We start from the raw sequence: 72,089 nt of genomic DNA, 5'->3' as shown, positions 1-72,089 counted from the left end.
CCTGAACCAGAATTAGATTAGAGCATGGACCAATTGATAAATTCCTTTGGATTTTGGGTAGCTTGTCTGGGCTTTCATTGAAGAGATGTTTCTCGACCTGCTCTGGGCTTCAATCATGTGATCCCTGAGCCAGCATCCTCTCTCTTGAACTCTGGCTGACTCAGGGTTTTCTAGTTTAATCAGTTTTCTGTTACTGTAACAATATATTTAAGATAATCAAAAGAGAAAAGATTTATTTTGGCTCATGGTTTCAGTCATTTGGTCCCATTGCCTTTGTGCCTGTGGTGGCAAAGGACATCATGGTGGGAGCATGTGGTAAAAGAAGCTGCTCAACTCATGACAGCCAGGAAGCAAAAGAGAGATAGGAAGGAATCAGAGCCTCAATATCACCTTCAAGGGCATACCCCAATGATCTAATTTCCTTCCAGTAGGACCCATCTCCTAAAGGTTCCCTCACCTCCCAGTGGCACCACAGGCTGGCAACCAAACCTTTAATGCAGGGTCATTGGGGAACATTTCAGATCTGAACTATAGCCCAGGGGCTGTCTACAGGGTTGTGAAAGTTCCATGAGGATTAGGGGACAGGAGAAGTAAGGGACAAGGACAAAAGAAGGAAAATAAGACAGAACACGGAAAGGCTGCCTATGCAGTGTCTTACCTGAACACAGGTGACAGATGAGAAGACATTTCAAAGTTCTTTCATCCTCATGAATCTAAGATTAAGTTGACTTTGCAAGTAATTTTCTGCAGAGATCATGTGCTGTTCTCCCCACCCATTAAGGCTAACTTTCTAACTGGGGAACAAAACATTATTCTACCTAACAACACCCTCCCACTGGGGAACACAGCAAAGCTTTTAACGCCTTCTTCCTACCACTTCTAGCAGATAATCCACAGAGAGAAACAGAACACACTAAAATAAAACCCTCTCCACTTAGAAAATGGATAAAAGACAAGGCCAGAAAGAAAGCTACCCCATGATAACTGAGTAGTGAAAGTTGAAAGTGCTCTTTCAACACCCATCAAAAAGTAGAACTATGAAAAGAAATCATCTACTTTTTCAAGCAATTTGCTCCTTACAACAAAAATGTTAAACACAAAACAAAATGCTGAACTTTTCAGAAAACAGCTTTGAAAGCTCGTATGCAGAAGCATGTTACATTCATTTTCCCAAAATATTTCCCCTGCCCCCCCCAAAAAAAAACTTTATACCATTTGTTGGAGAAAACAGACTGTTTCAAATAATACACAGGCTGACAAATACATCTCTTAGATTTTCTAGCTATCCTAATAGAAAATCCTTCTATTTTTTACATTGAACAATCCCTTTAGAATTATAAGGATACATTCATTCCAAAAGTATATGACTTTTAGATTTGTATTTTTCTACTCTTTTCACAGGTTTTCTAGCAAAAAAAATTAGATTGTCCTGGATTCTTGCTAACTCAGAGAGCTAAGGCTTTATAGGCTAAGAAAGGCTTGGAAAACTTACTTTTTTAAAATTTACAGTACAGTTAATCCCTATATTAATCTTTAATATTTCATTCTTATACTAATTTAACTAAACTCAAATGACCTGAACCATTCTCTCATTGGAAGGATGTTATGAAGTATAGAAGAAACATTTAACTCTTGTTTTATGCAACTGGATTATTTTTTCCTCTTGGTTTTATTGTTTGGAGTTTAGCTTTTAAAAAAAGAAAACCTAGACTCGCTGGGTGCAGTGGTGCACGCCTGTAATCCCAAGTGCTAGGGAGGCTGAGACAGAAGGATCCTGAATTCAAAGCCAGCCTCAGCAACCATGAGGCACTCAGCAACTCAGTGAGACTCTGTCTCTAAATAAAATACAAAATAGGACTGGGGATGTGACTCAGTGGTTGAGTGCCCCTGAGTGCAATCCCTGGTACCAAAAAAAAAAAAAAAATAGATGATAGTACATGGCTATTGCCATAGACATAAAAAAAAAAAAAAAACAGGTTCATTTAGGCAGCTCTAGTTCCTGGCCACCATAAAATAATATAGAAAGAAAAATTCCAGGTTCTTCAACATTCTGGGACTCTGGGACTTCATAATCATGATATCTTTAGTGTAGCAACTTCTCCACCTCAACCTGAAATTTTATATGGTCTATTTCTATAACGTTTTCCATTTTGTGCGGTATTATATATCCCATGGCAGACATCACTTGGCAGGAAGGGGCTTTCTGAATAAAATGAACTACATATCACAAAGAGAGCAGAGTCCCACAGAAAAAGCGGGGACATATTGATGCATGCCAACTGTCACAGGCAGGAAGGATAAATAAAGAATTATCACTTCAGCTGTGCTCCTGTTTCCTAAATGCCATATCATAGAGGTGTAGACCCTTGCTGGGTTGACAAAGATGGCAGTTCATGATTTTAGGCCCTTGGGCTAAGAATTTAATTTTCTTTTCCATCAAGTTTTGAAATGATATTGCTCTACTTTTCCTATGAGCACAGGCAGACTAACATGGAAGCATGCTTTTATCTTAATCAATTATTTGTGGTATGCTTACAATAGACTTGAGTGGAAGTCTGTTGGTAGGGTTTGTGTTATGCTCAGCCAATACTATAAGGAGCCTAGACAGGTTAGAGGAGTCAGTGAAAGTTTCTACTTGAGTAGATCCACAAAGGCTTCATGATGGAGAGGACATTGGAACCAAGGCTTGAAGGGACAGCATTCTAGAAAGATAGCAGTATGAGAAAAGGTACAAAAGTGAGAAGCTACTGGGCATCCACAGCAAGCAAATGGCTAGTACAGATGCACTTGATTTCTCTGAACTTCTAGAAGACCCTTCCATCATTTTAAGTCCAAAAAAAAAAAAACCTCAATTTAAAAATTAAAATTTCTAGTCTCACATAACAGGTAACATTCCAGGATTTAACTGTGTCCTCTCTTTTCTCCACCCTTTTACTTTTGTTGGCTTCAGTTCAGAAGTGGGGCAAAGAATGATGTATGATTCTTCTACTCTCTACTCTCTGTGAGCTTACTTCCTCCCCCACTGGGAAGCCACAGTTTCAGACTCCTTTCTATGATTTGTCCCCCAGAAGTTCACCTGCTGGAGGCTTGATACTTCAGGGTGGTAGGATCTTTAAGAGGTGGGGCCTAGTGGAAGGTGACTGGGTCATGACCATCCTCAGGAGAAGAGATTAACAAGAGTCATGAAGAGCTAACAGGAGTGGATTGGTCTTAATGAAACTGTCTGGCTCCTCCCCAATCTCTTGCTTCCTCTCTTACCATGTAAAATCTCTCTATCCCCCCCACCCTCTCTCTCTCTTCCACCCCTACCCCCACTGTCCCCATGCCCCCATTATGTGATGCCATCTGCCAAGTTGTAATGCAGCTGGGGACCCCTCACCAAGTGTTAGCACCACATTGCTTGGACTTTTCAGCCACCACAATGGTGACCCAAATGAATCTCTTTTTTAGGAAAAATGTGTTAACCAGTGTCAGGTTTTCTGTTATAAATAGACTAAGACACCCCTCCAGGGTCAAAGCCGGTGCCAATGAGTGAGCAAGTAAGACTAGAATTCCCAGATGGATCTGGCTGTGTACCATGGATTGTGATGGTACTTTCCATGGGTTCTTAATGAGATTCCCATGACCCCATGAAACCCCTTGGCATCTTCTCTCATGTCAGTCAATCCTATACAACATGCCTGAAGAAGACCCCCACACCAGGTCTCTCTTCGAAATGTGTCTACAGGAAACCATTCCACATCCCTTTCTCTGACAGAATCTCGGACAGCAGACTGCCCCTAGCCCAGAAGGCTCTCTTTCTTGCTCTGCCACTGAAGTGGCCAACTAGTCCCTGTCACCTCTGAAATTCCTATGTTATTGTCAGACCTCAGTCTTTGGAGTCTCCCAGCTGTGATGAACACATCTCTAAACTATCCAATTGTCCCTTGCCCTCTTCCATGCCCTCACAACCTGGAGTGACAAAAGGACACCCTATATCTCCTTCCTCCAAAGGGTGCATTTGCCTGCATATGGCCCATCTATGGGTGAGTATATAGACCAACGATAAATGGATAGATAGAATAAATGATATTTACTTAAATGTGATAATATCATTTATATACAATACATGGAATTTAATTTCACTTGAATTTAACAGAAGGGAAATAAACTAGAATTGTGAACATCAAATTTATGGTTTTTTCTTCACAAGATATTATTTCTTTTTATATATTTCTTTTTTAGTTGTAGTTAGACACAGTACTTTTATTTATTGTATGTGGTACTGAGGATTGAACCCAGGGCCTTGCATGTGCTAGGCGAGCACTCCACCACTGAGCCACAACCCCAGCCCAAGATATTATTTCTTAAATGTCTTCCAAAGGATTTTTTTAAAAAGATTGAGGAAAATTGAGTTTTCTGTCATTAGGGTTTTTTTCCCCTGCCATGTTTCAATTTTAGACAGAATTAAGAAACCCCCTGCTTTGAAAGAACATGTCTTCTCAAACCTCTCTCCAGACTCCTGTAGTTTTCTTCACTATTAGTTTACATTTTTCATTTACTTTGTATTATCTAAATATGATTTACAGTGGGAGGGAGGTTAGTCTGAAATTCATATTTAAATGGATTTGATGCACGTCCAAATTATGTTATTAGAGTTTCTCTATTCTTTATTTTTAGTCAACTCTTATTTTTCTAGGTTAATTGGTTAAAAAGAATTACATGGATATTGTATTACTTGCATGCACTTATATTAGCTAATATATGCCAGAAGTCTTTAGTTAAATACAGCTTTATTTGGGTATAATATTCTTGGCTCATAATTTCCTCCCTCAGAATGTAAATTAGTACAACCATTATGAAAAAATTAATGGAGGTTCCTCAAAATATTAGAAACAGAACTATCATATGATCCAACAATCCTACTACTGGGTCTATATCCAAACGAGTGAAATAATGTGGAAGAAATTTGCACTAGCCAAGATATGGAACCAACCTAGGTGTCCATCAGTGGATAAATGGATAAAGAAATATCACACACACACACACACACACACACACACACACACACACACACACACAAAATGGAGTATTATTCAGCTGTAAATGTAATCCTGTCACTTGTAGCAACATGGATGGGAATGAAAGACACACAAGTGAAGTAAGTCAGACATAGACTGACAAATACCACATGTTCTCAATCATACATAGAAGCTAAAAAAAGTTGATATCACAGAATTAGAGAGTAGAATAGTGGTTACCAGAGGCTGGGTAGGGGGAGGAGGGAGAAATGGAGAGAGGTTGATTTATAGGTACAAGGGTGCAGCTCAATAGGAGGAATAACTTCTAATGTTCTATAGCACAGCAGGATAACTGTGGTTAACAACAATTAATTGTAAATTTCAAAATAACTAGTACAGAGGATTTTTAATATTCCCAACACAAATGACAAAGGCTTGAGGTGATGGATATGACAATACCCTACTCTGATCATTATACATTGCATACATGTATGGAAATACCACATGGTGCCCTGTAAATATGTACAATTATTATGTGTCAATTAAAATAATTTTTAAAGAATTTCTTCCCTCAGAATTTCTTGGACTTTGTTCCATTGCCTCCTTGCATTAAACACTGGGGTTGGGGATATGCAGGGGCCAGTCTGATCTTCTCCTTTCTGGTGATTTGCTTTTTCTCTTAGAATACAATGTAGAAATAAAGGCAAAGAAATAAAGTTTAAGTGAAAAAGTATTTGAAATGTAGTAGAAGAAATAAGCCTATCAATTAAAAAAGCTCAGTGAAGGGCTAAGGTTGTGGCTCAATGGCAGAGTGTTCACCTAGCACATGTGGAGGCACTGTGTTCAATCCTCAGCACCACATAAAAATAAATAAATAAGGGTATTTATTTATTATTATTTATTTTAATCTAACATGGAGTTAGATTAAAAAAAAAAAAACTGAGTGAACAACCAGTCAGATATCGCCCCCAAATATTACACCAAGATACATCATAACTAAACTTTTTTAAACTAACATCAAAGTCCTGAAAAACAGTCAGATGTTTATACTTATTTGAATGGAAGTAGATTTCTCTTCTGAAACCACAAAAGACAGGAAGAAGTGGCTTGGCATTTTTCAAGTACCTGTACCTAAAGAAAAACAGAACCATCACTCATGAAGTCTATACACAGTAATAGAGATAATACAAGAATTAAGGGAAGCTGCAGCTAGCTCAGTGGTAGAGCACAAGTGCAAGATCTGGATTCAAACCCCTGCATCAGAAAGAAAAAAGAAATAAAGACATTGTCAGGTGAAGAAAAACTAAGAATTTGTTGCCATCAAATCCATTCCTAAAATGTGACTGAAGAAAGCAAGTGCAGTAGAACATGCCTGATAGCCCAGCTACCCAGGAGGCTGAGACAGAAAAAGAGTAAGTTTGAGTTCAGCCTGGGCAAATTAGCAAGACACTTTCTCAAAATTAAAAAAACAAAAAACAAACAAACAAAAAAACCAAAGTGGAAGATGGCCACGAGTAGAGTGCATCACACCCCGTGTACGGCACCACTGCGCAGGTGAATAATGAGTTAGAACAGCAAAAAACTATCTTGTTAGGAACTTACAGCAAAATTGGGGTTCCCTGAAGCCTAGAGGAAGGATTTCTAGCACTGAGGTCCAGTAATTGAGTCTTAAACAGGAGCCAACTGTGCGACTGGAGATCCAGGCTGACTGATCCGCATGGCCCGCCCCGTGGCTACAGACAGTGGGGTGCCACCAAGAATCGATCAGCAACAAAGAGAAACGTTGCTACGGATTCTGTGGAATCCTGCCAGCTGAGCCCTCACTGAGCCCCGGGCGGAGTTCGGGATTTCAGACAGGGAAGGAAGCGGTCCAGTTCTATCCCCCACAACGGAAACTCCACCAAGGAAGCCAGCGGCCACCATCTTGGGGAGCTGACATAACCACCGCCAGTCTCCGACAGATTACAAAAATAAAACAGGTGTGTGTTACTCAGCTCACCTCCCATACAGTGGGGAATTTGCATAATATCTCTCCTAGGCTTTCCGGGGGAGGGATTATCAGAACAAGCCTGCATAAAGATGTGGGGAAAGCTAGAGACACCTGACCTTCAACTCCCCCTCCCATCAGCAAGAAAATGAAACCTGTCTTGCCAGCGCTGGGGGAGGGGCAAGTGGGAAAAAATCAAAACAATAGAGTGCCAGGGTTCCCAATAGCCACCCTCCACACCCAGCAAATGGCAGGCCCAGAGTACAGTTTGAAGTGCCGAGAGGCATCACTCAGGGGAAGACTGGTCTAGCAGGAGAAGCTGGGACTAGCAGGAGAAACCAGGGGACTAGAGGCCAGGCCCTCTCGACTGGGAAGCTGGAGATAGCACGCCCGCCGGCGACAGCCCACCCGCTGCCTAGTGACTGGGCAGCTGAAGAACACCCGCCCACTGGTGACTGATCACGAGACTGGGCATCTAGAGATCACCTGCCCACCGACAACCGGGAGCTAAAACCAACCAGAGACAGTCCAGTCCCACCCTCCCATTCGGACACCCCGGCAAGGAGCCTGGGGCCCGCCATAGCAGAGAGGTGACGTCACTGGAGCTCGGCCATTGGAATTCCTTCCCAGAAGAATCCACTTTAGCAGGCATACTCTACCAACACAAAGGAGAGACAACAGAGATATACAAAACCAAAACAAATCTATAGAAGAGAGCAGAAACACAGCAATCAAATAGAGCTGGAAAGTAACGTGAACATCATGAAAAAACAAGGGAAAAACGGAGTACAAACAATGCAGAACAACTTAAATCTACAGGAGGACCTAGAAGCATCAGAAACATGGATAGGGAAAGAACTCAAGACATACCTAACTCAGATGGAACGGAATATTAGAGAAGACATGAGACAGCAAGTCCAAGCAATGAAAGTATATTTTGAAAACGAATTAAACAAACAAATTCAAATGGCAAAGAACAAGCTCTACCAGGAGATAGAGATCTTAAAAAAAAAATCAAACAGTAATCCTAGAAATTCAGGAAACTATAAACCAAATTAAAAACTCAAATGAGAATATTACAAATAGACTAGATCAAATAAAAGTCAGAACATCAGATAATGAAGACAAAGTTTATCAACTTGAAAAGAATATAGTCAACACAGAAAAGATGCTTAAATCTCACGAGCAATCTATTCAAGAGATATGGGATGTCATAAAAAAAAAACAAATTTGAGAGTCATCGGGATAGAAGAAGGCATACAGATTCAAACCGAAGGAATGGACAACCTATTAAATAAAATAATTCTAGAGAACTTCCCAGAGATGAAAGATGGAATGGATTGCCAAATCCTGGAAGCCTATAGGACCCCAAACATTCAAAACCATAATAGACCAACTCCAAGACATATAATTATGAAGATAGCCAACATACAGAACAAGGAGAGAATATTAAAAGCTACAAGAGAAAGGAGGCAGATTACATTCAGGGGTAAACCAATTAGGTTAATGACTGATTTTTCATCACAGACTTTGAAAGCGAGAAGATCCTGGAACAATGTATTTCAAATGCTGAAAAATAATGTATTCCAAACAAGAATACTGTATCCAGCAAAATTAAGCTTCAGATTTGACAATGAAATTAAAATCTTTCGTGATAAACAAAAGCTAAAAGAATTCGCAGCCAGAAAACCAGCACTGCAAAGCATTTTGAGCAAAATATTACAAGAAGAGGAATTGAAAAATAGTGCCCAAAACTAACAGCGGGAGATATCTCAGTAAAGGGGGAGGAAAATAACCAAAAAGTAAAAACTAGTCAAACTAAAAGAAATAAATAAATAAACATGACTGGAAGTACAAACCATATTTCAACTGTAACCTTAAATGTTAATGGCCTAAACTCACCAATCAAGAGACATAGGCTAGTAACCTGGATCAAAAAACCAAATCCAACAATATACTGCCTTCAAGAGACTCATATGATAGGAAAAGACATATACAGGCTGAAGGTAAAAGGTTGGGAAAAATCATACTCACATGGCCCTTGGAAGCAAGCAGGAGAGGCCATACTCATATAGAATAAAATCAACTTCAAACCTAAGTTAATCAAAAGGGATAAAAAAGGATACTATATACTGTTAAAAGGAACCATCCACCAACAAGACATAACAATTATCAATTTGTATGCACCAAACAATGGTGCTGCAACGTTTTTAAAACAAACTCTCCTCAAGTTCAAGAGTCGAATAGACTACAACACAATAATTATGGGTGACTTCAACACACCGCTCTTGCCATTAGACAGATCCTCTAGACAAAAGCTGAATGAAGAAATTATAGAACTCAATAGCACAATCAATAACCTAGACTTAACTGACATATATAGAATATATCAACCATCATCAAGTGGATACACGTTCTTCTCAGCAGCACATGGATCCTACTCAAAGATAGACCATATATTATGCCATAGGGCAACTCTTAGTAAATATAAAGGCATGTAGATAATACTATGCACCATATCTGATCATAATGGAATGAAACTGGAAATCAATGATAAAAGAAGGAAGGAAAAATCCTACATCACATGGAAAATGAACAATATGTTACTGAATGATCAATGGGTTACAGAAGACATACAGGAGGAGATAAAAAAAATTCTTAGAGATAAATGACAATACAGACACAACATACCAGAATCTATGGGACACAATGAAAGCAGTTTTAAGAGGGAAATTCATTTCATGGAGTTCTTTCCTCAAAAAAAGAAAAAAAACAACAAATAAATAAACTCACACTACATCTCAAAAACCTAGAAAAGGAAGAGCAAAACAACAGCAAATGTAGTAGAAGACAAGAAATAATTAAAATCAGAGCAGAAATCAATGAAATTGAAACCAAAAAAAAACATTGAAAAAAATGATAAAACTAAAAATTGGTTCTTTGAAAAAATAAATAAGATCGACAGGCCCTTAGCCATGCTAAGGAAGAGAAGAAGAGAGAGAACTCAAATTACTAACATACGGGATGAAAAAGACAATATCACAACAGACACTACAGAAATACAGAAGATAATTAGAAAGTATTTTGAAACCCTATATTCCAATAAAATAGAAGATAGTGAAGATATGGATAAATTTCTTAAGTCATACAATCTGCCCAGATTGACTCAGGAAGACACACACAATTTAAACAGACCAATAACAAAGGAAGAAATAGAAGAAGCCATCAAAAGACTACCAACCAAGAAAAGCCCTGGACTGGATGGGTATACAGCGGAGTTTTACAAAACCTTCAAAGAAGAATTAATACCAATACTTTTCAAGCTATTTCAAGAAATAGAAAAAGAAGGAGCTCTTCATTCTATGAGGCCAACATCACCCTCATCCCGAAACCAGACAAAGACACTTCAAAGAAAGAAAACTACAGACCAATATCTCTAATTAACTTAGATGCAAAAATTCTCAATAAAATCCTGGCGAATCGAATACAAAAGCATATCAAAAAAATTGTGCACCATGATCAAGTAGGATTCATCCCTAGGATGCAAGGCTGGTTCAATATACAGAAATCAATAAATACTATTCACCACATCAATAGACTTAAAGACAAGAACCATATGATCATCTTGATAGATGCAGAAAAAGCATTCAACAAAGTACAGCATCCCTTTATGTTCAAAACACTAGAAAAACTAGGGATAACAGGAATTTACCTCAACATTGTAAAAGCTATATATGCTAAACCTCAGGCTAGCATCATCCTAAATGGAGAAAAACTGAAGGCATTCCCTCTAAAATCTGGAACAAGACAGGGATGCCCTCTATCACCACTTCTATTCAACTTAGTTCTTGAAACACTAGCCAGAGCAATTAGACAGACAAAAGAAATTAAAGGCATAAAAATAGGAAAAGAAGAACTTAAATTATCGCTATTTGTGGATGACATGATAATATATTTAACAGACCCAAAAGGGTCTACAAAGAAACTGCTAGAATTAATAAACGAATTCAGCAAAGTGGCAGGATATAAAATCAACATGCATAAATCAATGGCATTCCTGTATATCAGCAACAAAACTTCTGAAATGGAAATGAGGAAAACCACTCCATTCACAATATCCTCAAAGAAAATAAAATACTTGGGAATCAACCTAACAAAAGAGGTGAAAGATTTATACAACGAAAACTACAGAACCCTAAGAAGAGAGATAGAAGAAGATCTTAGAAGATGGAAAAATGTACCCAGTTCAAGGATAGGCAGAACTAACATCATCAAAATGGCGATACTACCCAAAGTTCTCTACAGGTTTAATGTGATGCCAATTAAAATCCCAACGGCATTTCTTGCAGAAATAAATAAAGCAATCATGAAATTCATATGGAAAAACAAAAGACCCAGAATAGCAAAAGCAATTCTAAGCAGGAAGTGTGAATCTGGAGGTATAGCGATACCAGAGTTCAAACTGTACTACAAAGCAATAGTAACCAAAACAGCGTGGTACTGGTACCAAAACAGGCAGGTGGACCAATGGTACAGAATAGAGGACACAGAAACCAATCCACAAAATTACAACTTTCTTATATTTGACAAAGGGGCTAAAAGCATGCAATGGAGGAAGGATAGCATCTTCAACAAATGGTGCTGGGAAAATTGGAAATCCATATGCAACAAAATGAAACTGAATCCCTTTCTCTCGCCATGCACAAAAGTTACCTCAAAATGGATCAAGGAGCTAGATATCAAATCAGAGAAACTGCATCTGATAGAAGAAAAAGTTGGCTATGATCTACATACTGTGAGGTCCGGCTCCAAATTCCTTAATAGGACACCCATAGCGCAAGAGTTAACAACTAGAATTAACAAATGTGACTTACTCAAACTAAAAAGTTTTTTTCTCAGCAAGAGAAACAATAAGAGAGGTAAATAGAGAGCCTACATCCTGGGAACAAATTTTTACCCCTCACACTTCAGATAGAGCCCTAATATCCAGAATATACAAAGAACTCAAAAAATTAAACAATAAGATAACAAATAACCCAATCAACAAATGGGCCAAGGACCTGAACAGACACTTCACAGAGGAGGACATACAATCAATCAACAAGTACATGAAAAAATGCTCACCATCTCTAGCAGTCAGAGAAATGCAAATCAAAACCACCCTAAGATATCATCTCACTCCAGTAAGATTGGCAGCCATTATGAAGTCAAACAACAACAAGTGCTGGCGAGGATGTGGGGAAAAGGGTACACTTGTACAATGCTGGTGGGACTGCAAATTGGTAAGGCCAATTTGGAAAGCAGTATGGAGATACCTGGGAAAGCTGGGAATGGATCCACCATTTGACCCAGCTATCACCCTCCTCGGACTATTCCCTGAGGATCTTAAAAGAGCGTACTATAGGGATACTGCCACATCAATGATCATAGCGGCACAATTCACAATAGCTAGACTGTGGAACCAACCTAGATGCCCTTCAATAGATAAATGGATAAAAAAAACGTGGCATCTATACACAATGGAGTACTACCAGCAATAAAAAATGACAAAAATCATAAAATTTGCAGGGAAATGGATGGCATTAGAGCAGATTATGCTAAGCGAAGCTAGCCAATCCTTAAAAAACAAATGCCAAATGTCTTCTTTGATATAAAGAGAGCAACTAAGAACAGAACAGGGAGGAAGAGCATGAGGAAAAGATTAACATTAAACAAAGATGAGTGAGGGGAGAGAAAGGGAGAAAGAAGGGAAAGCATATGGAAATGGTAGGAGACCCTTAATGTTACACAAAATTGCATAGAAGAGGATGTGAGGGGAAATGGGGGGAAACAAGGGAGAGAATAGAACAACAGCAGATGAGGTAGAGAGGGATGATGGGTGGGGAGGGGAGGGGGGATAGTAGGGTATAGGAAAGGTAATAGAATACAACAGTCACGAATATGCCATTATGTAAAAATGTGAGTGTGTAATGGATGTGATTCTGCAATTTATATTTGGGATAAAAATGGGAATTCATAACCCAATTGAGTCAAATGTATGAAAGATGATATATTATGAGCTTTGTAATGTTTTGAATAACCAATAAAAAAATTTCCCATATTAATATTTAGTTATAGTGCAGTTCTCATCAAAATTGCATTTTGATTATTACATATAATTAAATAATTCTCTGTTTATTTTGATTAATTATGGAAAGAATAACTTAAATCTTGAATTATGGTATAAATTTTTAAAGCATAATAAGATTTGCATATTCAAAGTCACATGAACACAAAAGTTATAAAATAATGTTAACTCTGGATCCAGATATCATGAATTATGTGGGTGTTTCTTTATATTTTTCTTTATTAAAGATAAAGATAATTTAAAACAAAAAAAGTAATTCTATCCATATATCTTTTTTAATTACCAATGTTCTATATTCCTAAGACAGACAATTTATCTTGAGTTAAGCCATTTCCTCCTGAAAGTGTCAATTATGAACAAAATTCTCATGAGATTGTTCATACTCAACTTTGTCTGTCTCTGAATTTCATGCTACCAAATCATATTTCCAACTATTCTAGGGATGGAAATTGCAAATCAAAAACATGAAATGATATGCAGAGCATTTTGGAACAGGAAGGACACACCCATCAACCTGTCAATGGTGAGTTTCAGGGATGGGAACACTAATTATGTAATTTAAAGACCCGTCAGTGGAATAAGTTAGTTATTGAGTACAATTTCATGGTTGTAATTATGTTGCCATTCCATAATTTCTGAGTCCACAGATCTGCATAGTTTTCATTCTGTGAGAAATTAACAAGATTCCAAAATAACAAACATTTATCAAGAAGCAAATCTTTGAAATATTGAAGACCATAAAGTTAATCTGAGCCCCTTTAAATAAAATACTAGCAAATGGAAAATACTTGGCTCTCCAGGAATTATATGCAATGTTTTTGGGGGTTAAAAGCAAAAAGATTTTTTTATTATAATTGCTTGTTCTATAATTCTTATGTAGAAAAATTAATTTGTAAGTTTATATGGAGACATCATTAAGAAATGTTCATATTCTTTACAAAGCAGAAATCTCATGTTGAAGAGGATTTCTTTGGATGGAAAGACTTGGAGGAAGATCTGTATCACAAGACTGCATGATTCAATCTCTGTTTACTCACCCAGCAAAGAACCAGTGGGTCAACAAACACTGTGGAAGATCTCTTGCTGACAATTTGTATCCAGATGAAAACAAGAAAAATTATTTTATCTCAGGTGAAGGGCAGGAATGTTTGAAAGGACATAGGGATTTCTTACAACCCAGAAAATGCAACAAGAATGACCCTGGAGAGATATAATATGAATGTCATCTATGTAGCAAACACTTAAATCAAACCTCTGATCTCTGGAGAATCAATGAAACTAAAACAGGGGAAAAGATAGAGGAATGTAATTTTTGTGAGAAAGTCCTCAGGAATTGTTCTGACCTTAGACAACATGAGAGAACTAAAACTGGTGAGAAGAAAATGAATGCCATGTGTGTGGGAAAGCCTTCAGGAAGTCTTACAACCTTCAAAGGCAGGAGAAAATCCATACTGGAGAGAAACCATACAGATGCCATTGGTGTGGGAAAGCTTTTTGTAATTATACAACCTTCAAATGTGTTGAGGGCCACAGACAAGTCAAGATGAAGCCTGGCACTTTGCCAGGAGGAGTGGTTTGAGAAGTAACGCCAGCGAGCCATTAAGATGATAGAGATCCCTTAATGACTGACTGCTGTATCTAGATGATGTTAATTAAGTTAAGCTGTGTGTAATTATTAAGATGATGAGGACTCCTTAATGACTAATTGATGTATCTAGATGATTTTAATTAAAACAAGCTGTGTATAATGAGTTAGGTATAAATCCCTCTGCTGCCCTACAATAAAGGAGCTCCCGCTGTTTCAATCTTTACAAGTTGCTTGCCACCCCTCGGTTATCTTGCCAAGCCAGACTGCAGCACAAATTCATGAAAAAACTCACACAGGAGAGAAACCATATGAATGCCATGTGCGTGGGAAAGCCTTCAGCAAATCAGTTCACCTTAGTTGTCATCAGATAATCCACAGGAAAGAAACCATACCAATGTCAGTTGTGTGGGAAATCCTTTTGTAAATCATACAACCTTCAAATGCATGAGAAAACTCACACAGGAGAGATACCATATGAATGTAATGTGTGTAGGAAATCCTTCAGCAAATCAGTTCACATTAGTTGTCATCAGATAATCCATAGGAGAGAAACCATACCAATGTCAGTTGTGTGGGAAATCCTATGGTCTATCATACTACCTTAGAATACATGAGAGAATCCACACTGGTGGGAAACCATATGAATGCCATGTGTGTAAGAAATCCTTCAATCAAGCAAGCCACCTGAGACTGCATCCAAGAACACACACTGGAGAGAAACCCTACCAGTGCCACGTGTGTGGGAAATCCTTCAATCAATCGTGTTACCTTAAACCACACCAGAGAATCCACACTGCTGAAAAACCACATGAATGTCCTGTGTGTGGGAAAGTCTTCAGTCTATCATCTGGCCTTAGACACCCTGAGAAAACACATATTGAAAAAAAAAAACATTCAAATGTCACCTGTGTGGAAAAGCTTTCAGTACATGCCCTCTTCTGAGATGGCATGATAAAATACATACTAGAGAGAAACCATACAAATGCCCTGTGTGTTGGAAAGCTTTCAGCCGATCAGCGGACCTTAGAGTTCATGAGAGAACACACACTGGAGCAAAATAACATGCATGCCACCTATGTGGAATAGTCTTTGACGATCACTGTACCACTGATAAGATTAGGAGTGCTATCATGTGGCCTTGAATGGCGACCCCACGAAACTACCCCAAAGGAACTCAATGTATCTAGGGTGATATTTTCTCCTTAAAGTGGTCTAGATTTTTAGTGAACAAATTCCTCTGAACTCTGTCAAATTTTCTTAATTTAATTTGTAATAATACAATGTAAAATAATTTATAGAATCAAATACAGAAATTACAGACATAATGGTGACATACATTACATCATTAAAAAGTAAAAATTCAACTCTCTTAGAATGTTTGCTTTTTAAATATTTCTGGGAAAGAATGATGCACCTATTAGATATCCCTGAAAATACCCCAAATTATTTTTTAATGGATAGAAGCAAATTACATATGTTTACCAAGTACACAATTTACAAGTTATATTATTGAGATATGACATAAATACTTAGCAATAGAGTCCAAAATCATACTTAAAATATCAGAATTTGAAATTTAAAATAGTATTTCAGAGAATAAAGATAACTGTGAGTTGAATATTAAAATGTTCTGGAAATTACTGAGTTGATCCAAGTATGAAATACCACACAAAAGTGTAAAATAAAATAATTTGAAAGTAAATAAAGAGAAGGGAATTTGCATACCACCTCTATCTTTGTTTCTTTTTCCTGTTAATTGATACAATAATTGTGTATATCTGCAGAGTACCACCTGATATTTCCACACCTCTGTTCACTGAATAAATCTACTTCCTCAGTTATACCTTGTAGATGTATCAGAACATCCAAAGTCCCTATTCTATCTATTTTGAAGTATACAAATCATTACTGGTATGGAGATATGGGTGGAACCAGATGGCATCTGTTTAGGTGAAATAATCTGTGCAAAAATGGCAAGAAAGCCTGCCTGCCATATTAAAGCAAAGACTCATCCCTCTACCAGCACTGCCCTGAGGCTGGTTCCATGAAGGGCCAGGAGGTGAGTCCACACATTGGTCTCTTTCACCATTGCCAATAGCAAGTCAAAATGGAATTGGCCACATAAGGGTGAAACTTCTCTTGCACAGAGAGGTTGGCATTGCACTTTCTAGATCCTGCTATAAAAAGCAAACAGTCTCCAAAATAGAAATTGAATGGCCAGAACCTCAAACATTCCTAATTTACACATCAGAAATACTAAATAGTATAGACTCCAAGGCTTTGTGGGCCCTCTTTGAAATTTGTTTGCATGCACACACATGCATGCCCATGCATACAACACACTTTTAAATTGAACTGTTTCCAATTCATTAACAAGTATTCATTAACAAGATACGTTATTGATCATCGTATGTGACCTTACAACTATAAGCTTTAACTCACAAACCTTGTATATCCTTGCCAACATTTTTTATATTTTTATTTCTTTCATCTGGTTATCACTGCATTCCTTGAAAACTAGTGATATCCAGCACCCTTTTCAAGTGTTTGTTGGCCATTTGTATTTTTTCTTTCTTTCTTTCTTTCTTTTTTAGGTAGGGGCTCTCTGTTGAGATGTTTGTGTGATTTTTGTCCTACATTCAATTTATGAAGCATATTACTTTTGTTGATTGGCCTGTGTTGGACCATTCTTTCATACTCAGGATGTAACCAACATGACTGTGATGAACAATGCTTAATGTGAGGTTGAATGTGATTTGACACTATTATGTTATGGACTTTTGCCTCTTTGTTCCGGAGGAATAGTAGTCTGGAGCTTTCTTTCTTTGAAGGTTACATATCTGGATATGGTATTAAAGTTATACTGCTTCTATACAATGTATATGCAAGCATTACCTTTCTGTTTCCTGGAATATTCTGAGTAGAATTTGTACTAGTTCTTCCTTAAAGGTCTATTTGAATTCAGCTGTGAAACCATCAGGTCCTGGACCTTTTTTTTTTTTTTTTTCTTCAGAGTAACCAATACAATTTTATTTACAAAAAACCATGAGCCTCCTCTTATTTTTATTTTTAATTTTTCAGAGTGAATGAGAATGATCTTTACACATTTGTTTGCACTTTCCAAATATTCTGCAATGGGCATATTTCCCATTTAAAACAAAACAACACCCAAAGTTGATTGCTTCCCAAGAAGGAAAGATTCATGCTGATGTCAGTCAGGAGAAGTCACAAAATGTCTCTCCTCCCTGGTCCCCAGGCATACTGGGGAGCTGGAGTGCAGCTCGCTGCCTGGATTCCTTCCCCAGTACTGAACAAAACAAACAACATGGCCAAATAATAAGAAATGGCTTAGAAAGCATTTAACAAATGACATCCACAGAAACTTTTAGGAATTATATTTGTTAGCTCTAGAAGTAGAAAAACCTTGCTGTTAGGTCTCAACATCTAAAAAAGAGACAAGCTGACCACAGAGACCGTGGTTAGCTTGCCCTGCTGTGGAACGGGCGAGGTGCACTAGTAAGAGCAATCCCAGCCCATTGACCCAAAGACTATGACCTGGGGTGCCCCAAGGCCTGCAACAGACTTCTCTTGGCTCCCACTATAATAAAGTGCAAAATCTGGGTGACAGCTGACGACCTCCCAGACTAGATCCAACTTCAGCAGCTGCTCCTACAGGCATACTGTCAGCGTCCCAGTGTCACAGAAGTCAGAGATGCAGCCCTGGAGGTGAGGAAGAGCTGCTATAAATTTTTCTGAACCTTGTAAAGGTCCCCTTGAATGAGAACTTGGAGTACAGCATGGCCAAGTGGCACTGAGTGTCAATAAAGCCCTGCTTCAGGCTGGGCTCCCCAGGTCCCTGTGTCAGGGAGCTAGATGCCTGTCCGCCACAGGGATGAGGTGGAGTCTCCGCTCAAAATTTCCTTTATTCCTTCACTTCTTCTAGGGAGCTGCTGCACACCTGCAGGGAATGGGAATTCTGGGTCTCTGGAGGTGCTCTGGGAGCTCACTGAGGAGCTGGGGGATAATCACTTAGGAGGCTGTGGCTGCTTGTCCCAGCCTGGGCTGTGTCCTGGCTGCTGCCCACAGAGAGGTGGCCAGGAGTGTTGGGCTGCTGGCCCTGTAGCTGGTGTAGTCACACCAAGGACTTCTGTACAAATGAGGGGTACATGTCATAGTCAGTGGAGAGGGAAGAAGGCTCTGGAACTGCTGAGTACTTCAGGGAGACAGGCTCCTCCTGAGAGAGTCTGACCCTGGAGACTCGTCCACGTCACACCAGTGGCCTCCTCATGGAGGGTGTTCCATCACCACCTTCCTATCTGAATGCTTGTGGATTTCTCAACCCGTTTTTGAAGGTTGGAGCCATCCAAAAATTCTAGCAGGGGAGAGGGCTTGTCAATGACTGTCCTTTGGTCACCAAGTGACTCCTAAGGAGGTTCCTCCTGAGGGTCCACAATCACTCTGGTGTCACAGAAGCTGCTCCCCTGAGGCTGTTCCTCCTGGGCTCTGACCTCTGGGGGCAAGTCTTTCTCTTTCTGAGAAGTGACCTTGAGGCTCAGGGCTGGTCCTTCCATATGGTTGGGACATACTTCTGGGCTGGGCTTCACCCTAGGGGTGGCAGCTTCTTTCCTTCTGGGCACTGGATTTCCCTGGGATGTCCTGTAGAGCCTTCAGGGAGATCAGCTTGGAGGCCTGGTCCCAAGCCTATTCCAGTTGCTTTTCTGGGCTTCCTTTGGTCCTTCCATCCCATCCTTCTAACCTTCAGCATCAGCTGCAAATTCAGAGTTCATGGAGTTAGGAGAACCATCTTTGGAATCAGCCTTAAGGCTGCAGGCTTCTTTCTCTAGAAAAGCAATTTCTTCTAGGGAGGCATTCCAGGGCACATAGACAATCCCTTGGACAAAAGAAGGCCCAATGCTCCTAATTAGGCAGCCTTTGGAAGTGGCCCTGCTCACACCTGGACCATAGGAAGAAGAGGAAGGAGAGGCAAGGGAGGATAGGAGCAGAGATAGAAGAGGAGGAGAAGGATTTCTGCAGTGGGATGAGTTCCAGGATGACCGCATGGACATCCTCATGACATTTCAGGTGCCTGGGGCTGCTGCCCCCTCAGGAACATGATGCAGGGCTGTGAGCTGGCAGCTGGAGAGTGCCACGTCCCTAGGCTCTGCAGGCAGCTGAGCTTGTTGGGACAACCACCTGCAGTGGTACTTGACCTTAAACTGCTTGGATGCCATGGGCACCTTTCCCTCTTTCCACTGCCCATTCACCACAGTTCTCAAGGTTTCAGAGATGCCATGGCACTTTGGAGAAGTCCCAATGATTGGAGACTGACTAAAGGCTTTGGTTTGACTCCCAAACCCACAACTGGATCCCGTGATCACCCAGGTTTCTGTTTGCACTCCTCTACTTCAGGAAACTCAAAGCACTTCAGGGACTGCTAAGTACTTACCATTAGCTTGCAATACAAAGGCCTTCACAGTGTCCTGGATTGCTAGACCACAATTACTGTCCTCTTGCCCTGCTTCTTCTTATTCTTGTTGGCTCTGGGCCTTGCTGCAAGACACGGGAGTTGGCCAGTGTTCACCAACTCCTCACGTATGCTGTACTTGGTATTCTTGCTCTGCTTGTATTTTTCCTGCTTATCCATTATGTTCTCCTTTTCTCTGTGTTTTGACTGGTGAATCACAACAACATTGGGAGGCACAGTGAATTCCACTTTCCTGAGGTTGAATTCAGACTTTGGTCGGTTCTGTTCTTGGAGAAATTTCCACTGATCCAAGGTGATTTCTCCAGTAGCAGTATCCACCAAGCGCTCTTCTGGCTCTCCTGCTTTGCTACAGGAGTCGCCTTGAAGCTCTCCTTGAGTGGCTCTCAAGTTTGTGTCCTCAGGCCCAAGAGCTATTGTTTCCCTGCCCAGGGACACACTCCCATTGTCAGTTTCAAGTTCACTCTTCTGGACATAGAAGAGGACATAGGCACGCTGACTCAGGACACAAGTAATGTCACAGGCCACTACCTTAGCATCGTCCATTTTGTACCACTGGCCATTGCCAGCTTTTATATAACAATAGTAGTGTCCGCTGTGACAACTCACCCCGGCATGGACCAGCACAGCATAGAGGGCATACACCAGTGGGCCTCTGCCCTGCTGAGACATGTATGGCTGCATGTCAAGACACTCAGGGTAGTGCACGTGCTTAGCAATTTTTTCCCCTGTGAGATCCGAGAACCGTTTCAATACCAGCATAAGAACCTTTGGTGCCTTCTGCAGGGTCAGGGTCTTGCAGGCTGGCCTCTTCTTCTGACAAACACCACACTGGTAGGCGTTCTCCCCTTCCAGCCACTCAGGCTTCACCAAGTGCTCCAGTGCATGCTGCACACTGGGAGCTGCCGTGATGTCTAGCATAATGTCCAGGTAGGGGTCAAAAGTGTCTGAAACGCCACAGCAGTGGAGACACTTGATTTGAGATCTCCAGCATCCTCCAAATATCTGGCGCATGAGGGTAGGTTCCTTGGAGTGAGCACCTGGCTGCTTGTGCCCACGCACACATGCTTTTTGCATGGCATGAAGAGTAAAGAGCAGAAATTCATGGGCATCTTCTTGCCGTGAAGTGTGGAAGCCGTCAACCAAAGCAGGCAGGGGCTGAATGACATGCCCAGGGTGGCCGAGAGCCCGTGTCACGTGGGCTTGCATCACACACAGCATGCAGACCCTGTGACGAGGACAGCGTTGGCAGTGCTCCTGGGACAGCATGTAGTTGGCCAGGGGAGGTGTGTATGTCAGGCACTGCAGGGCTGCATTCACATAGCAAGTGTTTCCCATGTTCTGCAGCCCAGCACCAGCTGTCGAAGGTCTCTGCCAGTTCAGACAAAGTTTCCCTCTAGGAGCCAGCAGTGGCCCCACAGGAGCTGAATTCTTCTTTAAGTGTGCATCAGGGCAAGGTGACAACGATGACTCTGCAGGTAGAGAAGGACCCAAATAGACTTTAGCATCAGCTGCATTGGATGAACATTCAGGTTTTATACAGTCATCAAACTGAGACTCACCTCCACAGTGGAGTGAAGCTGCCTCCATGTCTCCAGGAGCAGTAAGCACCAGGTTTCCCTGCTGAATCTCCAGAGGAGAGAGCTTCTCCTTTGGAGCCGGCCTTCAAATGACACCAGGGTCTATGTTTTCAGTCTTTTATGGCTCAGCCTCCTGACCACACCCACTAACTTCCTGCCAGATCCACCAATCACCTGCAAGCACTTAATTAGATTAGGGATTTAGGTGTGGTCAGTTCACTTCCTGGAGAGACTGCTTGACTCTTTACCCCATTTATGGATCTCAGGATTTTTTTTTTGAATGAAAGAGAGAGAGAGAGAGAGAGAGAGAGAGAGAGATGAAAATGAAAAACAATGAAAAACAAAGAAACAAAACAAAGAAACACAAAACAGAACAAAAAAGCACCAATAATTTACTAAATGTGTTTACAATTTTTCCAATATTGGGTTATTATCATAACCCTGTTGATTAAAGGGCAATTCATAATTTAAAAATTACCTAAACAAAGATTCACATGGTCTTCATTAGATGACGAATTTATCCAACTGTAAAATATGACAGCAACAATTTTATCTTTTTTTCCCTTTTAGCTGACCACAATGTCTTTGAACACACCAACACAACCTCTAAGCTGACCTGCCATAGTGCCTCTGCTGTTAAAGAGCACAAGCCCTACCTGTCAGGGCACTGTCTTCCTTCTCATCTATCAAGGTCACTCTCCTTTCCCAGACTGTGCTTCTTTTCTAGTTATGTGCAGCACATTGCCAGAAACTTAGTGGCAACACCAATAAAATCCATTAAGTCACAGATTAATAGGTCAGAAGTCCAAGTCTCTTCAATGACCCTTCTCTGAGAACATGCAACCTTTGCTTGACTTCCTTTTTTATATGGATAATCAGTTACTAAATCTAATCAGGACCACATTCCAGGGACACACCCTGGCTTCACAGACAATGATCCTATCCTGTCTTCAGCTGGGAACACACCCTCTCAGGCTGATTGGATATCCCAGACTACATTAAATCTGTTTCTCCACACATAGTTTGAGATCAATGAGGGAAGGCCACTCCTGAGGGGGAATTTGCAAGATAACATGGGTCTTCATTCACTTATAAATAGCCCTGAGTCCATCCTGTGCATGGGAAGCATTCTAATGATAGGAATCTGGCCAGAAATCTGGCAGATAAATGTCCCATGGGCAAAAGGCACAATTGTCTGGCAGAATAGTGGATTTTAAAACATAATGAAAGGTGAATAAAAAAATTTTCAAGAAGAAAATGGTTTAACAAAAAAAAAAATTGTTATTGTGATGGAGAGGGCCATGTTAGGGCATGGGTCAAATTGTATTTCCAAGAAGATATCAATAATTTGTTGCAAGGATCTTCTGAAAATGGCCAGTAGAGGAATCCAGTGCACAGCCACTGCTGTCCAAGGCTGAATGGGAAGCACAGTTCTGTAGAGATTGAGAAACTTCTGTTGATAGACTCAACCTGATCTTTTCTTAAAATTGGGCATCTTGCCACAAAGCCATGAAAAGATAATTTCGGCTTTACTATAAATTACTGCAAATTCTGAACCTGCTTGGAATGCCTGCCCTTGCCTTGAACTCACCCATGCCTGGCTCTCTGACCAGATAGCAGCCCTATCTGAAACTTTAGTGATGCCTCACAAATCTTGGCCTTCTCTGGCAAGACAACGACCCTCACTGAGGCTCTAATGGTCCTCATAAATTCTGATGTTGGGGCCAGCAAAAAATGTAAACTACCATTAGTTTGATTTTGTCAGAGTTCTGTTATCTGTAACCCCCCTTTGTGTAACTTTCTGGGCTATAAAGCTGGGCTGCAGGAAAGCTGGGGTGCTGTCTTGTTTTTGCCATTTTGGAAGGGAGAGGCACCTGGCCAGTTGAAATCATAAGCTTGCTTTAATTTGATTTTAAATGAAGTCAGTGGTGTTTCCTTGCGTCCTGGTCTAACACTGTGATTCCATTTTTGAAACCCAGCTTCTACCTGAAGGCCTGTCCAAAGGGAGGGGGTGGTGAGCCTTGTCTTGGAAAAACCAACAGAGCACTCCCAGGCACCTAGCAACTCTGCAGAGTTGTTTGTCTGCTAATAACAGGAGAGATCTGTGATGCCAGGTGTCCCTGACTCAGTTAGGCTAGGTGAGATAGCAACCTCCTAGCAACCACTAATCAGCATGAGACAGGGACAAATACCTGGGATGCCAGATATCTCCCCAGTAGTCTCAGTGGTTGATGACATGTTAGGAAACCATGTCGTTTAGCATGTACACCCCTAAAGGCTTAAACCAATCAGTTGAAATGTATCCACCTCTTGAACTCACCAATCACCCCTACCCAACTTGTTTCCTCCAGTGAATGTGCTAATCAATGTTCAGAGTTGTTGTTTGATTTTCCCATGGTGTGAAATGATTTGTGAGTGATGTTGTGACACATAGAGTATCCCCTAAAAGCCTATAAAATCTCACTGAACAAAGGACCAGGACTCACTCTTCAGGACCCCTGTGTCAGAAATGGTTGTGAGTCCTGGCTCAAGCTTGCAATAAGGACTCTTGTATGATTAAATTGGATTCAGCTCCAGGAGTTCTATTGGGGTCCCATGAATCTGGCATTATGTATTTGGGTCCCACGAATCTGACATGATAAGATGAGATGAGGTAGAAAAAAGAGGATAGATCTAGAGGGTGTCTCCCACAGTTAGAGGCCAGAGGAGGAGCACATTGTCAGTTTTGAGAATAAAAGGTGAATATATAAAATGAGCAGACTGTGGCAGCAATGTGAATGTATAAAATGAGCAGACTGTGGGGACAAGTAGTGGCAAGGGTAAAAGGTGAAGAGGGAGCAGGATGTGTTGTCCAGCAATTTCACAGTCTGAGCTACAAAACCATTCTGATACTGAGAAGGAATCAGTATGGGAGAGAAATTGGCTTTTCTCAGCAATGTAGAGAATGTGGGAGTCTTGCCAGCTCACAGACCCTCTGTGTCCACTTGCTGCCCAAAATATTAGATATCCCTGCAGTTTTCTTTTGGTTTTGGTTTCGTTTGGTTTTTTTCTTTTATTATTCTTTGTTTTGGTGAAGCCAGAATTAGACAGGCAGTCAGCATAGATAGGCAAATCAAATCAGGTCAGATGAAGAGGCCAATTTTGAGTGAGTCTGGAAGTTGGACACTGTCCCCTGAGGGATAAAAATGTTATTCCTTTAGGAAGCTTTCTCCACACTCAGGGAGAAACTACCCCAGCTCCTACCTGTTGCTAAGGTGACCTGTCCCAGGAATTGTCCCTCCTTATTGTGAGCTATAAGGTTGTTAATGAATTTGCCCTGAGCTGCTCCACCCTGCCCTTTGCTCTTCAGCCCAATTTTTCCTACCTTTTGACCATCCTACTGAGCATTTCCTTGGCCTAGTCCTGTAAGCAGGAGGAAAAAGATAAGAAGAGGGAAGGAGAACAAAGGAAGTCTAGGACCTATAAAAAGGGCAGGACACCTCACTTTTTGGGATACCAGGATAACAGCTATGGTACCCTTCGCCCTCACAGGAGAAGTCTATTACCCAGTTTTAAATAAACCCTGCTGTATATGCCTGCCTCAGCATGCTTCTCTAATGCTACACTTCAACATGTGAGGGAGCAGAACTTGTAATGAGGTATCATTGGGATTGCTTTTGTTTGTGTACCCAAGATGAAGTGGCCATGGCTCCTGTATTTTCACTGACTTCCGTGACCAAGTCTTGAGTCCACCTGGACACAGGAATGGGAATGTGCTAAAGTTTTACCAGGAGATTTGGGCAGTGAGAGAAAGTTTGGCTTCTAGGCTTTAGGTCTGCAGAGTGGAGACAACCAAAAGGGGACTTCCATTTCAAAGAGGGGATCTGAACTCTCAGATAGGGACAAAGCCACCAGGACATAGAACTGTGTATAGTTGGGGTGTAGAAAGGTGCTACCTTCAGCATTCTAGCTCAGTAGGCCCCAGTTCCCCCATGCCCAGAGCTGTCTGGAGGCAATTTCCAGACTCCTCCCCCAGCACATGGAAAGCACCTCAGTCTTGCAATCTGCCTTGGCTCACAGGCTGTTCAGGAGGGGGGACTGGCCAGCATCTGCAGCCAGAGCCACACTCCCAATATAGACAGGAAAAGAGAGCCACTCTGAGGATTTATTCTGCTCTGAACAGGAAAATTTCTTCCAACACTCATTAGCAGGCAAGAAGCAGGCAGAGCTAAGCAGACAGCATGCAATTTGATAGTTTTCACATGTACGTAACGAATAACAATCTTATATTTTAAGTTTGAAGCATTTCCATTGCCTTTTAAAAAAGTTAAAATCATGCAGATTGTTTAACGCATAATTGATTATATTAGAAATCAATCACCTTAAGATCTATAGAATCCCATCACCACACTTCAGGTCCTTCAACACAAAATGGAACACCTATACATAATTCACAGGTCAAGGAAGAAGGCACAAGAGAAGGAAATAAACAGTGTTTTGAAAGAAGTGATAATAAAAGCTTCAAATATTAGAATTTCTGGGATAAAAGAGCACTCAGATGAACATTTATAACTTAACATATTACTAAGAAAAAAGTTAGGTTAATGAGCAAATAATTTTCAAATTTGGAAGTAGGAAAAAATATGAGAAGGAGCAAAAATATGTGACCTAGAGAGAAAAAAATTTGAGTTATTATATCTTGTAATAGCAGGTTAGAATATATGCTACAGAAACTCAAGTTTGTCTCCATCATGGTTTCCTACATGCAGAACATTGGCCGGACTTCCCAAACAGCTGACATTCCTACGATTGATTTTTTGTACATTTTCTTGTGCAGTCTAAGGTAGTAAGATTGACTGAAGCCTTTCCCACATAGGTGCCACTCATGAGGTTTCTCTCCATTGAGCTGGCTTGATTTTTCTAAGGTTAGGGTCTTAAAGAGAGGCCTTTCTACACAGGCAACATTCCAATGACCACTCTCCAAGGCAAGTCATCTTTCATTTTTCCATACTAGGGTGATGGCCAAGGACTATGCCACACAGGTGACATGCATGTCATTTTTCTCCAGTGTGTGTTCTCTCATGAACTCTGAGACCAGATGATGGCCTGAAGGCTTTCCCACACACAGGGCATTTGTAGGGTTTCTCTCCAGTATGTGTTTTCTCATGGTGTCTCAGGCATGTACTGAAAGCTTTTCCACATAGGTGACATTTGTATTGATTGTCTCCAACGTGTGTTTTCTCATGTTGTCTAAGGCCAGATGATACACTGAAGGCTTTCCCATATACACCACATACATATGGTTTCTCACCAGTGTGGATTTTCTGATGTGTTTTAAGGTAACAAGATTGACTGAAGGATTTCCCACACAGGTGGCATTGATAGGGTTTCTCTCTAGTGTGTGTTCTCTGATGAAGTTTAAGGTAGCATGATTGACCAAAGGATTTCCCACACAATTGACATTGGTATGGTTTCTCTCCCGTGTGGGTTATCTGATGACGACAAATGTGAACTGATTTGCTGAAGGCTTTCTCACACACATGGCATTTGTATGGTTTCTCTCCTGTGTGGATTTTATCATGCAGTTCAAGGTTGTATAATTTACAAAAAGCTTTCCCACACTGATGACATCTGTATAGTTTCTCTCCAGTATGGACTTTCTCATGCATTTTAAGGTTGTAAGACTTCCTGAAGGCTTTCCCACACACGTGGCATTCATTTTGTTTATCACCTGTTTGGGTTCTCTCATGTTGTCTATGCTTAGAGCAGTAACTGAAGACTTTCTCAGAAAAATTATATTCACAATTCTTTTCCCTGTTCTAGTTTCATTGAGTCTGCTTAGATTAGAGGTTTGATTAAAGGATTTGCTGCATAGATGACATTCATATTGTATCTCCAGGGTCATTCTTGTTGAATTTTCTAGGTGGTAAACAGTTCCTACGTCCTTTCAAATATTCTTGCCCTTCACATGAGACACAATCATTTTTCTTGTTTGCACCAAGATACAAATTGTCAGCAAGGGGTCGTGCACAGTGTTTGTTGTCCCAGTGGTTCCTCTCTTTTCTCCATTTTAAGGAATACTCTTTAAAATGAGATTCCTGTTTTGTAAAGAAGATGAACATTTCTTAACAATGTCTCCATAGAAACTTAATTTTTCTACATAAGAATCTTAGAACAATCCATTGTAATATGAAAATGAAAATCTTCTTCCTTTTAATTTTGTGATCATTGTAGATAATTCCCAGGTGAGCCAAGTATTTTCCATTTACTACTACTTTATTTAAAGGGGCTCTGATTAACTTTATGGTCTTCAATATTTCAAATAGCTACTTGAGAAATGCTTGTGCATTTGGAATCTTTTTAATTTCGCCCAGAATGCAAGCTATTCAGATGTTTTAACACAGAAGTTGTGTATTCCCAACATAATGACAGCCATCAAATTGCACATGGTCACTAATTTATTCCACAGGCAGGTTTTTAACCTACATAATTAGTGTTCCTATTCTTGAAACTTAACATTGACCTGTTGATGAATGTAGCCTTTCTTATCAAAACAGCTCTGCATATCATTTCATGTTTTTGATATTCATTTTCCATCCCTAGAAGAGTTGGAAATACAAATTGGTAGCATGAAATTCAGAGACACAAAGTTGAAAGTCAACAATCTCATGAGAATGTCTTTTTTCATCATTGACTCTTTCAGGAGGATATTTGTTAAATACAAAATATATATATCTTGGAAAAATAGAACACTGGGAATTATAAAAAAAACTCATCATAGAATTATTGTTAAAAAAGTAATGGAGAAAAAAATTTAAAGGAGAAAATCTGAAAAAGAGACATGAAAATTGACTTAAAAAACACACTAACAGATTTTGCCCTCAATGAAACTATAAATATAGAGGAAACATTTTGAATTTAGATTAAAAGAAGCTATGCCATACATGAGAAATTTTGTACCATGGTCCCCTACTATATTTTAGACAACCACATTAATTTCACAGCTATGTCAGTTAATATTTCCAAGCTCAATCACTGGCTGGGCAACCATCTCTGTAGAATCACAAATGTCTCTGTCTCTTACCTGCACTCTGCCTTGGGAGAAATCCTGTCCCTTCTCCCATCCACAGGATTTTTCCTTCCTTCAGATACAAATTCACATCTGATTTGCAGAACAGATACCCTATGCATGGTAAAAAAAAAAAAAAAAAAAGCCATTGGATATTAGCATTTCTGCCAAGAAATGTGCATTAGCGACAAGGCCAAGAATTTGAGATAACAACAATAGACAACCAAGGCACTGGGAGAAAGTATTTAGCAGACAAAATTTTGAAGTTCACTCACTGCAGTCGAATAAAAGTTAGAATGCTCCCATACCAGGGAGGACTTAAGGCACCAACGCTCACAATGACATTCAAAGAATGCCAAATCAGCAGTTCTTTCAGGAACTTCATCTCTGCACTAAATATTACTTTCAAATGGAATCCAAATAATCACACACAAATGTTCAAAATTCTCTTGTTTTGGTATTCAATCCTCCAGCACATTGACAATATAAGTATAATTATTGATAAATATCAGGTCTATGTACAATTTAACTTTAATGGATACATAACATTATGGTGTAAACTATATTGCAGTGTGGTGTAAAATAAGTTGTAATTAAAGCAATAAATAAGAACAGCTTTCTTGCATGTAATTATAAGTTCTATGAGAAAGTCAGGACACAGATTGGAATTGAATAGAGAGAGGCTATTCCAGATACTGTTATTGAAGAAATAGGTATACCTTCACATCTTTCATATATATCAGTAATGGATTTACCAACTGATACCAGATGATTAATGATTTCCAGGCTTACTGATCAGTATAGCATTTTATGAGATGAGTCCAGCATGGCCCACTCTTCTTGGGTGAAACTTTTGCTTACATCTTCAATGGTCACCAATTCCTAGAAGGGTATTGACAAGCAAGTTTAGGAAGAGCAAGGAGATCAATTTCACAAAAGAAGGGTTGAGAGGTCAGCATGAGGCAGAGGGGAAACTAGGTGTGCAGGAGATCAAACTGTTAAAGCACCAGCCTATTCATTTTCAGTTTCCAACATTCTTACTTTCAGAAACCCAGAATGTACATACATTGAATTCATAGAATTTATAGTAAAGGAATATGGAATGATAGAGAATCATGAAATATGAAAAAAATTTAAGGACTGGTAAGAATAACTTTCAATCAGGCTATTATAAAATTTTCAATTGAATCTTTTCAACTAAAATTAAATTTAGTTAATTTATTTATTTTAGAACTCTGAGCAGAACCCTGTCCTCTCTGTGAAGATAGCGGTCCAAAAGCCAGAGGGGTCTCCCTTAAAGTTGCCAAGGCTACCATCAAAAGGCATGGCATGGCATGGGCCAAACATCACACCTAGGTACCGCCAGGTGTCCTGATGTGACCAAACAGCCCTGTCTGCAGCCTGCAGCATGTAGAGAGAGACCAAGACCCAGACTCAGCATCAGGGCCCCTGGTGAAAGTCAACCACATGGATCCATTAAAAACATAGAAAAAAACCCATCTTACCTAGCAGCAGTCCCTTCAAAACTCCCCAGGGGGCATTTTCTCCCCCTCACACTGTGCTCTTCTCTCAGTCCCAGCACTTTCTACTCAGTATCTTTTCCATAAAACTTAGGAGCTCACACTGTCTCTGTTGCCTAGGGACCAGAATGTTATTGGGTTGAAGAAGTAATTCCATGTCCAGGGCTCTAAGCACTAACACTCTCAGGGCTGGGCTGTGATTTGTGGCAATGATGAAGGGATTTTTCAGATACAATTTCCATTCACTGTCAGTTAATCACAGGGAAAAATCCAGAGTGAATCTATGTTGACCAGGTGAATCTGACACATTAATGCTCCTGACTCACAAAGGGGAATTACAGGCACTTTTCAACCCTAAGAAGGTCTCTTGCTGGCATTAAAGAAGCAACCTTGGGTTGGTTGTGAGATGCAGTGGTGCGCTGCAAAACCAGCAAGCCTGAGGCCCTGACTTCCCTCTCCTGAAATGGAAGAAAAAAATCATACATGCTACCTCATAGAATAGAAAGGGACAGGGATATACAGGAGGGAACAGAAGCCAGAGTATGGAAACTGAGGTCCCCAGCCCCCACAGAATGGAACCCTTCCAACACTCTGTGGGATATGAAGAGGACCAGCAGGCTCTCCTGAGATCACAGCCCCAGACAACACTTATTGGAGGGCCCTGAGTGGTTTGCAGAGGACCCAGCCTGGCCGGACCTGGAATCCTGACTTATAAATCAGTGACTTAATTGTTTTTAACCACTTATTTTGTCCCATTATATTATAATTTGGAATAAAATGTGTAGATACATTTTTCTCCTTCTCCCTCTTTCACCACTGCATGAATCCAACCTCCAAATAATGGCTGAACTGTGTTCATGCAGCAGAGAGAAACCTGACTGCAAACAGGAAATGATGTTGATTAAGCAGCATCCTCATTTTTGGAGTTCACTTGAAAGTGGTGAAATGCAGAGAGAAACAGACAGAGGGCTCCCAATCAGTCTCTAGTTTTTGGAGGTGATGTAATGTGTGCTGGATCTCAGTACAAAATTGTAACCGGACACTTGTTCAAGGAGCATCCTAAGAGTGGTAGTTAATGATAAGAAATTGTGAATCTTCATCAGTTTTGTTATACCGATATGAGATCCTCAAATAACTCTCAGTCTACACATTGCCATTCCAATGAAGCCTTTATTGCTGGTAAGCAGTGGACACTCTACTCTTTTAATGTAAGATGGTGAGAGTGGCTCACTCCCTTCAGTCTGACCTCATATTTAAGCCAAAACACCATGAAAGGGACATTATTGGTTTAGCAATGCAAGAAGCCAAGTTACAGAATTGAAAGATTACAATCAGGCCCCAGGAGGCTTAGCCAATGAGAATAAGCCCAGTTACCCTAGTTACAGAAACCAAAGGCTGCTGTGAGGTATCTCCATGTTCCTGAGGGCTTCCACAACAAAGGGAAAAGCAACTTGCCCAGTAGTGACCTTTCTACTTGGCATGGCTGTTCACAAACTGGACTTCCTAAACAAAATGGAGTCTCTATAGTCAAGACATCTGTCTCATCAGAGTTTGTTCAATTTTTTCTCTCTAATATAGGGTATTGTTCTATTTGTAATTCATGTTGAACTGAGAAAATGAATACAATTTAACTGACTACCATGAATTTGTTTATCTTGACACTGTGAGAAACAGAGGAAAGCAGCGATAACAGAACATTTAACTCATAGGTGGAATTGCTATACTTTCTCATTTTTGTTGACTTTTTCTGAAGGGTTCCACCAGTTATCACAAAGGATCAATTTGGAATAAGACTCAGGAAGTTCAGGATGAGGAATACAAGTAAATTCTGAAGGTATGGGGGGGGGGGGTTGGGAGCTGGAAATTATTAATGTTGATGAATAGAAAACTAGAACATTTTAAAAATCTCAGTTCCCCTGTGTAGATAACTAGTAAACCACAGTGCAATGGAATAAACTAGAGGTATGTTAGACAAGAGAGTGACATTACTTGTGGATCTATTTTTACATATTTATTTGTTTATTTAGCTACTAGAAATTGACCCAAGGAAGCTTTACCACTGAGCCACAACCCCAGTCCTTTCTTTTATTTTGAGAAAGGGTTTTGTAAAATGCTGATGGTCTCACTAACTTCTTGAGGCAGGCCTCAAACTTGCAGCCCTCCTGCCTCAGCCTCCTGAGTTCCTGAGATTAAAGGTGTGCACCACCAACTCCAGATAATGTGCATGTATTTATTTCAAAAACCAAGTTGGAGTATGAAGCAGTATATTGGAAATAGTACATAAAATTGCTTTCAGTTTTCAAATGTGTGTATGTATATATACATATATCAATCACAATGTTTTAATATGCAAAAATGTCAAGCAATAAGTTTCAAAGTATTTTAGAAATGATAGGATCGTGATCGGATCAGATGTGATTGGATCCTATTGACTAGATTGAGAGTGCTATCATGTGACTTTGAAAGGTGATCTCAGCAAACTGCCTTTCTAGAGCCATTGTATGTAGATTGGGTGATAGATTCTCCTTAAATTGGTCTAGTGCTTCAGTGAAACAAATCATCTAAAACCTGTTCACATTCCTTTTTTATTTAATTTGTAATAATAAACATGTAAATCAAATAAAAAGAGATTTCAATTCAGGAAATGACAAACTTGATGATGATATAAATTAGGTTATTAAAAAGTAAAAATCTATCTCTATTATATTTCTTTTCTTAATGTTCATGGGAAGGCATAGGGACTCCTATTAAATATTCCTGAAAATATACACAATTAATCTTAATTGGATAAAAGAAGGTTAGATATATTTCCCAAGTACATATTTTATAAATTATATTATTGGGATTTAACATAAAATACTTAGAAATACAGAAAATACAACATAGATAAATATAAGAATTTTAAATTTTAAATAAAATTCAGATAGTTCAGAGAATAAAGATAAATATGAGTGGGAAATTGCTATGTACCTGGAAATTAAGCAGTTGATCAAACTATGGTGTATGACCCACTTTTGTGTTAAAGGCATTTAAATTTATAAATGAATTAATTTGTTAACTAAAAATGCATCTGTTGAGATGTTTGTGTGGTTTTTGTCCTACATTCAATTTATGAAGCATATTACTTTTGTGGATTGGCCTGTGTTGGACCATTCTTTCATACTCAGAATGTAACCAACATGACTGTGATGAACAATGCTTAATGTGAGTTTGAATGTGATTTGACACTATTATGTTATGGACTTTTGCCTCTTTGTTCCTGAGGAATAGTAGTCTGGAGCTTTCTTTCTTTGAAGGTTACATATCTGGATATGTTATAAAGTTATACTGGTTCTATAGAATGTATATGCAAGTGTTACCTTTCTGTTTCCTGGAATATTCTGAGTAGAACTTGTACTAGTTCTTCCTTAAAAGTCTATTTTTATTCAGCGGTGAAACCATCTGGTCCTGGACCTTTTATTTCTCTTCAGAGTAACCAATACAATTTTGTTTACAAAAAACCATGAGCCTCCTCTTATTTTTATTTTTAATTTTTCAGAGTGAATGAGAATGATCTTTACACATTTGTTTGCACTTTCCAAATATTCTGCAATGGGCATATTTCCCATTTAAAACAAAACAACACCCAAAGTTGATTACTTCCCAAGAAGGAAAGATTCATGCTGATGTCAGTCAGGAGAAGTCACAAAAGGTCTCTCCTCCCTGGTCCCCAGGCATACTGGGGAGCTGGAGTGCAGCTCGCTGCCTGGATTCCTTCCCCAGTACTAAACAAAACAAACAACATGGCCAAATCATAAGAAAGGGCTTAGAAAGCATTTAACAAATGACATCCACAGAAACTTTTAGGAATTATATTTGTTAGCTCTAGAAGTAGAAAAACCTTGCTGTTAGGTCTCAACATCTAAAAAAAGAGACAAGCTGACCACAGAGACCATGGTTATCTTGCCCTGCTGTGGGACAGGTGAGGTGCACTAGTAAGAGCAATCCCAGCCCATTGACCCAAAGACTATGACCTGGGGTGCCCCAAGGCCTGCAACAGACTTCTCTAGGCTCCCACTATAATAAAGTGCAAAATCTGGGTGATAGCTGAAGACCCCCCAGACCAGATCCTCCTTCAGCAGCTGCTCCCACAGGCAGACTGTCAGTGTCCCAGTGTCACAGAAGTCAGAGATACAGCCCTGGAGGTGAGGAAAGAGCTGCTATAAATTTCTCTGAACCTTGTAAAGGTCCCCTTGAATGAGAACTTGGAGTACAGCATGGCCAAGTGGCACTGAGTGTCAATAAAGCCCTGCTTCAGGCTGGGCTCCCCAAGTCCCTGTGTCAGGGAGCAAGGTGCCTGTCTGCCACAGGGATGAGGTGGAGTCTCCGCTCAGAATGTCCTTTTCTCCTTCACTTCTTCTAGGGAGCTCTGCACACCTGCAGGGAATGGGAATTCTGGGTCTCTGGGGGTGCACTGGGAGCTCACTGAGGAGCTGGGGGATAATCACTTAGGAGGCTGTGGCTGCTTGTCCCAGCCTGGGCTGTGTCCTGGCTGCTGCCCACAGAGAGGTGGCCAGGAGTCTTGGGCTGCTGGCCCTGTAGCTGGTGTAGTCACACCAAGGACTTCTGTACAAATGAGGGGTACATGTTGTAGTCAGTGGAGAGGGAAGAAGGCCCTGGAACTGCTGAGTACTTCAGGAAGACAGGCTCCTCCTGAGAGATTCTGACCCTGGAGACTCGTCCACATCACACCAGTGGCCTCCTCAGGGAGGGTGTTCCATCACCACCTTCCTATCTGAATGCTTTTGGATTTCTCAACCCTTTTGAAGGTGGGAGCCATCCAAATATTCTACCAGGAAAGAGGGCTCCTCAATGACTGTCCTTTGGTCACCAAGTGACTCCTAAGGAGGTTCCTCCTGAGGGTCCACAATCACTCTGGTGTCACAGAAGCTGCTCCTGTCAGGCTGTTCCTCTTGGGCTCTGACCTCTGGGGGAAAGTCTTTCTCTTTCTGAGAAGTGACCTTGAGGCTCAGGGCTGGTCTTTCCATATGGTTGGGACACACTTCTGTGCTGGGCTTCACCCTAGGGGTGGCAGCTTCTTTCCTTCTGGGCACTGGATTTCCCTGGGATGTCCTGTGGAGCCTCAGGTAGATCAGCTTGGAGGCCTGGTCCCAAGCCTATTCCAGTTGCTTTTCTGGGCTTCGTTTGGTCCTTCCATCCCATCCTTCTAACCTTCAGCTTCAGCTGCAAATTCAGAGTTCATGGAGTTAGGAGAACTATCTTTGAAATCAACTGCATGCTTCTTCCTCTAGAAAAGCCATTTCTTCTAGGGAGGAATTCCAGGGCACATAGACAATCCCTTGGACAAAAGAAGGCCCAATGCTCCTAATTAGGCAGCCTTTGGAAGTGGCCCTACCCACACCCGGACCATAGGAAGAAGAGGAAGGAGAGGCAAGAAAGGATAGGAGCAGAGATAGAAGAGGAGGAGAAGGATTTCTGCCGTGGAATGAGTTCCTGGATAACCACATCAAAATCCCCATGACCCCTCAGGGACGCGATGCATGGCTGTGAGCTGGCAGCTGGAGAGTGCCAAGTCCCTGGGCTCTGCAGGCAGCTGAGCTTGTTGGGACAACCACCTGCAGTGGTACTTGACCTTGAACTGCTTGGATGCCATGGGCACCTTTTCCTCTTTCCACTGCCCATCCACCACAGTTCTCAAGGTTTCAGAGATGCCATGGCACTTTGGAGAAGTCCCAATGATTGGAGACTGACTAAAGGCTTTGGTTTGACTCCCAAACCCACAACTGGATCCCCTGATCACCCAGGCTTCTCTTTGCACTCCTCTACTTCAGGGAACTCAAAGCACTCCAGGGATTTCTGAGTACTTACCATTAGCTTGCAATACAAAGGCCTTCACAGTGCCCTGGATTCCTAGACCACAATTACTGTCCTCTTGCCCTGCTTCTTCTTCTTCTTGTTAGCTCTGGGCCTTGCTGCAAGACACGGGAGTTGGCCAGTGTTCACCAACTCCTCACGTATGCTGTACTTGGTATCCTTGCTCTGCTTGCATTTTTCCTGCTTATCCATTATGTTCTCCTTTTCTCTGTGTTTTGACTGGTGAATCACAACAACATTGGGAGGCACAGTGAATTCCACTTTCCTGAGGTTGAATTCAGACTTTGGTCGGTTCTGTTCTTGGAGAAATTTCCACTGATCCAGGGTGACTTCTCCAGTAGCTGTATCCACCAAGCGCTCTTCTGGCTCTCCTGCTTTGCTACAGGAGTCTCCTTTAAGCTCTCCTAGAGTGGCTCTCAAGTTTGTGTCATCAGGCCCAAGAGCTATTGTTTCCCTGCCCAGGGACACACTCCCATTGTCAATTTCAAGTTCACTCTTCTGGACATAAAAGAGGACATAGGCACGCTGACTCAGGACACAAGTAATGTCACAGGCCACTACCTTAGCATCGTCCATTTTGTACCACTGGCCATTGCCAGCTTTTATATAACAATAGTAGTGTCCGCTGTGACAACTCACCCCGGCATGGACCAGCACAGCATAGAGGGCATACACCAGTGGGCCTCTGCCCTGCTGAGACATGTATGGCTGCATGTCAAGACTCTCAGGGTAGTGCACGTGCTTAGCAATTTTTTCCCCTGTGAGCTCCGAGAACCGTTTCAATACCAGCATAAGAACCTTTGGTGCCTTCTGCAGGGTCAGGGTCTTGCAGGCTGGCCTCTTCTTCTGACAAACACCACACTGGTAGGCGTTCTCCCCTTCCAGCCACTCAGGCTTCACCAAGTGCTCCAGTGCATGCTGCACACTGGGAGCTGCCGTGATGTCTAGCATAATGTCCAGGTAGGGGTCAAAAGTGTCTGAAATGCCACAGCAGTGGAGACACTTGATTTGAGATCTCCAGCACCCTCCAAATATCTGGCGCATGAGGGTAGGGTCCTTGGAGTGAGCACCTGGCTGCTTGTGCCCGCGCACACATGCTTTCTGCATGGCATGGAGAGTAAAGAGCAGAAATTCATGGGCATCTTCTTGCCGGGAAGTGTGGAAGCTGTCAACCAAAGCAGGCAGGGGCTGAATGACATGCCCAGGGTGGCGGAGAGCCCGTGTCACGTGGGCTTGCATCACACACAGCATGCAGACCCTGTGACGAGGACAGCGTTCGCAGTGCTCCTGGGACAGCATGTAGTTGGCCAGGGGAGGTGTATATGTCAGGCACTGCAGGGCTGCATTCACATAGCAAGTGTTTCCCATGTTCTGCAGCCCAGCACCAGCTGCCGACGGTCTCTGCCAGTTCAGACAAAGTTTCCCTCTAGGAGCCAGCAGTGGCCCCACAGGAGCTGAATTCTTCTTTAAGCGTGCATCAGGGCAAGGTGACAATGATGACTCTGCAGGTAGAGAAGGACCCAAATAGACTTTAGCATCAGCTGCATTGGATGAACATTCAGGTTTTAAACAGTCATCAAACTGAGACTCACCTCCACAGTGGAGAGAAGCTGCCTCCATGTCTCCAGGAGCAGTAAGCACCAGGTTTCCCTGCTGAATCTCCAGAGGAGAGAACTTCTCCTTGGGAGCTGGCCTTCAAATGACAGCCTGGTCCATGTTTTCAGTCTTTTATGGCTCAGCCTCCTGACCACACCCACTAACTTCCCGCCAGATCCACCAATCACCTGCAAGCACTTAATTAGATTAGGGATTTGGGTGTGGTCAGTTCACTTCCTGGAGAGACTGGTTGACTCTTTTCCCTGTTTGTAGATCTCAGGATTTTTTTTTATTTTTTTTTTAGTGAGAGAGAGAGAGAGAGAGAGATGAAAATGAAAAACAATGAAAAACAAAGAAACAAAACAAAGAAACACAAAACAGAACAAAAAAGCACCAATAATTTACTAAATGTGATAACAATTTTTCCAATATTGGGTTATTATCATAACCCTGTTGATTAAAGGGCAATTCATAATTTAAAAATTACCTAAACAAAGATTCACATGGTCTTCATTAGATGACGAATTTATCCAACTGGAAAATATGACAGCAACAATTTTATCTTTTTTTCCCTTTTAGCTGAGCACAATGTCTTTGAACACACCAACACAACCTCTAAGCTGACCTGCCATAGTGCCTCTGCTGTTAAAGAGCACAAGCCCTACCTGTCAGGGCACTGTCTTCCTTCTCATCTATCAAGCTCACTCCCCTTTCCCAGACTGTGCTTCTTTTCTAGTTATGTGCAGCACATTGCCAGAAACTTAGTGGCAACACCAATAAAATCCATTAAGTCTCAGATTAATAGGTCAGAAGTCCAAGTCTCTTCAATGACCCTTCTCTGAGAACATGCAACCTTTGCTTGACTTCCTTTTTTATATGGATAATCAGTTACTAAATCTAATCAGGGCCACATTCCAGGGACACACCCTGGCTTCACAGACAATGATCCTATCCTGTCTTCAGCTGGGAACACACCCTCTCAGGCTGATTGGATATCCCAGACTACATTAAATCTGTTTCTCCACACATAGTTTGAGATCAATGAGGGAAGGCCACTCCTGAGGGGGAATTTGCAAGATAACTTGGGTCTTCATTCACTTATAAATAGCCCTGAGTCCATCCTGTGCATGGGAAGCATTCTAATGATAGGAATCTGGCCAGAAATCTGGCAGATAAATGTCCCATGGGCAAAAGGCACAATTGCCTGGCAGAATAGTGGATTTTAAAACATAATGAAAGGTGAATAAAAAATTTTCAAGAAGAAAATGGTTTAACAAAAAAAAATTGTTATTGTGATGGAGAGGGCCATGTTAGGGCATGGGCCAAATTGTATTTCCAAGAAGATATCGATAATTTGTTGCAAGGATCTTCTGAAAATGGCCAGTAGAGGAACCCAGTGCACAGCCACTGCTGTCCAAGGCTGAATGGGAAGCACAGTTCTGTAGAGATTGAGAAACTACTGTTGAGAGACCCAACCTGACCTTTTCTTAAAATTGGACATCTTGCCACAAAGCCATGAAAAGATAATTTTGGCTTTACTATAAATTACTGCAAATTCTGAACCTGCTTGGAATGCCTGTTCTTGCCTTGAACTCACCCATGCCTGGCTCTCTGACCAGATAGTAACCCTCTCTGAAACTTTAGTGATGCCTCACAAATCTTGGCCTTCTCTGGCAAGACAAGGACCCTCTCTGAGGCTCTAATGGTCCTCATGAATTCTGATGTTGGGGCCAGCAAAAAATGTAAACTACCATTTGTTTGATTTTGTCAGAGTTCTGTTATCTGTAACCCCCCTTTGTGTAACTTTCTGGGCTATAAAGCTGGGCTGCAGGAAAGCTGGGTGCTGTCTTCTTTTTGCCTTTTTGGAAGGGAGAGGCACCTGGCCGGTTGAAATCATAAGCTTGCTTTAATTTGATTTTAATTGAAGTCAGTGGTGTTTTCTTGCATCCTGGTCTTACACTGTGATTCCATTTTTGAAACCCAGCTTCTACCTGAAGGCCTGTCGAAAGGGAGGGAGTGGTGACCCTTATCCTTAGAAACACCAACAGAGCACTCCTAGGCACCTAGCAACTCTGCTGAGTTGTTTGTCTGCTAATAACAGGAGAGATCTGTGATGCCAGGTGTCCCTGACTCAGTTAGGCTAGGTGAGATAGCAACCCCCTAGCAACCACTAATCAGCATGAGACAGGGACAATACCTGGGATGCCAGATATCTCCCCAGTAGTCTCAGTGGTTGATGACATGTTAGGAAACCCTGTAGTTTAGCATGTACACCCCTGAAGGCTTAAACCAATCAGTTCAAATGTATCCACCTCTTGAACTCAACAATCACCCCTACCCAACTTGTTCCCTCCAGTGAATGTGCTAATCAATGTTCAGAGTTGTTGTTTGATTTTCCCATGGTGTGAAATGTTTTGTGAGTGATGTTGTGACACATAGAGTATCCCCTAAAAGCCTATAAAATCTCACTAAACAAAGGACCAGAACTCACACTTCAGGACCCCTGTGTCAGAAATGGTTGTGAGTCCTGGCTCAAGCTTGCAATAAGGACTCTTGTATGATTATATTGGATTCAGCTCCGGGAGTTCTATTGGGGTCCCATGAATCTGGCATTATGTATTGGGGTCCCACGAATCTGACATTATGAGATGAGGTAGAAAAAAGAGGGAAGATCTAGAGGGTGTCTCCCAGGGTTAGACGCCAGAGGAGAAGCACATTGTCAGTTTTGAGAATAAATGGTGAATATATAAAATGAGCAGACTGTGGCAGCAATGTGAATGTATAAAATGAGCAGACTGTGGGGACAAGTAGTGGAATGGGTAAAAGGTGAAGAGGGAGCAGGATGTGTTGTCCAGCAATTTCACAGTCTGAGATACAAAACCATTCTGATACTGAGAAGGAATCTGTATGAAAGAGAAATTGGCTTTTCCCAGCAATGTAGAGAATGTGGGAGTCTTGCCAGCTTACACACCCTCTGTGTCCACTTGCTGCCCTAGATATTAGAAATCCCTGCAGTTTTCTTTTGGTTTTGGTTTGGTTTGGTTTTTTTCTTTTATTATTCTTTGTTTTGGTGAAGCCAGAATTAGACAGGCAGTCAGCATAGATAGGCAAATCAAATCAGGTCAGATGAAGAGGCCAATTTTGAGTGAGTCTGGAAGTTGGACACTGTCCCCTGAGGGATAAAAATGTTATTCCTTTAGGAAGCTTTCTCCACACTCAGGGAGAAACTACCCCAGCTCCTACCTGTTGCTAAGGTGACCTGTCCCAGGAATTGTCCCTCCTTATAGTGATCTATAAGGTTGTTAATGAATTTGCCCTGAGCTGCTCCACCCTGCCCTTTGCTCTTCAGCCCAATTTTCCCCACCTTTTGACCATCCTGCTGAGCATTTCCTTGGCCTAGTCCTGTAAGCAGGAGGAAAAAGATAAGAAGAGGGAAGGAGAACAAAGGAAGTCTAGGACCTATAAAAAGGGCAGGACACCTCACTTCTTGGGATACCTGGATAACAGCTATGGCACCCTTTGCCCTCACAGGAGAAGTCTATTACCCAGTTTTAAATAAACCCTGCTGTATATGCCTGCCTCAGCATGCTTCTCTAATGCTACACTTCAACATGTGAGGGAGCAGAACTTGTAATGAGGTATCATTGGGATTGCTTTTGTTTGTGTACCCAAGATGAAGTGGCTATGGGTTCTGTATTTTCACTGACTTCCGTGACCAAGTCTTGAGTCCACCTAGACACAGGAGTGGGAATGTGCTAAAGTTTTACCAGGAGCTTTGGGCAGTGAAAAAAAGTTTGGCTTCTAGGCTGTAGGTCTGCAGAGTGGAGACAACCAAAAGGGGACTTCCATTTCAAAGAGGGGATCTGAACTCTCAGATAGAGACAAAGCCGCCAGGACATAGAACTGTGTATAGTTGGGGTGTAGAAAGGTGCTACCTTCAGCATTCTAGCTCAGTATGCCCCAGTTCCCCCATGCCCAGAGCTGTCTGGAGGCAATTTCCAGACTCCTCCCCCAGCACATGGAAAGCACCTGAGTCTTGCAATCTGCCTTGGCTCACAGGCTGTTCAGGAGAGGGGACTGGCTAGCATCTGCAGCCAGAGCCACACTCCCAATATAGACAGGAAAAGAGAGCCACTCTGAGAATTTTTTCTGCTCTGAACAGGAAAATTTCTTCCAACACTCATTAGCAGGCAAGAAGCAGGCAGAGCTAACCAGACAGCATGTAATTTGATAGTTTTGACATGTACGTAACGAATAACGATCTTATATTTTAAATTTGAAGCATTTCCATTGCCTTTTTGAAAAGTTAAAATCATGCAGATTGTTTAAGGCATAATTGATTATATTAGAAATCAATCACCTTAAGATCTATAGAATCCCATCACCACACTTCAGGTCCTTCAACACAAAATGGAACACCTATACATAATTCACAGGTCAATGAAGAAGGCACAAGAGAAGGAAATAAACAGTGTTTTGAAAGAAGTGATAATAAGAGCTTCAAATATTAGAATTTCTGGGATAAAAGAGCACTCAGATGAACATTTATAACTTAACATATTACTAAGAAAGAAGCTAGGTTAAGAATCAAATAATTTTCAAATTTGGAAGTAGGAAAAAATATGAGAAGGAGCAAAAATATGTGACCTAGAGAAAAAAAATGTTAGTTATTGTATCTTGTAATAGCAGGTTAGAATATATGCTACAGAAACTCAAGTTTGTCTCCATCATGGTTTCCTACATGCAGAACACTGGCAGGACCTCCCAATCAGCTGACATTCCTACGATTGATTTTTTGTACATTTTCTTGTGCAATCTATGGTAGTAAGATTGACTGAAGCCTTTCCAACATAGGTGCCACTCATGAGGTTTCTCTCCAATGAGCTGGCTTGATTTTTCTAAGGTTAGGGTCTTAAAGAGAGGCCTTTCTACACAGGCAACATTCCAATGGCCACTCTCCAAGGCAAGTCATCTTTCATTTTTCCATACTAGGGTGATGGCCAAGGAGTATGCCACACAGGTGGCATGCATGTCATTTTTCTCCAGTGTGTGTTCTCTCATGAATTCTGAGACCAGATGATGGACTGAAGGCTTTCCCACACACAGGGAATTTGTATGGTTTCTCTCCAGTATGTGTTTTCTCATGGTGTCTCAGGCATGTACTGAAAGCTTTTCCACACAGGTGAGATTTGTATTGTTTGTCTGCAATGTGTGTTTTCTCATGTTGTCTAAGGCCAGATGATACACTGAAGGCTTTCCCATATACACCACATACATATGGTTTCTCACCAGTGTGGATTCTCTGATGTGATTTAAGGTAACAAGATTGACTGAAGGATTTCCCACACAGGTGGCATTGATAGGGTTTCTCTCTAGTGTGTGTTCTCTGATGAAGTTTAAGGTAGCATGATTGACAAAAGGATTTCCCACACAATTGACATTGGTATGGTTTCTCTCCCCTGTGGGTTATCTGATGATGACAAAGGTGAACTGATTTGCTGAAGGCTTTCCCACACACATGGCATTTGTATGGTTTCTCTCCTGTGTGTATTTTATCATGCAGTTGAAGGTTGTATAATTTACAAAAAGCTTTCCCACACTGATGACATCTGTATAGTTTCTCTCCAGTATGGACTTTCTCATGCATTTTAAGGTTGTAAGACTTCCTGAAGGCTTTCCCACACACGTGGATTTCATTTTGTTTATCACCTGTTTGGGTTCTTTCATGTTGTCTATGCTTAGAGCAGTAACTGAAGACTTTCTCAGAAAAATTATATTCACAATTCTTTTCCCCTGTTCTAGTTTCATTGAGTCTGCTTAGATTAGAGGTTTGATTAAAGGATTTGCTGCATAGATGACATTCATATTGTATCACTCCAGGGTCATTCTTGTTGAATTTTCTAGGTGGTAAACAGTTCCTATGTCCTTTCAAATATTCTTGCCCTTCACATGAGACACAATCATTTTTCTTGTTTTCACCAAGATACAAATTGTCAGCAAGGAATCGTGCACAGTGTTTGTTGTCCCAGTGGTTCCTCTCTTTTCTCCATTTTAAGGAATACTCTTTAAAATGAGATTCCTGTTTTGTAAAGAAGATGAACATTTCTTAACAATGTCTCCATAGAAACTTAATTTTTCTACATAAGAATCTTAGAACAATCCATTGTAATATGAAAATGAAAATCTTCTTACTTTTAATTTTGTGAACATTGTAGATAATTCCCAGGTGAGCCAAGTATTTTCCATTTACTAGTATTTTATTTAAAGGGGCTCTGATTAACTTTATGGTCTTCAATATTTCAAATAGCTACATGAGAAATGCTTGTGCATTTGGAATCTTTTTAATTTCACCCAGAATGCAAGCTATACAGATATTTTAACACAGAAGTTGTGTATTCCCAACATAATGACAGCCATCAAATTGCACATGGTCACTAATTTATTCCACAGACAGGTTTTTAACTCACATAATTAGTGTTCCCATTCTTGAAACTTACCATTGACCTGTTGATGGATGTAGCCTTTCTTTTCAAAACTGCTCTGCATATCATTTCATTTTTTGATATTCATTTTCCATCCCTAGAAGAGTTGGGAATACAAATTGGTAGCATGAAATTCAGAGACACAAAGTTGAAAGTCAACAATCTCATGAGAATGTCTTTTTTCATCATTGACTCTTTCAAGGAGGATATGGGTTAAATACAAAATATATATATATCTTGGAAAAATAGAACACTGGGAGTTATAAAAAAAACTCATCATAGAATTATTGTTAAAAAAGTAATGGAGAAAAAAATTTAAAGGAGAAAATCTGAAAAAGAGACATAAAAACTGACTTAAAAAACACACTAACAGATTTTGACCTCAATGAAAATATAAATATAGAGGAAACATTTTGAATTTAGATTAAAAGAAGCTATGCCATACATGAGAAATTTTGTCCCATGGTCCCCTACTATATTTTAGACAACCACATTTATTTCACAGCTATGTCAGTTAATACTTCCAAGCTCAATCACTGGCTGGGCAACCATCTCTGTAGAATCACAAATGTCTCTGTCTCTTACCTGCACTTTGCCTTGGGAGAAATCCTGTCCCTTCTCCCATCCACAGGATTTTTTCTTCCTTCAGATACAAATTCACATCTGATTTGCAGAACAGATACCCTATGCATCTTAAAAAAAAAAAAAAGCCATTGGATTTTAGCATTTCTGCCAAGAAATGTGCATTAGCCACAAGGCCAAGAAGATGAGTTAACAACAATAGAGAACCAAGGCACTGGGAAAAAGTATTTAGCAAACAAAATTTTGAAGTTCACTCACTGTAGTCGAATAAAAGTTAGAATGCTCCCATACCAGGGAGGACTTAAGGCACCAAGGCTCACAATGACATTCAAAGAATGCCAAATCAGCAGTTCTTTCAGGAACTTCATCTCTGCACTAAATATTACTTTCAAATGGAATCCAAATAATCACACAAAAATGTTCAGAATTCTCCTGTTTTGGTATTCAATCCTCCAGCACAGTGACAATATAAGTATAATTATTTATAAATATTAGGTCTATGTATAATTTAACTTTAATGAATACATAACATTATGCTTTGGACTATATTGTAGTTTGGTGTAAAATAAATTGTAATTAAAGCAATAAATAAGAACAGCTTTCTTGCATATAATTATACGTTCTATGAGAAAGTCAGGACAGAGATTGGAATTGAATAGAGAGAGGCTATTCCAGATACTGTTATTGAAGAAATAGGTATACCCTCACATCTTTCATATAGATCATTAATGGATTTACCATCTGATACCAGATGATTAATGATTTCCAGCATCACTGATCCGTGTAGCATTTTCTGAGATGGGTCCAGCATGGCCCACTCTTCTTGAGTGAAACTTTTGCTTCCATCTTCAATGGTCACCAATTCCTAGAACGGTATTGACAAGCTAGTTTAGGAAAAGCAAGGAGATCAATTTCACAAAAGAAGGGTTGAGAGGACAGCATGAGGCAGAGGGGAAACTAGGTGTGCAGGAGATCAAACTGTTAAAGCACCAGCCTATTCATTTTCAGCTTCCAACATTCTTACTTTCAGAAACCCAGAATGTACATAAATTGAATTCATAGAATTTATAGTAAAGGAAAAATGGAATGATAGAGAATCATGAAATATGAAAAAAATTTAAGGACTAGTAAGAATAACTTTCAATCAGGCTATTATAAAATTTTCACTTGAATCTTTTCAACTAAAATTAAATTTAGTTAAATTTATTTCTTTTAGCACTCTGGGCAGAACCCTGTCCTCTGTGTGAAGATTGTGGTGCAAAGGCCAGAGGGATCTCCCTTAAAGTTGCCAAGGCTGCCATCAAAAGGCATGGCATGGGCCAAACATCACACCTAGGTACCGCCAGGTGTCCAGATGTGATCAAACAGCCCTGTCTGCAGCCTGCAGCATGTAGAGAGAGACCAAGACCCAGACTCAGCATCAGGGCCCCAGGTGAAAGTCAACAACATGGATCCATAAAAAAAATAGAAAAAACCCCATCTTACCTAGCAGCAGTCCCTTCAAAATCCCCAGGGGGCATTTTCTCCCCCTCACACTGTGCTCTTCTCTCAGTCCCAGCACTTTCTACTCAGTATCTTTTCCATAAACCTTAAGAGCTCACACTGTCTCTGTTGCCTAGGGACCAGAATGTTATTGGGTTGAAGAAGTAATTCCATGTCCGGGGCTCTGAGCACTAACACTCTCAGGGCTGGGCTAGGATTTGTGGCAATGATGAAGGGATTTTTCAGATACAATTTCCATTCACTGTCAGTTAATCAGAGGGAAAAATCCAGAGTGAATCTAAGTTGACCAGGTGAGCCTGACACTTTTTTCCTCCTGACTCACAAATGGGGATTACAGGCAGTTTTCAACCCTAAGAAGGTCTTTCGCTGGCATTAAAGAAGCAACCTTGGGTTGGTTGTGAGATGCAGTGGTGCGCTGCAAAACCAGCAAGCCTGAGGCCCTGACTTCCCTCTCCTGAAATGGAAGAAAAAAATCATAGAGGCTACCTCATAGAATAGAAAGGGACAGGGATATACAGGAGGGAACAGAAGCCAGAGTATGGAAACTGAGGTCCCCATCCCCCACAGAATGGAACCCTTCCAACAGTCTGTGGGATATGAAGAGGACCAGCAGGCTCTCCTGAGATCACAGCCCTAGACAACACCTACTGCAGAGGACCCAGCCTGGCTGGACCTGGAATCCTGACTTATAAATCAGTGACTTAATTGTTTTTAACCACTTATTTTGTCCAAAAATATTATACATATTTAGAATAAAATGTGTATATACATTTTTCTCCTTCTCCCTCTTTCACCACTGCATGAATCCAACCTCCAAATAATGGCTGAACTGTGTTCATGCAGCAGAGAGAAACCTGACTGCAAACAGGAAATGATGTTGATTAAGCAGCATCCTCATTTTTGGAGTCCACTTGAAAGTGGTGAAATGCAGACAGAAACAGACAGAGGGCTCCCAATCAGTCTCTTCTTTTTGGAGGTGACGTAATGTGTGCTGGATCTCAGTACAAAATTGTAACCGGGACACTTGTTCAAGGAGCATCCTAAGAGTGGTAGTTAATGATAAGAAATTGTGAATCTTCATCAGTTTTTTTATACCGATATGAGACCCTCAAATAACTCTCAGACTACACATTGCCATTCCAATGAAGCCTTTATTGCTGGCCAGCAGTGGACACTCTACTCTCTTAAAGTAAGATGGTGAGAGTGGCTCACTCCCTTCAGTCTGACCTCATATTTAAGCCCAAAAACCATGAAAGGGACATTATTGGTTTAGCAATGCAAGAAGCCAAGTTACAGAAGTGAGAGATTACAATCAGGCCCCAGGAGGCTTAGCCCATAAGAATAAGCCCAGTTACCCTAGTTACAGAAACCAAAGGCTGCTGTGAGGTATCTCCATGTTCCTGAGGGCTTCCACAACAAAGGGAAAAGCAACTTGCCCAGTAGTGACCTTTCTACTTGGCATGGCTGTTCACAAACTGGACTTCCTAAACAAAATGGAGTCACTAGAGTCAAGACATCTGTCTCATCAGAGTTTGTTCAATTTTTTCTCTCTAATATTGGGTATTGTTCTATTTGTAATTCATGTTAAACTGAGAAAATGAATACAATTTAACTGACTATACCATGAATTTTTTTATCTTGACACTGTGAGAAACAGAGGAAAGCAGCGATAACAGAACATTTAACTCATAGGTGGAATTGCTATACTTTCTCATTTTTGTTAACTTTTTCTGAAGGGTTCTGCCAGGTATCACAAAGGATCAATTTGGAATAAGACTCAGGAAGTTCAGGATGAGGAATACAAGTAAATTCTGAAGGTATAGAGGGGGGGTTTTGAGAGCTGGAAATTACTAATGTTGATGAATAGACAACTAGAACATTTTAAAAATCTCAGTTCCCCTGTGTAGATAACTAGTAAACCACATTGCAATGGAATAAACTAGAGGTATGTTAGACAAGAAAGTGACATTACTTGTGGATCTATTTTTACATATTTATTTGTTTATTTAGCTACTAGAAATTGACCCAAGGAAGCTTTACCACTGAGCCACAACCCCAGTCCTTTCTTTTATTTTGAGAAAGGGTTTTGTAAAATGCTGATGGTCTCACTAACTTCCTGAGGCAGGCCTCAAACTTGCAGCCCTCCTGCCTCAGCCTCCTGAGTTCCTGAGATTAAAGGTGTGCACCACCAACTCCAGTTAATGTGCATGTATTTATTTCAAAAACCAAGTTGGAGTATGAAGCAGAATATTGGAAATAGTACATAAAATTGCTTTCAGTTTTCAAATGTGTGTGTGTGTGTACATATATATATATACATATATATATATCACTATGTTTTAATATGCATAAAAGTCAAGCAATAAGTTTCAAAGTATTTTAGAAATGATTGGATCATGATTGGGTCAGATGTCATTGGATCCTATTGACTAGATTGAGAATGCTATCATGTGACTTTGAAAGGTGATCTCATCAAACTGCCTTTCTAGAGCCATTGTATGTAAATTGGGTGAGAGATTCTCCTTAAATTGGTCTAGTGCTTCAGTGAAACAAATCATCTAAAACCTGTTCACTTTCCTTTTTTATTTAATTTGTAATAATAAACATGTAAATCAAATAAATTAGAGATTTCAATTCAGGAAATGACAAACTTGATGATGATATAAATTAGGGTATTAAAAAGTCAAAATCAAGTTCTATTATATTTCTTTTCTTAATGTTCATGGGAAGGCATAGGGGCTCCTATTAAATACTCCTGAAAATATACACAATTAATCTTAATTGGATAAAAGAAGGTTAAATATATTTCCCAAGTACATATTTTACAAATTATATTATTGAGATTTGACATAAAATACTTAGAAATACAGAAAAAACAACACCTAGATAAAATATAAGATTTTTAAATTTTATATAAAATTCAGATAGTTCAGAGAATAAAGATAAATATGAGTGGGAAATTGCTATGTACCTGGAAATTAAGCAGTTGATCAAACTATAGTATATGACCCACATTTGTGTTAAAGGCATTTAAATTTATAAATGAATTAATTTGTAAACTATAAATGCATCTGTTGAGATGTTTGTGTGGTTTTTGTCCTACATTCAATTTATGAAGCATATTACTTTTGTGGATTGGCCTGTGTTGGACCATTCTTTCATACTCAGAATATAACCAACATGACTGTGATGAACAATGCTTAATGTGAGGTTGAATGTGATTTGACACTATTATGTTATCGACTTTTGCCTCTTTGTTCCTGAGGAATAGTAGTCTGGAGCTTTCTTTCTTTGAAGGTTACATATCTGGATATGTTATTAAAGTTATACTGGTTCTGTAGAATGTATATGGAAGTGTTACCTTTGTGTTTCCTGGAATATTCTGAGTAGAACTTGTACTAGTTCTTCCTTAAAAGTCTATTTGAATTCAGCTGTGAAATCATTGGTCCTGGACCTTTTTTTTCTCTTCAGAGTAACCAATACAATTTGTTTACAAAAACCCATAAGCCTCCTCTTATTTTTATTTTTAATTTTTCAGAGTGAATGAGAATGATCTTTACACATTTGTTTGCACTTTCCAAATATTCTGCAATGGGCATATTTCCCATTTAAAACAAACAACACCCAAAGTTGATTACTTCCCAAGAAGGAAAGATTCATGCTGATGTCAGTCAGGAGAAGTCACAAAATGTCTCTCCTCCCTGGTCCCCAGGCATACTGGGGAGCTGGAGTGCAGCTCGCTGCCTGGATTCCTTCCCCAATACTGAACAAAACAAACAACATGCCAAATGATAAGAAATGGCTTAGAAAGCTTTTAACAAATGACATCCACAGAAACTTTTAGGAATTATATTTGTTAGCTCTAGAAGTAGAAAAACCTTGCTGTTAGGTCTCAAATCTAAAAAAAAGAGACAAGCTGACCACAGAGACCATGGTTATCTTGCCCTGCTGTGGGATGGGCAAGGTGCACTAGTAAGAGCAATCCTAGCCCGTTGACCCAAAGACTATGACCTGGGGTGCCCCAAGGCCTGCAACAGACTTCTCTTGGCTCCCACTATAATAAAGTGCAAAATCTGGCTGACAGCTGAAGACCCCCCAGACCAGATCCTCCTTCAGCAGCTGCTCCCACAGGCAGACTGTCAGTGTCCCAGTGTCACAGAAGTCAGAGATACAGCCCTGGAGGTGAGGAAAGAGCTGCTAAATTTTTCTGAACCTTGTAAAGGTCCCTTTGAAGGAGAACTTGGAGTACAGCATGGCCAAGTGGCACTGAGTGTCAATAAAGCCCTGCTTCAGGCTGGGCTCCCCAGGTCCCTGTGTCAGGGAGCTAGATGCCTGTCTGCCACAGGGATGAGGTGGAGTCTCCGCTCAAAATTTCCTTTATTCCTTCACTTCTTCTAGGGAGCTGCTGCACACCTGCAGGGAATGGGAATTCTGGGTCTCTGGAGGTGCTCTGGGAGCTCACTGAGGAGCTGGGGGATAATCACTTAGGAGGCTGTGGCTGCTTGTCCCAGCCTGGGCTGTGTCCTGGCTGCTGCCCACAGAGAGGTGGCCCGGAGTCTTGGGCTGCTGGCCCTGTAGCTGCTGTAGTCACACCAAGGACTTCTGTACAAATGAGGGGTACATGTTGTAGTCAGTGGAGAGGGAAGAAGGCTCTGGAACTGCTGAGTACTTCAGGGAGACAGGCTCCTCCTGAGAGAGTCTGAACCTGGAGACTCGTCCACGTCACACCAGTGGCCTCCTCATGGAGGGTTTTCCATCACCACCTTCCTATCTGAATGCTTTTGGATTTCTCAACCCGTTTTTGAAGGTTGGAGCCATCCACAAATTCTAGCAGGGGAGAGGGCTTGTCAATGACTGTCCTTTGGTCACCAAGTGACTCCTAAGGAGGTTCCTCCTGAGGGTCCACAATCACTCTGGTGTCACAGAAGCTGCTCCTGTCAGGCTGTTCCTCCTGGGCTCTGACCTCTGGGGGCAAGTTTTTCTCTTTCTGAGAAGTGACCTTGATGCTCAGGGCTGGTCCTTCCATATGGTTGGGACAAACTTCTGGGCTGGGCTTCACCCTAGGGTTGGCAGCTTCTGTCCTTCTGGGCACTGGATTTCCCTAGAAGGTCCTGTGGAGCCTCAGGTAGATCAGCTTGCAATCCTGGTCCCAAGCCTATTCCAGCTGCTTTTCTGGACTTCGTTTGGTCCTTCCATCCCATCCTTCTGACCTTCAGCTTCAGCTACAAATTCAGAGTTCATGGAGTTAGGAGAACTATCTTTGGAATCAACCTTAAGGCTGCAGGCTTCTTCCTCTAGAAAAGCCAATTCTTCTAGGGAGGCATTCGCAGGGCACATAGACAATCCCTTGGACAAAAGAAGGCCCAATGCTCCTAATTAGGCAGCCTTTGGAAGTGGCCCTGCCCACACCTGGACCATAGGAAGAAGAGGAAGGAGAGGTAAGTGAGGATAGGAGCTGAGATACAAGAGGAGGAGAAGGATTTCTGCAGTGGGATGAGTTCCTGGATAACCGCATGGACATCCTCATGACCTTTCAGGTGCTGCCTTCTCAGGAACACGATGCAGGGCTGTGAGCTGGCAGCTGGAGAGTACCACGTCCCTGGGCTCTGCAGGCAGCTGAGCTTGTTGGGACAACATTCTGCAGTGGTACTTGACCTTGAACTGCTTGGATGCCAGGGGCACCATTCCCTCTTTCCACTGCCCATCCACCACAGTTCTCAAGGTTTCAGAGATGCCATGGCACTTTGGAGAAATCCCAATGATTGGAGACTGACTAAAGGCTTTGGTTTGACTCCCAAACCAACAACTGGATTCCGTGATTACCCAGGCTTCTGTTTGCACTCCTCTATTTCAGGGAACTCAAATCACTCCAGGGACTGCTAAGTACTTACCATTAGCTTGCAATACAAAGGCCTTCACAGTGCCCTGGATTGCTAGACCACAATTACTGTCCTCTTGCCCTGCTTCTTCTTCTTCTTGTTGGCTCTGGGCCTTCCTGCAAGACACTGGAGTTGGCCAGTGTTCACCAACTCCTCACCTACTCTGTACTTGGTGTCCTTGCTCTGCTGGTATTTTTCCTGCTTATCCATTATGTTTTCCTTTTCTCTGTGTTTTGACTGGTGAATCACAACAACATTGGGAGGCACAGTGAATTCCACTTTCCTGAGGTTGAATTCAGACTTTGGTCGGTTCTGTTCTTGGAGAAATTTCCACTGATCCAAGGTGATTTCTCCAGTAGCTGTTTCCACCAAGCGCTCTTCTGGCTCTCCTGATTTGCTAAAGGAGTCTCCTTGGGGCTCTCCTTGAGTGGCTCTCAAGTTTGTGTCATCAGGCCCAAGAGCTATTGTTTCCCTGCCCAGGGACACACTCCCATTGTCAGTTTCAAGTTCACTCTTCTGGACATAGAAGAGGACATACGCACGCTGACTCAGGACACAAGTAATGTCACAGGCCACTACCTTAGCATCGTCCATTTTGTACCACTGGCCATTGCCAGCTTTTATATAACAATAGTAGTGTCCGCTGTGACAACTCACCCCGGCATGGACCAGCACAGCATAGAGGGCATACACCAGTGGGCCTCTGCCCTGCTGAGACATGTATGGCTGCATGTCAAGACACTCAGGGTAGTGCACGTGCTTAGCAATTTTTTCCCCTGTGAGATCCGAGAACCGTTTCAATACCAGCATAAGAACCTTTGGTGCCTTCTGCAGGGTCAGGGTCTTGCAGGCTGGCCTCTTCTTCTGACAAACACCACACTGGTAGGCGTTCTCCCCTTCCAGCCACTCAGGCTTCACCAAGTGCTCCAGTGCATGCTGCACACTGGGAGCTGCCGTGATGTCTAGCATAATGTCCAGGTAGGGGTCAAAAGTGTCTGAAACGCCACAGCAGTGGAGACACTTGATTTGAGATCTCCAGCACCCTCCAAATATCTGGAGCATGAGGGTAGGGTCCTTGGAGTGAGCACCTGGCTGCTTGTGCCCACGCACACATGCTTTCTGCATGGCATGGAGAGTAAAGAGCAGAAATTCATGGGCATCTTCTTGCCGGGAAGTGTGGAAGCCGTCAACCAAAGCAGGCAGGGGCTGAATGACATGCCCAGGGTGGCCGAGAGCCCGTGTCACGTGGGCTTGCATCACACACAGCATGCAGACCCTGTGACGAGGACAGCGTTGGCAGTGCTCCTGGGACAGCATGTAGTTGGCCAGGGGAGGTGTGTATGTCAGGCACTGCAGGGCTGCATTCACATAGCAAGTGTTTCCCATGTTCTGCAGCCCAGCACCAGCTGCCGACGGTCTCTGCCAGTTCAGACAAAGTTTCCCTCTAGGAGCCAGCAGTGGCCCCACAGGAGCTGAATTCTTCTTTAAGTGTGCATCAGGGCAAGGTGAAAACGATGACTCTGCAGGTAGAGAAGGACCCAAATAGACTTTAGCATCAGCTGTATTGGATGAACATTCAGGTTTTATACAGTCATCAAACTGAGACTCACCTCCACAGTGGAGTGAAGCTGCCTCCATGTCTCCAGGAGCAGTAAGCACCAGGTTTCCCTGCTGAATCTCCAGAGGAGAGAGCTTCTCCTTCGGAGTAGGCCTTCAAATGACAGCCTGGTCCATGTTTTCAGTCTTTTATGGCTCAGCCTTCTGACCACACCCACTAACTTCCTGCCAGATCCACCAATCACCTGCAAGCACTTAATTAGATTAGGGATTTAGGTGTGATCAGTTCACTTCCTGGAGAGACTGGTTGACTCTTTTCCCTGTTTGTGGATCTCAGGAGTTTGGTTTTTTTTGTTTGTTTTTGTTTGTTTGTTTGTTTTCTTTTGAGAGAGAGACAGAGAGAGAGAGAGAGAGAGAATTTTTAATTTTTTTACATTGTTTGGTGGACACAGCATCTTTATTTTATTTTTATGTGGTGCTGCGCATGGAACCCAGCACCAGGCACATGCCAGGCAAGCGCTTTTACTGCTCTAGCCACATCCCCAGCCCCAGGAGTATTTTTATAACCACATTTCATAAGCATTTTGAGGCGTGCACATATTCATAGTGGTAATACCTCAATTAAAAGGTTTTTACTTATTAAAATATATATATATTTTTAAACTTTTAAACCACTTTTCTGAGAACAAGATACATTTCATTTCCTTCTCAATAAACCAAGTCATGCTGGACGTGTCCTGACACATTTCCATGATGGTTTTGAATTCAAAAGGACGTCCTTTAGGAATATGTCTGCTTGTCTTTGGCAGAAATATCAAGGAGGCAGGGAATAAGATTTTTATTATGTTCAAGATAATGTTCCTTCCAGTTCTCATGTATCTTATGTACAGACTTCTCCACCCAAATGCCAGTACTCATATCAGGTCATAAATAGTTTACATAGATTAATGATCTAACGTGTTCATTCTCTCGTCCCTTACCTCTGTTGAATCTCATTCCTCAGTGGAATGATCTGGAACATAGTTTGAATGTATTTGTCTACCTCTGTTGGCTTATAAAATGGACAGCCTTCTGTGTGTGCAGCTTGTGGAGGGCTCTAAGGAAAACATGGAACACACCTCTCCACCCAGGATGGAGACTAAGTGGGGAGTCAAAATCTAGAAGCCAGAGACGATTTCCAAAGGACAGATTGCAAAATCATTTCTCAGGTATACCACCAATGGTTTATTCATCTCTATATTTGAGTCTTTAACAAAACTTCTAGAAAATTAGGTACACGTGAGGTGTCTACCACCCAGTTTTCAAAATCATCATTTTCAAGTCACAAATTGTTTATTCCAGACTCTAGAGAGGAAGAGAAAGAACTGGACTTTTAAAGGCAAAACTGAAATCATATCATTCATCTCACAATAATGTGTTTCTTACAAACACTTGAACCACTCAAATGTATTTCTTTTAACAAATGCATATTTAAGTGTAGAGGCATAAAAATCATCCTTCAGACCACAGTAACCCAAATTCATGGAAACTCAATATTATCTTGCATTTCTTATCCACTAAATGCCTGAGAATTATTTGAGTGTTGTTTTTGTAAACATGTATATAAGCAGTATTGATATACCTAGCCTAGTTATCTCATTCCATCAGAAGGCAGCTTGTCACAAGTTATGAAGGATTCATTTCTGTTTTTTTGTGAAAATATCAGGATGTCTGTATGGCCTGGCCATTAGTTGATGTTGTAAAGATGATTGGAATACCTGCCCATGCCCTGAACTCACCCAGGTCCGGTTTTCCCTGACCATATAACAACCCTTTCCTAAACCTTAGTGATGCCTCATAAATTCTGGCCTTTCCTGGCCGGATAACCTCCCTCTCTGAGTCTCTAAGATCTCCATAAATTCTGATGCCGGGGCCAGCAAAAATGTAAACTTGTGTTATGCTCTTCAGAGTGTTGTTATCTGTAACCCCCCTTTGTGTAACTTTTGGGGCTATAAAACTGGGCCACAAAGAAGCCTCGGGGCTGTCCTTGGCTCCCACGATTTTGAGGGGCAAGGCAGCCTGGCCGGGCGAAATAATAAGCTTGCTTTAATTTGACTTTAATTGGAGTCAGTGGTCTTTTCTTGCATCGTGGTCTAACATTTTGGAGTTCCCCAGCGAGATCAAACTGCAGGACCAGACTACAATATCAGGCTGCTGGAAATTCTGAAGTGGGACCTTCGCTCCTGGGCTCCAGGCTGGAGAGCCACTGTAGGGGGTGCGCACCTTGAGATGTTCCAAGGCCCCAGGGTGAGCCTTTGGTCCTTGGAGAGCTGGAGTGAACTGCTGCACTAAAACAATTAGCAGGCATCTGGTGGAGGAGGCTTCCATAGGTAAGTGGCGCCTTTATAACATCTGATATTGGGTTAAGGGAGATCTCTTCTGAGGACAGAGAGGTGGCCTGTTGAGGTTCACATATATTCCTGTCCGGACAGTAAGGAGAAATCGTTCTGTCTTCTGTTCTGTTCTGTAGGGAATTCCTCTGGAAGGGTAGAGAGCAGGCACTCCTACTCTGGAGCTTTAGCAAGACATTGCATTGCTCCTCTGTTTTTCTGTTTCGGTGCCGGGTTTGTGTTTCCTTGTGTTTTGGTCTGTGTTCTATATGTTTTTTCTGTCTTTTGTTGTGTGACTTCTGTGGTGAAACTTAAGGAAAGTGGACGTCAAAATGGGTAATAAAGCAAGTAAGCCTGATAGCCCTTTGAACTGTGTTTTAAGGAATTTTGATAAACTTCACCCCTCTTTTGTTAAGCAGAGCTATGATTATCCCATCACCAAGAATCACCTCCAAGCTTTTTTTGAGCCACTTTGGAGTCCGCTGGCCCCCTGAGGGCACCTTTGATCCCCAGGTGGCATGGGCTGTAACTAATGCCACTCTTGACAACCCTGGCCACCCAGATCAAATAGGATATATCCTACCCTGGGCAGAAGCAACAACTAATCCACCCTCTTGGATGAAGGTTTGTATGGTCCAGAATGGACAGGGAGGGCAGACCCTGATTGTGACCAAAAAAAATTCCCAGGAGCCCTCAATTAAGAGCCCTGTTTTACAGGACGCTCAGGAGGATTTCCTCCTCCCCCCTGTACACTGGGGCTCCTCTTATCTCCCTGCTGCTGGTGGGGGAACAAAGGAGACAGCTGCAAAAACTGCACCACCGCCTCCCTCCCCACCCCCCTGAGCTGCTGCAACTACCTCATTCCACCACTCCTTCTGCTATCACTTCCCCAAATAAGCCAGCCCCTGTTCCATCCCCTCCCCATACCCCACAGGATCGCCTCTATGGAAGGCCTGATTCTATCCCCTCCCCAGGCAGACCCGCAGGCACTGTTTCTATTTCTATCCCAGAGGAAGAGGTGACTCTTGCCCCTGTCCTTCCTCTCCGCCAGGTTCCAGAAGGTCGTTATATATATGTACCGTTTCCCACAATGGATCTCTACAATTGGAAAAACCAAAATCCCCCGTGTAGTGTGGATCCTAGTTCCCTGATTTCCCTGGTTGATTCTGTCTTTTTTAATCATCTCCCCACCTGGGATGACTGCCAACAGATTCTGCATACCCTTTTCACTATGGAGGAAAGGGAGCAAATCCTGGCAGAAGCAGCTAAAAGCGCTGCCTGGAATAAACTCTCTTATGCATGAGGAGAAAACGGAAGTAATCAACTTGGCTTTACCTAAAAGAAGACCAGACTGGGATTATGGGACTGCTGAAGGTAGGAGAGCACTCAGCGATTACTACCAGGCTCTATTAGAGGGTCTTAGTAGGGCAGATCGCAAGCCCACCAATCTTTCTAAAGTAGCAGAGGTGAAACAAAACCCAGAGGAGTCGCCTTCAGTGTTTCTGGAATGGCTCCTAGAGGCATACCATCTATATACTCCTATAGATCCTGAGGACCCGACAAATCTGAAGGTGATTAACCTGGCTTTTGTAGCTCAGTCAGCCCCAGACATCCGTAAAAAGATTCAAAAGATAGATGGCTTTGCAGGGAAGAATAGGTCAGAATTATTGGAGATAGCCCAAAAGGTGTTCGAAAACAGAGAGAGCCAGGATGATCTACTGATAAGGAAAGTAAATTGGGCCACAGTAGCTGCACTAAGGTCTCCCGAAGTTTTCAATTCCAGACAGATGCAGGCGGCACATGGCAGGGGCAAAAGACGGACTCCCCTCCAAATAGATCAGTGTGCTTATTGCGGGGAATATGGACACTGGAAAAATCATTGCCCCCAACGAAATCGAAAAGACTTTCCCCTGCTGCAGACTGAAGCCCCTCAGCCAAAACCAGCTCTAACTTTAGAAGAATAGGGGGACCATGGCTCTTTCAAACTAGACTCCCGAGAGCCAATGGTAACCTTCACAATTGGGAGCCAACCTGTAAATTTCTTGGTAGATACAGGGGCTTCATATTCGGTGTTACAGAAGCCCCTAGGACCCCTCTCTAATGAAACTATGGAAGTACAAGGGGCAACAGGAGAAATTAAAAATTATAGATGGACCACAGATCAGACTGTTGATGCAGGACAAGGAACTCACTCTTTTATTGTTATCCCTGAATGCCCTTTCCCATTGCTGGGGTGGGACCTTCTAAGCAAACTTCAGGCAACTATATCATTTTCAGGGGAGATGCCTACACTACAATTGGGGAGTCCTACAAGAGCCTTAACTATAACATGCCCATTAAGTGAGGAATATCTGCTTTCTCAAAATCCTATCCAAGCTTCAGTGGGAAAATGGAAAAAAACTATTAATCCAAGAAATTCCTGCAGTTTGGGCTGAAGATAACCCTCCGGGGTTAGCTAAACATGTGCCACCAGTCTTAGTCCAACTAACCTCTGGGGCTATGCCCATTCGGGTTAGACAATACCCCATTAGCTCTGAAGCCAGAGAAGGCATCAAAATTCATATCAGACGTCTCCTAAAAGAGGGAATACTAATTAGATGCCAGTCAACCTGGAACACCCCTTTGCTGCCGGTCCAAAAGACTGGGACTCATGATTATAGACTGGTACAGGACTTAAGAGAAGTAAACAAATGGGTGGAAACTGTACACCCAACCCTCCCAAACCCTTATACCTTGCTCAGTATGTTGCCACCAGAACATACAGTCTACACCGTATTAGATCTGAAAGATGCATTTTTTCTCCATTCCTTTGTCAAAACTGAGTCAGCCCATCTTTCCATTTGAATGGACTGACCTGGAACAGGGGATATCAGGACAACTAACCTGGACTCGACTACCTCAAGGATTTAAGAACTCCCCCACCATCTTTAATGAAGCACTCAACAAAGATTTGAGCCTCTTCCGCAGTGAGTACCCCGAGATAACCTTGCTCCAATATGTGGATGATCTTTTACTAGCAGCAAGGGATGAAAGGGACTGTTTAAGGGCCATCCAGGGTTTATTGAGAACCTTGGCTCAATTGGGGTACCAGTCTCCAAAAAGAAAGCAAAAATCTGTTCTCCTCGAGTTACTTATCTAGGATATGAACTGAGGGAAGGGAAAAGGCTGCTATCCCAAGCCCACATAGAGGCCATAATGAAGATCCCAATCCCAACTACTAAAAGGCAAGTTAGGGAGTTCCTGGGGGCAGTTGGGTACTGCCGTCTTTGGATACCTGGATTTGCTGAGATTGCCAAGCCTTTATATACTGCAACTGCAGGGGGCAACTCACCCTTAGTTTGGACTGAAGAAAATGAATTAGCTTTTAAGAATCTAAAAAAGGCCCTGGCACAGGCTCCAGCCCTAACCCTCCCTGATATCTCTAAGCCCTTCCATCTGTATGTTCATGAGAAAAAGGGCATTGCAAAAGGGGTTCTTACCCAAAATCTAGGGCCATGGAAAAGGCCTATTGCCTACATTTCAAAAAGGCTGGATCCAGTAGGGTCAGGATGGCCCCCTTGTTTACGAGCCATAGTGGCTACTGCACTTCTGGTGAAGGAAACAGACAAGCTTACCCTAGGGCAGACTCTGTGACTGCCCCTCATGCAGTGGAAGCTCTATTGAGGGATGCCACAAATCATTGGATGTCAAATGCCCACCTCACTCAATATCAAGCTCTACTCCTAGATAAAGACAGATTAACCTTCAGTAAATCCCTGGCCATCAATCCAGCGATGCTGCTGCTGGACAGCAATCCAGAGGAGCCAATTCATGACTGTTCAGAGATGCTGGATGTCATCCAAGGTACTCGACTAGACCTGACTGACATTCCTCTCACCGTCAGAGACGCAGACCTTTACACCGATGGCAGCAGCTATGTCCGGGATGGAATAAGGTATGCAGGGGCAGCTGTAGTCACAGGTCAAAAAGAAGTTATTTGGGTACAGGCTCTGCCCAGGGGCTCATCAGCCCAGAAAGCAGAAATCATTGCTGTGACACAGGCATTGAGATGGGCAAAAGGATAACGGGTGAATATCTACACAGACAGCCGTTATGCCTTTGCTACAGCACATGTGCATGGACAAATATATAAACAAAGGGGACTTCTAACCTCAGATGGCAAGATCATCAAAAATAAACAAGAAATTCTTGAACTACTGGAGGCAATTTGGTTACCAGACAAATTGGCTATTATCCACTGGCCTGGACACTGCAAAGACGATAGTCCTCAGACCCAGGGTAACAACCTGGCAGATCAAACAGCCAGGGAAATAGCCCTTGGAGAGCCAAAATACCAAGCTGTCCTAGAGCTCTCCAATTATCCAAAATTTCCAGTTAAATTTTGGGAAGAGGCCCCGTCATATACTACAGAAGAAATAAACTCATACTCCTCAATGGGGGCCCAGCAAAACTGTCATGGCTGGTGGATCCTCCCAGATAAAAAAATCTGCATACCTAAGCTACTAGGGAGAAAATGGTTAACTAATCTTCATCAAGCCATGCATTTTTCCCCCAAGAAGATGTCAGAATTGATCTCACCCTATGTCTGGCTACCAGGACATCGAGAGATGCTTCAAGATATCTCAAATCGATGCATGACATGTGCACAGGTAAACGCTAAAAGGAACCAACTTCCACAAGGAAACAGGAGTCAAGGTACTGTACCTGGTGAATTTGGGGAACTAGACTTCACTGAAATTAAACCTGGACTATATGGATATAAATACTTGTTAGTCTTTGTTGATACTGTCTCAGGCTGGGTAGAGGCTTTTCCAACCCGGACGGAAACAGCACAAATACTAGTTAAAAAGCTAATAACTGAGATTGTTCCTAGATTTGGCCTCCCTCTAATTTTGGGGTCTGACAATGGCCCGGCCTTCACGGCCAAATTATCTCGATTGATTTCAAAGGCCCTTAATATAAACTGGAAATTACACTGTATGTATCATCCTCAAAGCTCAGGGAAAGTAGAAAGGATGAATAGAACATTGAAGGAAACACTGACTAAATTAATTCTTGAGACTGGTGGTAACTGGGTTGATCTCCTGCCTTTTGCCCTGCTGAGGGCCCGTTGTACTCCTTATCGGGAAAAATTTACCCCTTAGGAAATAATATATGGGCAGACACCGCCTATGGTTCCCAGAATACATCTAGATCTGCTGGGAGACATTCCAGTCTCAGAGGCACTTAAAGGGTTACAACTAATCATGGATAAGATCTTTCCTCAGGTCCAGGCTGCTCAACACATGGGACACAGATCGCCTGATCATTCATTCCAGCCTAGAGATGCTGTGCTGATAAGATGGTTAAAAACCAACAGTCTTGAACCCATGTGGAAAGGCCCTTACATCATGATTCTCCGCACTCCCACTGTCCTCAAAGTTGCTGGCATTCCTGCATGGATTCACCATTCACAGCTTAAGAAGGCACCTGCAGAACCCACTGGAGGAGAATCAAGCAACCAAAGGTGGAGAGTGACTAAACGTGGACCCTTTAAAATTAAAATTTTTAAGGGTTAATGTTTTGTCATTAACTTCTCATTTTTTTCCTTGTCATTGTAAACATTATGCTAATGTTTTTCACTTGTTGTAATATATATGTATTCTTGGGTTTTAGCTATGCCAATTTCAACGAACCTTGCACCCCTTCTGTAGCCCAGGTAGGACCTGCCATTGCAGGATCCCCACTAATATTAAATTGCACTTACTCCTGTCAGGATCCAATAATCGGCCCTATCAGATGGTATAAAGATAACCAAGAAGTTTTTAGTCAGATCTTCAGGGAGGGACCATGGAAAAACCTCACAGATCAGTCCCAAAGAGATGATATAAACTTTGGAATCTATAAATACTCAGCTCACCCACGAGATTCAGGGCAATATTCCTGTGTTAAGCTTAAAAAGGGAGCCCTGGTGGACACTGTCTATTCAAGTGCCACTTTAAATGTGGATGTTTCTGTGAGCCCCCTAGAGTCTGTAAATAACCAGAACTTCTGGCTACAATTGGTTGTTGATACTATGAACAAAAGTTCCTTCTGCATACAAGAAGGAAGCTCAGTCCATCAATTGTTAGCTAATAATCTTATGGGCCTGTCTATAAAATATGATGACTGTGTTAAGGTGACTGGGGATAGTTACACAGCAAAACTGGCCTGTGTCTCATACAGAGTCAGCCTTGCCAGCTTCACTAATTGTCCAGAAACATTGTCTATGCATAGACTGCACCCTTCCTCGATCCCCACCAAATTGTTCTATTGAACAATATATCTCCCTACCCAATGGCAAACGACTTCCTAAAGGATGGGTTTTTCTCTGTAATAAGACAACCGTCCAAGCGTTGCCTACCAATTTCTCTGGAATCTGCTCTGTTGGGAGGATTTTTCCTTTACTGCCATCCCTGGCATCTCCCCACCGAGTTATCCGAAGTCTGCCCCCCAATTGCAATGACAGTGTAATCCTCCTGGATCCACTAGACGTTGCAATTGCGGCAGCTTTCATTCTACCAGTCCCGGGACTAATGGTAGGAATTCAAAGAGAAATCACTAAATTAGCCTGTAGTTTTAGCAAAACAGCTAACCTTACAGCACAAGTTTTAGCAGAAATTAATCAAGAGATGAAAGAACTCTGAACCTCAGTACTACAAAATAGAGCAGCTACTGACTTTCTGCTACTGAAACATCATTTGGGCTGCCAACAATTCCCAGGCATGTGCCGTTTTAATATTACTGACTATTCTAATGTTATTCAACAACAGATAGATGAAATGAAAAAGGAAATAAACAAGATTCAAATGGACAACTTTTGGCCAGACCTAAAAAACTGGTTTCCATGGTTAACTTCTCTTGCAAGTCCTATCATTTGTATTCTTCTCCTATTAGTTATTGTCCCATGCATTATTAACTATGTGCTCAGGTTTATAGGGATACAACTCAATTCTGTTATGTACCACCGACAGTATTAACATATGTTGCTGACGTTACTGGTTGCTCCCTATCAAAGATTTGAAAGGGACACATCAGAAAAGGGGGGAATGATATACCTAGCCTAGTTATCTCATTTGATCAGAAGGCAGCTTGTCACAAGTTATGAAGGATTCATTTCTGTTTTCTGTAAAAATATCAGGATGTCTGTATGGCCTAGCCATTAGTTGATGTTGTAAAGATGATTGGAATACCTGCCCGCACCCTGAACTCACCCAGGTCCGGTTTTCCCTGACCATATAACAACCCTTTCCTAAACCTTAGTGATGCCTCATATATTCTGGCCTTCCCTGGCTGGATAACGACCCTCTCTGAGTCTCTAAGATCTCCATAAATTCTGATGCCGGGGCCAGCAAAAATGTAAACTTGTGTTATGCTCTTCAGAGTGTTGTTATCTGTAACCCCCCCTTTGTGTAACTTCTTGCGCTATAAAACTGGTCCACAAAGAAGCCTCGGGTCTGTCCTTGGCTCCCCCAATTTTGAGGGGCAAGGCAGCCCTGCCGGTCAAAATAATAAGCTTGCTTTAATTTGACTTTAATTGGAGTCAGTGGTCTTTTCTTGCGTTGTGGTCTAACAGTATTAGCCCAGAAAGGTTTACATAGATGTCCAGGTAAGTAACATTGATCCAGGACCCAATGATTTCCAAATCAGATACATAGAATACAGAACTGAGATGCAAATGTGTGAGACATTTTTTAACAGGAATGTCCACAGGGATTAGGCTGATTGCATTAGACAAGGCATGTGATCCCGTGGCCCCAGGGCAGTATCCAATGTCCCTTCCTTTTCTGTGACATCTAGGAAGCTGACTCTGCTCCTGTGGTGTTTGCCCAGCAGCCACCTGCTGACAGACTAGGGATGGACAGATGGACCTCAGGTTGGATTCTTTTCCCAATGGGTTCTTCAGATTATGGCTGGGGAAAAGAGTAGAGGAAACACAGGAAATGATGGAGGTGTAGCTCCTTGGGTAAGCCTCACTTCATTTTAAACAGGGGTGTTTGCATTGAGAAAGATAATGTTAATCACTCAACATTCTAATGACTGCAGGAAGATTCAAATTTCAAAGGAAACCTACTCCAGCATTCTGGGCTCTATGGGGAGGTGGAGGAGTTCTATGGAAACTGGTTGTTTTTGCCCTGGGCCTTTTAAACTGTAAATTGAACAAATTAATGGGCTTCATCCTGGTAGTTTCATCCATGCACATGTCAAGCTTTCCCCTGTTCATCCACCCTTCTACTCATTTCCCCTTCTTCTGTCTTCAATTTCCATCTCTCACCCTGGCCACACCCTTCCCAATCCTTGGGGATCCCTTCTCTTCATCTGTTTCCTTTAGTTTCCACACATGAGAGAAAACACTGGAGCCTTTTATGTTTTAAATCTTTATTTATTTATTCACTTTTATGTGGTGCTGAGGATCAAACCCAGGGCTTCACACCTGCAAGGCAAGCGATCTACCACTGAGCTACAGCCCAGCCCTGGAGCCTTATCTTTCAGAGTGTAGAATGTGGCATCTTCCAGTTCCAGGAAAGCTCTTGACGTTGACAGGATTTCCTTTTTCATGGCTAAATGTCAGTGGTTAGTTCATTTTTGCTTTTTCTCTTGTGTCCTCCTCAGTTTTGGTAAATAAACAGGTGAAGGTTGGCTCTGAAAGGAAAGTGACCATGACACTTGGAGTGACCAAGAGATCTTTATTGTGGTGGGGTCTGATTAACAGGGAAGGAAGAGAGAGAGAGAGAGAGAGAGAGAGAGAGAGAGAGAGAGAGAGAGAGAGAGAAAGAGAGAGAGAGAGAGAAAGAGAGAGCGAGAGAGAGAGAAACAGAGAGTGAGAGAGAAAGTGAGAGAGAGAGAGTGAAAGACAAAAAGAATTCCTCATGATTCAGGATTTTCTTAGTTTCTCTGGTGTCAGTTGTAATGTCTCCAGTCACCTCTAATTTATTCAGATCACCTGCCTCTCCTCTGTTATTTTATTTGTATTTATATTTTCTGGTTTTTGTAGCAAAAGGCCTTTCAACTTTATTTATTATGTCATCACAACAGTTGTTTGTGTTATTCATCTGTTGTGATATTTATTATTTTATTTTTTTCTACTTTCAGAGGTTTGGGAGCCTCCTTAGTCTACTTATTGGAGACCACTTATCCGTTATATTTACATATATATATATATTTATCTAGGCACTCCTTGCCAGTAGCTTTCCTTTTAGTGCTTCCTATTGTGGCATCCCGCAGGTTTTGCTATATTGTTACCCCATTTCCTTTAGGCTAACAACATTTTTAAATTTCTCCCTTTCGGTTTTCAAAGATTAACTGTTTCTTGAATAGCAGTCACTCTATTTCCATATCTTAATCAAATGTCCGTGTTTGTTGCTATTTATATCTTTATCCCATTATGATCATGAAAATGCAGGGTAGTATGTCAATATTTTGAATCTGTCACTTCTTGATTTGGGGGCCTAATATATCACATGGAGATGTCAAGTATAAATATGTCCTTTGTTCAATTCTAGTTCAAATACATTGATTTCATATTTATTAGAAACTAGCTAAATAGCAGGGTAGTAATGTTAAGCCAGCACATAAGAATCACAATCAGGAGCTCAGGTTTAAGTATAAAAGAAAATAGATGTTTTTTGGGACATTGTCCCTGAAAACTGTCTACTCTGACCTCAAAGGTAGCAATGAAAATAAAGCAGGGAAACCACACTGCATTTGCGGTTTTCAAATAGGTGTCTAGGAGCATTAAGTATACCAGTCCTCATGGCCATGGTTATCTCATCACTCAGGAAAATCACTTCCTCTCCTGGCACTGACACTGTGCCACCACAGAGAGGTGCCTGTTCTCTAGAATCAGCCACTCATGGTGCAAATCTATCATTACATTCCCATGCAGTGTGTCTAGTTTAAGGCAGGGTCCTGTTCCTGGACCATGTGGCCACAGCAGAGAATGGAGAAACATCTGGGGAAGGGACATCACATTGTGGGTAACAGCCTTGACTCTGTGGTCATGAGTTCTGCTCAGTGTACAGGGGAAGAAAGTATTTGTTTCTCTGTGAATATGACATTTTTCCTTTCTTTTCCTTGTAACTCAGAAAATTCTAAAAGCAAGCCCCTGAGGAAGGCAGACCTGACTACAAGGAGATGAGGCTGTGGATGGGTCTTTCCACACAGCCTCAGCCACACAGACTCATGAAACCCAGAATGTGAAAGGCAGCAGGGGGTCCCAGGGCTCCCCCACCAGAGGAGGAGGAACCCAGGTAAGAGGAGGCCTAGATATACAGAGAGCCAGGGGTGACTTGGATCAATGAGCCTGGGTTAGATCCTGCATGCTTCTATGTCTGTAACTGAGTTGTCCATCCCAGTCCCCTGAGGGCCTAGCCTGGAAATTCCTCACCAGGCCAACTTGTCTGTTGAGATGCTGCCAGAGACCACTATATCTCCAAATAAGTATCATATCCAGCCAGGATGTTGTGCATTTGTTGAAACCTGACTCCACATCCTCTGTTTCAGGATCTCCAGTTCTTCCTACTAGTGCCCTTGTCAATTCTGTGTCAATTCTAGGGAACAACCCTAGAATCTCAAATAGCATAGTAATCAATAGGTCCCCCATCTGAATCCCTCCTAAAAAGGCACTACTGAACTCAGAGTGGAAAATCTGTCCTTTGTTGATAATGGAGCCATGGTTGTGGTTCTGCTGATGCACTAAAATTTCATTTTCCACCCACAGGGGAAGGACAAGGACCATGGGCATTTGGACACAGTGCCAGGAGCAGAAGATGCCCCCATGAAGTGCTGGGATGGGGCACTGGGCCCACAACCCTTGGGCCCAAAGGAAATGGTAGGAGACCCTCAATGTTACACAAAATTACATATAAGAGGTTGTGAGGGGAAATGGGGGGAAACAAGGGAGAGAATTGAACAAGGGCAGATGAGGTAGAGAGGGAAGATGGGAGGGGAGGGGAGGGGGGATTGTAGGGGATAGGAAAGGTAGCAGAATACAACATTCACTAATATGCCATTACGTAAAAATGTGAGTGTGTAACCTATGTGATTCTGCAATTTGTATTTGGGGTAAAAATGGGAGTTCATAACCCACTTGAGTCAAATGTATGAAAGATGATATATCATGAGCTTTGTAACGTTTTGAACAACCAATAAAAAAAAAAAAACAGGTTTGGTGGCACATGGCTGAAATCCCAACAGCAAATAAGGCTGAGGCAGGAGGATCACAAGTTCAAAGCCAGCCTCAGCAACTTAGCAAGGCCCAGTTGCCAAACTGAAAAAATAAAAAGGGCTGAAGATGTGGTTCAGTGGTTAAGCACCTGTGAGTTCAATCCCTGATACCAAAAACTTTTTAAAAAATTCTTAAGTGTTGGGTACCCACCAATAAAAACAGTGGAAAAATAAATTAAATGTATAATATTTTTTAAAAGTCCTGGGACTTAATTCAATGGCAGAACACTTGCTTAGTGTGTATAAGGACCTGGGTTCAAACCCCAGTACCACCAGAAAAAAAAAAAAGCTAAAGAAAGTTCTAGATAGTACCCTACACATAAAGAATTTTCTCTAATAACAGAAACCTCAAAAAAGAAGGAACATCAAAGCAAGTTAAAAAAAGAAAATTTGAATAAGAACAATAGGCTATCCTACTTCTTAAATCATATTTGATAACTGAAGCAAAATTTATAATGCTATCAGGTATGGAGGTCAGTAAATATAGAGGGAAATACTTGACAAATATATTTTAACAAAAGGAAGTGTAAAGAAACCTAAGCACAGGTAAATTTACTATTCTTCACTTGAATTGGGAAAACACTGATATCAGCCAAATGAGACACTTTGCACATAGATAGTTCCACCTATAGTAACCACTAAGAAAGTTATCAAAAAGAGGTCCCCCAAAATGTTATCAGTAAATCCAGATAATACCCTAAAAACTGTTCAAATAACACACAGATAAAGAGGACAGGAGAAATAAATTGAAAACAAACAATAAAATGCAGATTTAAACCTTAACATATATGAAAATACAAGCTATGCATTGGGAGAAGATATGTACAAACTACATATCCAACAAAGTACTAGTGTGTACAATATAATAAGAACTCTCTAAACTCAATAATTTTAAAAGTCTTATTATTAGAGAATGGGCAAAAGACATGAAGAAATATTTTACCTATGGAGATACATATGCAGATGGTAATTAAGTGAATGAAAGATGTTCTATGTCATTAGCATTAGAGAACAAAAAGTTAAAACCACAATGGCATGGCAATGCACATCTATCAGGGCAGCTAAAATAAAAATAAATTAAGGACAACAAATGCTGATGAGAAAGTCTAGAAACCATCCTTATACATTGCTGGTAGGACTATAAAATAATATAACCACTCTGGAAAATAGTTTGGCAGTTTCTAAACTAAACTTCCATTCTCAGGCATTTACTTATCTCAAAGAAATGAAAAATATATTCACACAAACACCTGTACACAGAAATTCATAGCAGCTTTAATCATAATAACTGAAACCTGGAAGCAACACAGATATTCTCAGCAAGTACAGTTAAACTCTATACTATGCCACCTCTATGCTATGGAAAACTAGACAGCAAGAACAAGCTATTGATATATGCAATAACTTGACTCCATCTCCAGGGAATTATGTTGAGTCAAAGAGCCCATCTCAAAATATGACAAACTGTATGATTCCATTTAGATACCATTCTTAAAATGAAAAAGTTGTAGAGATGGAGAACAGATTAGTTGTTCCCAGAGATCAGAAATGGGGAGGGGAGGGAGGAGTGGGTGTGGTTATCAGAGAATGACACCAAGCTTCTTTGTGGTGATGAATACATCTATATCTGGACTATATCAATGTCAATGCCTTGGGTGTTATATCTGCAAAATGTTAACACTCAATGAAATTAGATAAAGGGTACAGAGGATCATTATGTATTATTTCTTACAACTGAATTTGAAGCTACAATTTTCTTATAATTTAAATTTTATATTTTTCATAGCTTTTTTTCATAGCATTGTCCTGAGAGAGATTACCCATTCCTATTTTTGACCAGTAGTCCCATTCCTATTTAGTTTCTAACCTAAGCGCATTTAAATTCTAAATATTCTGTTACTCTGGTCACCATGAAGGAAAGTCAATGTGTTAAAATTAATATTTATTACAAATAAATTTTACCTAATGGCTGCTAATCATTTACCTTTTGCACTAATCAAAACTTTGTATGTCTTTGTTGGGAACTGGATTTTGCTAAACACTGAATTCTTTATTAGAATGCCCACTGAAAAGATAAACAATTGAATGGGTGAAGAAAGATGATAGAATCATTAGCTTCAGTCATGAATAGAGGAAAAGGGCAAAAAAGAGAGAAAAGAAAAGTAAAAGGAGGAGAGATGGAAAACAAATGAAAAACAAAGAAAAATTACATATAAAGTAAGGCTTATACCTTTTCTTATAAAAAGGTTAGTTTGCTTGGGGCTTAAGAAATTATTATGAAGATACAAGTCATTATTCAGGAAATAAAACTGACTGGGTCATTTGCTCTTCATGCTTTGCTCTGTTTCAAGAGTTAGATAGACAGGAATTCATAGAATCATATAATTGAACACATACAGAAAGCACTGGCCCATGGCAAAAACAATAGTTATGACTTGACTTCTACTTCTCACCCCAGAAAATAGATCTATCTGACTAAGAAACTGCCCAGAAAACTAGTGGCTTCTGCATATATTTGGGTGGAGTTTTTGTTTCTTTGCTTATTTTGCCAAAGGTTCAGGGTTAGCGCTATCAAAATTAAATCAGTGAGCCATTCTTCACTAAAAAAAATGAACTTTTGGATGCAGACTAATTGATAGTTTCTACAATCACATATCTCTAAATTCAGAGTAATTTTATTTATTGTTTCTTATTGAATTAGCATACTCTTGAGAAATCAGTGGCCCTTTTGATATCATCAAAGGCCAATAACCACAGGGCTCAGCAGTAGAGTGCTCGCCCTGCATGTGGGAGGCCCTGGGTTCATCCTTAGCACCACATAGAAAGAAAGAAATAAAATCATATGGTCAGATATTATTGTATCCTAACTAATTAATCTGCTCTTAAATGCCAGTAGCAACCATATACTCCACCTTCCTTTGATAAATTCATAACTCTGCTCAAGGCTTATTGATTAATCAACAGGTTGGAACTGGTGTATGGATTATGGAGATTTGCCAAGGCATAGAGCAAGATTAATTAGTCAGGATACAATAATCTGACCATATGATTTTTTAGTCAGAGTTAATCTAATTAATTAGAAACTTACAGTGAAAACCCAGGGCATTTCTGGGAATTGGTGGTCATCTGGAAGTAAGAACTTCAGCTTTGTTTTAGCTCCTTTATCCCTCCTCGAAAATCCCAACTGCCATTAATCCCTCCAGAACTCTATTGTTGGCATGGTTTCTGCAATCCTTCTCCAAACCCTCCACTGCCACCATCGCCTTGCCACTTGATATTGACTTGGAGATCCTGAAAGAGAATGGCTGTTGTTGGAAGTTATAAAGAAATATAAGTAGTTCTGGGCTGTGATGAATCCATATAGAATTAATTTCCCTAAACCCACATGATTAGATATAACTATTACAGATATGTTTATATTCCCCTTTCAACCCAAAGAATAACTATGACCTTAAATCAAAGTATAATATTTATTTTACTACTGTTGACTTTTTCTAATGAACACTTAGAAACTATTGCAAAATAAATCAAAAACACAAAATCAGTATTTAATGAATACCATGAAACATACAAAAGTGATTCCTTCACTCAAAAGAAAAGGTAGGTACAGAAACAAAGTTAAAACATGTGTTGGGTAAATAACAATAGAAGGAGCCTATATAGCAATCCTTGGTTGACTGCCAAAGAGCTGTTCAATCAGAAAAAAAGGAAAGATGCTCACAACCATGTTCAAAATTGTACTGATAGTTTGAAGAACCCTATGTCTTATTTTGTTGAGATAGAAGACTTTGGAAGATTTTAATAGAAGAGGGAGAATTTGAGTTGGCTTGTAGAGAATAGCAGAATTTTTTTCCCTTTTTTTTCCTATTTTTTTGTTTTAATTACTTACACATGACAGTACATTGACCTTGACATATCATACATTTGAATCAGATGGAATATAATTTCTCATTTTTTCTGAGTGTACAGGTTGCAGAATCACATTGGTCATGCAGTCACATATATACACACAGTAATACTAATGTCTGTTTCATTCTACTATCCTTCCTATCCCTCCCATCTCCTCCCCTCCACTCCCACCTAATCTAAAGAATAGCAGAATTTAGAGAGCATACAAACAACCAGTGAGAGATTGAGGTCATTCTATTAATTGAATTGCTCTGAAGTGCAACACCAACATTCCTCTTAGGAAAATGTGTAGATATACCTTGAGTTATAAGGTAAGTTCGCTCCCTGGACCTTGCTATTGTCTAGGTCAAGGAGAAGAGGAGGGTCTCCTTTGCTTTAGGGAAAGAAAATGAAGGTCCCAGGAGAAATTAGGGTAGATGAGGAAAGAGAATCCTCCAAGCTGGGAACAGACACACCCTTGGAGATGTGGTAGCCTAAACAGACTTTGGGGAAGAACAAGAATATCCAGGAGATGGATTACTCATTGTGGGGGCCTGCTACATAAAGTCCTACACATGAATACTCACCTCCCTGATGAAATCTTCAGGTAATTCTAGGAGGCTCTTGGATTCTTTTTGTCTAAGTAAATTCTTTGAGTGATAATAACTTCTTCATTCAAACTGATATGTGTGACAGGAGTTGGGGGAAGGTGAACAGAAGATTCATGTCTTTTTTTAATTTTATAGTTTTGCACCACAGTTATTTTTTAATAAATACATTTAT

At 41.2% G+C, this 72,089-nt stretch overlaps 4 protein-coding genes and 3 pseudogenes across 4 annotated transcripts; 1 reads left to right on the top strand and 6 right to left on the bottom strand.

Moving 5' to 3' along the window:
* Window positions 1-18,705: 18,705 nt before the first annotated feature.
* LOC101962819 (3'-5' RNA nuclease TATDN2 pseudogene) lies at window positions 18,706-19,768 on the bottom strand (annotated as a pseudogene).
* A 422-nt stretch (window positions 19,769-20,190) lies between these two features.
* On the bottom strand, window positions 20,191-21,774 carry LOC144370549 (ubiquitin carboxyl-terminal hydrolase 17-like protein 6). Its single transcript, XM_078031344.1, has one exon. It carries the CDS (start codon window positions 21,772-21,774, stop codon window positions 20,191-20,193), a length of 1,584 nt encoding a protein of 527 aa, XP_077887470.1.
* A 12,445-nt stretch (window positions 21,775-34,219) lies between these two features.
* On the bottom strand, window positions 34,220-35,851 carry LOC101962542 (3'-5' RNA nuclease TATDN2 pseudogene; annotated as a pseudogene).
* A 391-nt stretch (window positions 35,852-36,242) lies between these two features.
* On the bottom strand, window positions 36,243-37,826 carry LOC144370548 (ubiquitin carboxyl-terminal hydrolase 17-like protein 6). Its single transcript, XM_078031343.1, has one exon. It carries the CDS (start codon window positions 37,824-37,826, stop codon window positions 36,243-36,245), a length of 1,584 nt encoding a protein of 527 aa, XP_077887469.1.
* Window positions 37,827-50,254: 12,428 nt separating this feature from the next.
* Window positions 50,255-51,896, bottom strand: LOC101961686 (3'-5' RNA nuclease TATDN2 pseudogene; annotated as a pseudogene).
* A 406-nt stretch (window positions 51,897-52,302) lies between these two features.
* LOC144370547 (ubiquitin carboxyl-terminal hydrolase 17-like protein 6) lies at window positions 52,303-53,886 on the bottom strand. The gene has a single exon (XM_078031342.1). It carries the CDS (start codon window positions 53,884-53,886, stop codon window positions 52,303-52,305), a length of 1,584 nt encoding a protein of 527 aa, XP_077887468.1.
* Window positions 53,887-58,282: 4,396 nt separating this feature from the next.
* On the top strand, window positions 58,283-61,755 carry LOC101961112 (endogenous retrovirus group K member 25 Pol protein). The gene is given in 5 exon segments (XM_013365225.3): window positions 58,283-58,579; window positions 58,581-58,967; window positions 58,969-59,260; window positions 59,263-59,799; window positions 59,802-61,755. Coding segments are annotated over 5 exon segments (3,444 nt in total). The 3' UTR covers window positions 61,733-61,755.
* The last annotated feature ends 10,334 nt before the right edge of the window (window positions 61,756-72,089 follow it).

Source organism: Ictidomys tridecemlineatus, chromosome 14, assembly GCF_052094955.1.
Source record: "Ictidomys tridecemlineatus isolate mIctTri1 chromosome 14, mIctTri1.hap1, whole genome shotgun sequence".
NCBI classification, from domain to species: domain Eukaryota; kingdom Metazoa; phylum Chordata; class Mammalia; order Rodentia; family Sciuridae; genus Ictidomys; species Ictidomys tridecemlineatus.
Note: the sequence above shows the minus strand (reverse complement) of the source record. Positions and strands in the feature narration are given on the sequence as shown.

Excerpts from the sequence above, each read along its gene's own strand:
- LOC144370549 (XM_078031344.1), bottom strand. The coding sequence starts at position 21,774 with ATGGAGGCAGCTTCACTCCACTGTGGAGGTGAGTCTCAGTTTGATGAC.
- LOC144370548 (XM_078031343.1), bottom strand. The coding sequence starts at position 37,826 with ATGGAGGCAGCTTCTCTCCACTGTGGAGGTGAGTCTCAGTTTGATGAC.
- LOC144370547 (XM_078031342.1), bottom strand. The coding sequence starts at position 53,886 with ATGGAGGCAGCTTCACTCCACTGTGGAGGTGAGTCTCAGTTTGATGAC.